The 72,089-nt window shown below is 45.6% G+C and overlaps 1 long non-coding RNA gene across 2 annotated transcripts; it reads left to right on the top strand.

Moving 5' to 3' along the window:
• The first annotated feature begins 13,803 nt into the window (after positions 1-13,803).
• LOC143443921 (uncharacterized) lies at positions 13,804-70,691 on the top strand. 2 transcript variants are annotated; one of them, XR_013113336.1, is made up of 3 exons: positions 13,804-13,976; positions 68,289-68,866; positions 69,587-70,691. It is a non-coding gene; the product is annotated as an uncharacterized LOC143443921 (long non-coding RNA). The 2 variants fall into 2 exon arrangements; XR_013113337.1 differs by lacking the exon at positions 13,804-13,976 and adding an exon at positions 65,271-65,668.
• Positions 70,692-72,089: the final 1,398 nt, after the last annotated feature.

The following is a 72,089-nucleotide window of genomic DNA, read 5'->3' as shown; positions in this document are numbered from 1 at the left end:
GGAGGAAGAAGGAGGGGAGGAGGAGGAAGAAGAAGAGGAGAGAGAAAACTGCTCTTTGAAAGTAAAGGGAAATAAAAACTGGCTAAAAGTTTTATTTATTTAAAATAAAAGGTTCAGTTATGCTTGACTGTAAACATGTAGGCCCATCCCTCCCTCCCTGGCTCTTCCGTGGCAGAGGGCTAAGACCACACAGCAAGCTGGCAGCAGGAGACTGAGGCCAGGATAGGAATAGGCCTGAAGAGGGGATAGCACCAGGGTGCTCCAGGTGTGGGAAGGAGCCTGGAACACCATGGCCCACCAAGCACAGCTGGGCTGGGCTGGGCTGGTGCTAGGCCACTGACCCTTGGTCCTCAGCCCTTCAGTACACAAAATTAGCTAGCAACCTTAGGGCATCTGACCACACAGCACAGAGCATCCAGCATGGTCGCATCTGTATGGATTATCTCTTAACTGTCTCTGTTAACTCTTTGTCAGCAATTAGCACAGCTTTGAGTCACCTGTCTATCTGAAGCAGAAATCCTTATTTACTGTCGTTTGGGTCTAACTAACTTTCTTCCTATACTTCGGTGGCTAAACAATAAGAGTAGCCTGTAAGATCCTCTGTGAGCTATCTGGAGAAGGGGATAGTGTGGATGGAGAAGAATCTGGACTAGAGACTGTAAGGAGACCTTGCCTTTGCAGTCCTTCCCGAAGAGCTGGTTAGTATTGTTACTGTTGCATTGGTGGTCCTGGGAAGGTCTTGTGGTGTGCCGAGTCAGGAGGGGTGGGCAGGAAATAGTTTTTGATAAGAGGCTTTACCTCTTGCAAGTTTCCTTTGTTTCTAGAGCCAGCTGCAGGATACAGACAAGGCTGCTGACCTAGGGCTTGAAGAAGGCCACAGCAATACCCAGCCTTGAGGACTTACAGGAAGGGCTGTGAGTTTAGGGACCCCTGGGATCCCAGCCAGGCTGCTTTCTTTTTGGGCTTGGAATTTCAATATGACTTCAAAAGGTTAATCCCTTAACCAAACAAGGAAACAAACAAAGACCAGAACAACCAAAAGACAAAAGTACCCTGAGTTTTGCCACAGGTTAGATCTATAGCCTGACCCCAGAGACTCATGTGCTCTGGATGGGCCCCAGTTGAAACCATCATAAATGATGGCCAGTAAAAATGGAAAAGATTAGTCAGAAACTCCGAGAAGGTATTCAACCCCGAAAGGTCAATGATTGGTCCCCAGGAACTGGTCATTCTGTCATTCACAAAGCTTGGTGCTCTTTGGGCTTCTCTGTAGCTCAAGGCCCAAGGACAATGTTACCATCTGTGCTTGACTATTTGGACGACTCACTAGAGGGCTGGAAGCGGACCCCCTACCCCCATGCCCCTTACTATTGTATCATCTCCCCTTTGGAAAGATTGGCAGCTTCTATCCATACTGGGGGGCTGCCCTGTAATGCCCAAGTAATGCTAATTTGTGGTTGGCAGGAGATTGATTGGCAAGGAAAAGAACAAAGGCATGACCAGGCTTTCTCCCCTCCCACGGCCCTCCCCCCATCTCTATCTCTCTCTCTCTCTCTCTCTCTCTCTCTCTCTCTCTCTCTCTCTCTCTCTCTGTGTGTGTGTGTGTGTGTGTGTGTGTGTGTGTGTGTGTGTACTTTAGGAAGAGTACAACATCAAGCTCTAGAAAGGATGATCATAAGAAAATGAATTTGGAAAAAGAAACCCTGGAACAGAGATGAAAGTCAGAATTGGATCATCTTCCCCTATCCCTTATATTTCCTTCACTGGACATGTGTCATCAGGTCTAGCCCACTACTAGGGGCAAAAGAGGCAAGAATTGTGGGTAGCGATTTCGGCTGTCTGTGACACCTGAAAAGACCCCAGCATACAAACACAGTTAGGTCTCATGAAAAAGGTATTTGGAAGGTATCAATATCCATAATAATTAATCCTCAGGGGGAGAAACTGAGGCACAGAAAAGTGAGCTGGCTGGCAGCTTCCTACCTCTAACTATTGGGGCTAGGATTTAGTGAACAAGGAAACAGTGTTCTCTGGTCACGTGACTTGTCTAGGCCATGAACTCGCTTTCCTAGAGCCTCCTGGGTGTTCCCTTTTGGTCACTGTTGGTATTAGTAGCTTGTCTTGGAAGACTGGTCATTCTGGGATTCTGGCAGCCTTAGGAATAGCACTAACTAACTCACTGTCCTCACAGCCTCTTTGTGACTGTGTGTGGTCTTGTTTTGTGATCAGTGGCCAGCTATGCCCACCTGCTCTTGAGAGTATCCAGTTCTTTCTTTCATTTGTTTTCTCTCCAGCTGCTTGTGGACAGGTCTTTCTGCCTGACCATCTGGTAGCCATTCACCTTTATGGAGGCTTGAGAAAGGAATTAATTCCACTTGTTTCTTTAGCAATATCTGCCTCCTTTGACAGCATGTTACCTTTATCACCTCTTAAAACTCTTACTGAGCTGGTCCTTCTGGTACCTTGGGGACTCGTTGGATCCCTAAGTGTGTAACTGTGTCTCCTCCTCCAGCTCCACTCCCCATGCCTTTCTTTTCCCATCATGCCCTTCTTTTCCCATCATGCCTTTCTTTTCCCATCAAGCTCTAAACATTTTACATAGACATGGAGCTCCAGTAATCCACACCTTTCTGCCTCCTGTGCAGAATGAAAGATTCAACCTGACTAGACCAAGAGGAAAGTAACCAGAAAGCAATGGGCTGAAAATCAGAATTTCACCCCTTACCTCCATCTCCTAAGACATCTTGAGGTCTTTTGTCTAATTCTGATGGGTGATTTGAAGAAGATGGGAAACGGAAGACAGAGGAAACTCCTGGCAAGATTAGGTGCTTGAGAGCTTTTCTGCCCTAATCTGACCTTACATTCTGAAGGACTCAGGGCCTAGACTCCTCCAAGGCCTAGAAGTAGAGAAATTAGCCAGGCCATGGTGGTGCTTGCCTTTATTCCCAGCACTCTGGGACAAAGGCAGGTGGATCTCTGTGAGTCTGAGGCTAGCCTGGTCTACAAAGCTAATGCTAGGACAGCTAGGGCTACACAAAGGAACCCTGTCTCAAAAAGCCAAAACCAACCAAACAGAGAAATAAGTGGAGAAATTATGGATTGGTGTTAGACTAAATATTCGAGGCATCAAATGCCTTTGTTAGAGTCTCTCAGCGGAGCTCGTCATATGTGAGTGTGTTCTGTGTGATTAGCTTAAAGAGTAGAGCTTATGTACTCACTTTGGTGACCACCAGGATGTGCCTTTCTTTTAGACAGTGGTCAAATTTACATCACTGTTCAAGGTCAAGATAGATTATCTTGTCACAGTGAAGCCCAGGCTGTCATCTGGAAGCTTGAGGATCTTCCCAATGTCCCCCCCCCACACACACACACATCACACACTAGACATCTTTTAAATTGTTTAGTCACTGTTAGTAGATCTAGTGATGACTATTTTTTTTATAACCTGAACTCAGTGACTCATTCTTTAAAGATCTATTTATTTATTTTATTTATGAGGACCCTGTAGCTGATTTTAGACACACTAGAAGAAGGCATCGGATCCCATTACAGATGGTTGTGAGCCACCATGCGGTTGCTGGGAATTGAACTCAGGACCTCTGGAAGAGCAGTCAGTGCTCTTAACCGCTGAGCCATCTCTCCAGCCCAGTGATGGCCATTTTTTAAGGTTAACTGTTCTGCCTTGTGATCAGGGGCATGCATTGTGTGGTAGAGGCCTCGGTCCAGATTCCAGTCCCTTCATTTACTATGTGTCCTAAGCTAGCATCTTGGTTTCCTATCTGTAAAACAGGCATGCAATGGTTTTATCCTTTTAAGACTGCTATGAGGGTTACGAGTGTCACAGTAAATCTGGCAAAGTCCTCCATGCCTACTATTAAATTTAATATGTCTGCACTAAATGTCTTAGATAGCCAGGCCCCATTTACGTTATTTTATTTTCTGAGTTTACCATCTTTTACCACGGTTTTGTTTGTTTACTTGTTTAGGATCTTATATATAGCCACAATCCTCCTGCCTCAGCCTTCTAAGAGCTAGTATTACATGTACTTCCCTGCCTGGTTCAGCTGTATATCTTACTTGGTGACTTAGCCATTCCTTCCCCGACTCATGAATGTTGAGCTGTGAGAAACTGTGACCAGGCACGTCGGCTTAGCTTTTAGATATGCTGTCCTCAGGATTCCTTTCCCTGTAAGCCTCGTGCCACGCTCATCTCTAGAGTCAGCTTCCAAGCCCTGTCAGTTTATCTCTGTGCAGTGTCCTCGTGGGGCTGAGGGACAGTCTGACTGGGAGGTCTTGCTCCTTATCGTGGATGACCTCATGGTGAACCTTTCTGAGGTAGCGGGAGAAATGTAAAACATTCAGACAAGTTGTTGTTTGTCATCTTCCTCGCCCACCCCTAAAAAGTTAATGGAATTTCGCTCACTCTCTAAAACATGAAACTCAGTCAAAACCCTTTTTGTCTGTAGACTTAGAAGGAACGTTTAATTTGGCTCTGGGGCTATGCTGAAGAAACCGCTCAGGAGGCCAGATGGGGTGACTGTGGTGGGTAGGCTGTCCGTGTGGGACAAGGTTTCACACAGGAGACTGGAGGAGTCAGTGTGGTCTGAGATCCATGGTGATCCTAGGCAATGTCTAGCGGCCCCAGGCCAGGATCTCCCTTGACTCCTGTGGACACTCTGGCAAAGCTGGACCCCAAGAACAGCTAGTCTTTCTTGTTTGGAGACTGGCCCGATGGTTTCCACAGTAACGGGACAAACAGCCCCTCTCTCATCCCTAGTCTCCTCCAAGAGGCCTTCTGGCTTGGATATCCTGTCCTGGGATGGGTAGGTAGCCATTTCAGAAAGGCTAAGTCATTTATATATTTGTTCACAGGGAGCCAGGCTCTGAGAAACACAATCACACATGTGATGTAAATAGTGAAGCTGGAGGCTGGATGTAAGGGTGTTAGAGCTGTTGGCTGTGCTAGGGAAGAAGCAAGGAATGCTGAGTCAGTCGATGGTCACAGATTCTGATGAGTGTTGCGAATTACCGGTTTGGCATGGGACCCGAAATGGCTCTCTACCAAATTGCTGGTGGAAGGAAAAAACATGCTGGCAGCAGCAGAGCGGCTCAGGAAGAGTGACAGTGTCTACTGATTTTAGGAGGCTGCGGAGCTTCGAGAGTGTCGACACGTTTTCCTGAGGCGGGCAGTTGGTAGGGCTTACTAGCTGTTCCCTGAAGAGGGAAGGGTGGCCATTCCTCTGTCCCAGTTACTACTGCATGCAGGGTGGGCAAGCCTATAGACGTGAGAAGTCTGTAAGGATGTGGTTATTGGGTGGGTAGGAGAATCAGGCAAAGATATGCTGTTTTTCTAGTTAGTCCCAGAGGACAGATGGTGGAATGATAGCTGCATTTTGTATGGAGGCTCAAGTAGAAGGAAGGGGTGCTAGCAACTTTGTGAGCTGACTCACAGGGTTGTTAGCAAGGAAGATGGAATTTATCTTTGACCATTGGCCATTGTCTTCCTGTTACCTGGGTTACTTCCTTCTCCCTTCATACAAATGAAGGGAGAAGGATGAGCCAGTCTCTGTAGTTATCGATCCCAGAAGATCCTGCTTTGTGATTTGAGCAGGTGACTTTCTGATTTTTGTAATCTGGGCCTGGAGGTTTGTAGAAGAGGATTGTTAGGGTAAACAATTGGGTAGGTGCCCCTTTATCCTGGCTTTGTTTTGCTTGATTACCTCTTTAGCAGTGTTGTTCTTAGCCTTAACAGGTGACAGACTAGCCGGGCCGGTGGTGGCTGGTGGCGCACGCCTTTAATCCTAGCACTTGGGAGGCAGAGGCAGGCAGATTTCTGAGTTCGAGGCCAGCCTGGTCTACAGAGTGAGTTCCAGGACAGGACAGCCAGGACTACACAGAGAAACCCTGTCTCGAAAAACCAACAAAACAAAACAAAACAAATAAACAAACAAAAAAAACAGGTGTCAGAATTAGCTAAGAAAGTGGCTGCCCAAGGTCCTTTGTCACTCCTGATCCACGTGGCGAGAACCTTGCTGTCAAGGATGTCTTGGTCCTAACTGCAGTCCATCTCTTTCTGCTAAAAATTCTGAAATCAGTCAGGAAGTCTTCCACATCCAAAGGGGAATCCAGAGGAGAAATGGGGTAGTGGATGATGCAGAGAGACAGAGGCTGTATTGCAAAATCATCCCATCCATTTGCAAATCACAGGAAGTCAGAAGAGCAGAAACAGCTGGGTTCTTCTCATCGCCTTAGCTTTCGTGTTATCTTAAGTAAATACACCACACTTGGAGAGTGTCTAGAGATGGTGGAAGGAACGGCTCTGGGCCTGGAGGCCCTGGATTTTAGACTGAATCTGACTGGTTGTGGAACTCTGCACACATTTATTTGGCCCTATCAAGTTTTCTTTTCGTGTGTGTGTGTTGGGAGAGTGTGGTGGACAAGGACTGGGTGGTCTATATCCTATGACTCACAGGTTACAGCATGATCATGTCTCACACACAGACTGAAGATGGTTGATTGCTCTCAGGAGTAGTATACTCTCCCTCCCCAGCCTCCTCAGCGGGTTATCATGCTGACTTGACTAACACAACTCCCATCTGGACACAGTCCAAACGCCAGATGTGCCCCCCAATTAGTGTCGGTCTGGGGAATGTTTCCATGATGGAAAGGTCAGTGTTGGCTGGAAGTGCTCAGAGTGGGTGACTGCCCCCCACTCCGTGTCAGCTGCATGAGCAGAACCTCCCGTTATCTCATTGGCCAAGGGGTGGGAAGAAAGGGTTGTAGATTGAGGTGGGCCTCTCTCTCTCTCTCTCTCTCTCTCTCTCTCTCTCTCTCTCTCTCTCTCTGCTTTTGCTTTTCACATAAGATCAGGATGTGATTTTTTCCACTAGGAAGAGAGTCTGGGATAATTGAGGATGGACGCCCTGCTGAAAGCCTTTAGTTCTCCTTCAGATCTGCCACGTGCTCACGCCTCTTGTGATTTTCTTCTGGGCAGGTGTCACCTCCACTATGGAAAGAAAAATGATCAATAATCCTTCAATGGGCTGGGCTACCCTGTTTTAGCCTATTTTCAGGTCATTTTAAGTATTGTTTCTACACTTTAGACAGGCTTTCATGTTTAATTTCATGCATGTAGAGCCATGCAAGACTTTTCTCTAGGTAGCAATGAAAATTAAAATCAATTGAGTTTGATGTGTACCTTATTGATTCCAGACCCATTTCAGTAGACTGTGACACTTCAGCGACCTGTAAACTCTGCACATTAGAGTTCATATTTTATACAAACTCCATATACACCCAAGATGTGGATTCGCAGGCAAGATCCACCTTCCAACAAAAGATATAAGCCCTGTCAGAGGACAAACGGTCCTAATGAAGATGCACTGCAAATGGTATTTATGGTCACCCCTTAGGAAATAAGACTTATGAACGATTTCATGGAAATTACACCCCAAATAGAGCAATAATTTTCTAAATTCCAAGTTCTCCCTTTTCTTCTCTGCATGTCACATCTTGTCCTGTGTGTCACCACAACTCCATTTCAAAGGGATGAGGCAGAAGGAGAGGCTGGGTGTGAACGGACTTGAGAAATGCTTGGTAGAGAAAATTCTCAGTGGTTGGTTTATTTGTTTGTTTTTACTTTTGTTTTTTGATTGATGCTGTCTTGTCAAGCGCAGATTTCCTTTTCTGTGTGTGACATTGCCTTTTCTGTAGTGTATGGCTCCTCTGGCAGGGGTATCTTCAGAGAAGCTTACTTGAGCAAGGATGGTTGGTAATCAGAGCAAGGCAAGCTTGGTGGAGGCTACTCATGGAGTTATTGTGGCAATCATCTCTCTTCTGCAATGTGACCAAGAATCACAGACTTTGTTTGGCCCAAAGCAGGAGAAAGGGAATATTTACTGGAGACCATGGCTTTCTGAGGCAGGGGGAGCAGGGAAGAGGAGAGTTGGGGGGTAAAATGACTCCTGGGTATTGGTCTATAGCAGCGGGTCTCAACTTTGGCTGGGCAATAGAACCACCTGGAGAGCTTTTATGTTGCTGATGTCGGGGCCCCTTTAGTTATTTCAGCAACTTTGGGGTGGGTGGAGAAATCCCAGCCCAAGGCAGATTTCTTCTTTATGGCTCCCCAGGTAATTCCTACAGACATCCGGCTCTCAGCCTTGGGATCTTCTGATGTAGGATCGCCTGAGTCCACAGTGAGGTTGAGGTCGGAGCACCACAGAGTGGGTCTCACCTGAGACTTGTTAAGTAGGCAGACTCGCCGTCCTTACCCTGGACTTACTGAGTCACCATATGCATTTTAGCCAAATCCCTGGGAGATCAGAAGTGTATTAAAGTGTGAGGAACCATGCCTCTCAAACGTTGTGGCATATTAAAATCACCTGGAAACTTTAAAAGGCCCCAAATGTCCAGGCCACAATCTCATACCAGTGAATTCAGGATTTCTGAGAGTAATGCAAGCATCCATTTTTAAAATATATATATAGGTTTTTCAGGTGACTTCAGTGTGTGTAGATACCCAGTGCAGGCTCCATATTAGAATTACCCGGGGAGTCTTTAAATAACCTGACACTTGAACCCTGCTCTTAGAAAGTCTGATTTAATTGGTCTGGGATGTGAGCAAAATAAATTTCTAGATGATTCAAATATGCTGCCAGCTATAGCCTCTGTTGAGAATGTTAGTCCAGCTTCATTAAAGGGACACAGGCTTAAAAATACTACTACACACTTATAGATCTGGTCTCAGGGCTTTGATATTCAATCTCCTTACATGTGATTGCAACTATGCTTGTATTTTTTTTTTATATGAATCCAAATATTTGTGTATGTCTTTAGTTCTCTCAAAAAGAAAAAAAAAAGTTTCTTTTGAAAAATTTAACCACAGGGCTGGAGAGATGGCTCAGTGGTTAAAATCCCAGGTTGTTCTTCAGGTCCCGAGTTCAATTCCCAGCACCCACATGGAGGCTTATGACCAGCTGTAACGGTACTCTCATGTAATTCTTGTGGGATCTGACACCCTCTTCTGGTGCGGGAACACAAATGTGAACAAAACATACATACATATACAAATGCATAAGCAAATAAACATTAAGAAAGAAAAAAAAATCAACTTTACTTCAGTTGACTTCATGGACAGAAGTGCTGCATTGCACCTGGCCCTCAGGAGAAGCTATGGAGTTGAGAAGAACAAAAGTATGAATACTGAAGGAGCACACAGTAGATTTTGATTGTATCTGCTTCCAACAGGACTATAGAATGAAGTGGTTCTAAAGCGGAGCTTCTGGTTTAGCAAACAAATGACAAATAGCCCAGTTAAAGGTACATTTCAGATCAATAGCAAATACCGATTTTTGACTCAAGTGTGGGCTATAGAATATTGGGGACATACTTATACCAGAGAATTATTTGCAATTCTATTTTAACTGCATATTCTTAGTTTTATTAAAAACGGTCTTCTACGGAAAGCCTGACATTCTCAGTCTTGGAAGATCCACCCGTGTGTAGGGCTTTCTCCGGGTCTTCGTTGGCTCTTGCCACCTGAAATGAGGCTCACATGTTTGTGTAGAACCTTGTCTGCAGGAGATCTGCTATCCTGAGTTCTCCAGGAGTTACTCCAGCACAAGTGTGTGTATGCACATGTGCGTGCATGTGTGTGTGTGTTCCTGTGTCTCTGTGTGTGTGTGTGTGTATGTGTGTCTGTGTCTGTGTGTCTGTGTCCACAGCTGAGTCTTGTGGATAATGTCCTCGGACTTCACTCTGACAGGCTCTTAGCAATCCTTGGGGTTGAGTTTCCAGGAAGTTCCTCAGAAGTACCTTCTTCTCCAGATGGTACTTGCTCAGCTCAGGATAACTATGCCAAAAGAGAGGGTGCCTGATGGACTAGCTGGTCATGTTGAATGGTGGTGGACCAGACATGGGTAGGACAGGAGGCTAGAAAGGGCAGCTCTGTTCACCAGTTACAGCTTTAGCACTTCTCTGAAGTGCTGCACTGTGTCTGAGCACTGCATGTCTGGCTTTCAGCAGAGGCTGCTGCACTGAAACCTGTTCTGAGTGAAAAGAGCAGTTTCCTATCCCATTTGGCTTGGAACAGCTCATCCTGTGATGGATTCCCAATGGGAAGGGGATTGAGGGATGGAGAACAGGAAAGAAAGTTGCTAGCAAGAGAAGCACAAACTTCATTAAAGAATTGTGCAAGATGAGCTATCTACTATCTCTCTCTATTTCTCTATCTATCTACTATCTATCCCATCCATCCACCCATCCATCCACCCATCCATCCATCCATCCATCCATCCATCCATCCATCCATCCACACATCCATCCATCCATCCATCCATCCATCCATCCATCCATCCATCCATCCATCCATCCACACATCCATCCATCCATCCACACATCCATCCATCCATCCATCCATCCATCCATCCATCCATCCACACATCCACCCATCCATCCATCCACCATCTATCTGTATACTGTTAGTTACATGGCTGGGGCTGTTATACAAGATATGGGTTGAGCAGAAACTGTCCCTGAGCTTATTCTTCCAACTTACCCTAAGATGGTCTGGTTTTGATCTGTTGCTTAAAGCAGCAGCTCTCCCCAGCCAATGAGCCTCAAAGGGAGGAGCATACGTGGTGCTGGAGTTCAGGTTGCCACACTTGGACGCCACAGCTTGTTTCCTCTGGGTGCTTCAGTGGTCCTGAGAGCTCTGTGTGAGGCTCACGGGCAAGTCAGACTCCACAGGCATGGCTGAGACGTCCTTGCTTAGACCGTCTTCTGTTGGAGTCTTCTCTCTTTACACCACTGCCTTCCCAGAGTGATAAATCACTACAGTTTAAATTAAGGTCAAGGGCTTGGGTTTGTGTTTCTTCTGGGATTCAAGCCTGGAGGAAGGCTGGCTCTTCTGCATCTTTTTCTGTCCTGGGGTCCTCCCTCATCCTGCTGGTCTTTCCAGAGTGTCTCTTCTGAGCACTCTAGAGTCACTGTGGGAGAAATATCAATATTTCATGGATAATTAAAATGATAAATGGGAGTTTTGCCTCCCTGACCATTTAGTTGAGAGCAGGAACAGCCAGAGGCTCTGGAAGATTAGGAGAGAAGCCAGGAGCAGGGAGGGAGCAGCTTCAGCAGCGTGACCTTCTAAACTCTCACTTGTAAGGACCCTGCAACTAACAATCCTCATTCACACAATGCTGAGACCTAGGCAGCTGGACTGAACCAAGTAGTTGGTAGAACTGGGTCTGGTGCTGGCTCTGTAGAATCTGGCTTGTCAGTTTTTGGCCAGTCTGACCATTAACGTCTAGCCTGTTGTCTTAGAGTTGGAGAAACCTGACTGCTAGAGAGAGAGTTGGCCTGACTTTCCAGGCCACAGCCCTCTTTGGAATCTAAAATGGAAACACAGTGAAGTCACATATATTGTGTCCTGTCATCAAGGTTGTGTGTCAGGTTCCAAGAGCTATGGGGGATGGGCTTGGGTGATTTCTGAGTTAGGCTCACCTTCTTACTATCCCAGCCCTACGAGAGAATAGCTTTACTCACAGGAGTCCCTTCCTCAGCTGACACACACATCCCAGGGAGCCAAGGGCTGGGCATGGCTAGATATTGGCTAGCTGTCTTCTACTTACCTCTGGCTAGTTCTGGTGCTCTTGTGGTCCAAGGACTACAAGACATTCCTGTGGCCAGTGCCCAGGAGATACCAGGGTGACTCTGTGAGGGGATGGCATGAGTCAGGGGTCTGGACACAGGGTCAGTGTGTGTACATGAACAGGATAGAAGATGGGGAGCTCAAAGGGAGGCAGGGCTGGATGGCTGGGAGAGGAGCCGGGTCCAGCTCTTGGTCAGCCTCTGCTCTTCATCATTTCTTGGCCTTTCTTCTGCATTCTGCCATTTCTTGTATTCCGGGACAAGGTCTAAATTGGGCACTTGGAGGAGACGCCCCCAGTAGCTGCCAACCTTCTCGATCCAGGGTGGTCATAGGGCCGCTTGGCTACACATCTCCTCTTGGTTTGGCCTTCCTTCTGATCCCCATGTTGCTTGATGCCAATACCTCGCTCCACTCCATGCTGAAGCCTTCTTTTACTGGGCTCCATCCAGGCATCGTTTGGAGTTGTGGAGGTGAGTCTGCCTGTGCGTATGTGTGTGTGCATGCATGTCTGTATCCACACATTTAACTAAATATTTATTGGTCCCAAGTGAGGCACAAATTCCACAGTCTGTTCCAACCTTGAACTTATGTGATTGGAAAACGTGCCCAAGTATAATTTGTCAAATGCATATGATTCTCCCCTCCCTTCAGGCCCAGCATGTGGATCCTGTACTCTCTTTTGAGAAGTCTTCTGTGGCCTCCCTACCCCCGGTCTCCTTCCCTCTCTAGGCTTCTGTAGCAGGGTGTGCCTCTTGTAGCCTGTTCTGAGCTCTGTTACTTCTGCATTTGTCTGCCTCACAAGCTGGCCAGTGTTGAGCTGGCTGATTCTCTGGGACTCAGTTTGTTTTTATCTGGTGGTTGTGGGTTTGTGTTTACACACAAGCAGCACATAGCCCAGACCCAGCTCTTCCTGTGTCTTAGTTCCTGTTTCTGCTCTTCTCTCCTCAGTTGCTGCCACAGGGCTGGGCTTGTGGTTGCTACTCGAAAAGGTGGTGGTGACTGATTAATGATTATGGAGCCTGCAATTATTGGGATGAAGTCCCTAAACAGAGAACCAGCTCTAAGCAAACCCATTAATTAGGGGCCTGTTTGCAGTCTTTTTGTCCTGGCCTGTCATGTGTTAGCTCAGGGGGCACTTTGTAACCCCAGAGCCCACCCTCCTAGAGGTCATTCTGGGAAAATAATGGCCAAGGAGAAGCTTAAGTTTGAGGTGTGTAATTCCCACCTACTCGTGACCCTCACGCCCACCTTCCTCGCCCCACCCTAGTTCTGGTCCAATAAACAAGTTAACAGGTGACAAACACAGCCTTAATAAGAAAGGCCTCTGGTTTAGGACCGCAGTAAGCCTAAGCTAATGGGCTTTTACTGGGGCGTAGGGACTCCCTGGGGGGAAGGGCTGACCTGAGTGACCGGCAGGCTAAGAGAGGACTGGCTCCTAGGTTCCTTTTTAAAGCTTTAGAATATATAAAAAATATAAAAAAAGAGAAATATAAACAAGTAAAAAAAAACCCCAAAGAATTCTCTGAAACCTTCAAAATAGAGCATTATAAAATATAACAATTTGGATCTGAAGAGATGGCTCAGGGGTTCAAGAGCACTGGCTGCTCTTCCGGAGGATCTGGGTTTAAACTCCAGCACCTACATGGCAGCTCAAAACTGCCTGTCACTCCCGTTCTAGCTCTGATACCTTCACACAAACACACATGCAGACAATGCACATAAAATAAAAATAAATAGAACAAAGTTTTTAAAAAAAATATGGTAACTTAAGTGTTTATGTTCGTCAAATCACAAAATTTCAATCCCTAGATGGAATAAGATTGTAGTATTTCATAATAATTTTAAAGCAGAAAAGTATGCATCGTTCAGCAGTCAGTGGTAAAGTATCTGATGGGGTACAGATAGAAAGTAACATGATGAACGTCTTCTCATCCTGGCTTAATGGTCACCCTACATCCTGGGGATGGTTCATGGTGGCAACTCAAAGCTCAGGGCTTCTTCTTTACTGGACCTCACTGAAGACCTGTCAGAGTTAAGCCAGAGCCTAGACAAAGATATGGAGGAAACCCCATCTCTTAGGGAAGTTCTGTGAGCCACGAGCTCATGCGCAAGAGCTGGGTGCCTCTGGCTTCCTTCAGAGATGTGTGGCTCTTGGTTAATAAGTGTCCACACTGAAGCCAGGCGCCTGCATCCTGCATGCTGTGTACACACTCTCCGGGGTTATCTGCCTTAGACACAGCTAGCTTGTCTTCAAGCTCTGTCTTGATGACAGCCACATGTCCTATGAGCTGGGGGCTACCTTTCCTACTCGGCGGCTTCAATATCTACGGTAAGTACTTTGCATATAGGCTGTCATAAGTGGAATCAGCTCTAAGAAGCACTCCAGGAGTGGCCTTTTCTCCAGGGCTCGTCTCCATTCCAGGGCACAGCATATAAAAGAATGATTGTATGTGGTCCTCTGCCTCTGTCCTGCACAGGCTGTGAGATGTGAGCATCTTTGTGTGGCTGGTCCACAGACAGCAATGACAGACGTCTCTCACTGGCTGACTGCTTGACTGCCTCTGTTGGCCATGCTTAGCCCAACAGGACGCATCCCTCCCAGCCCCAGGCTGGTATGCTTGGCGGTTTTGCTTCTTGATGAGTGCTTTCCTGTTTTACAAATCTCTGTCCCTAGAAGCCGTGTTCATTCTTCTTCTTCTTCTTCTTCTTTTTTTTTAATCAGGGCACATCTGGTTGTCGGTACTTGTTGCTTAGTTAGAAAGTCTTAAAACAGCATGAAATTGTTAGCACGTTGCTCTGGCCTGCCAAGCTGTTCATGAGACCCAGGCTTTGGGGGATTTAGTTTTCTGTTTGTTTTCTGTTTTCATGCAGTTTAGAAAATTGGTCTGTGACAACCTAAGGGGAAATGAGCCTGCCTCGGGCTCCACCAAGGAGAGGCAAGTCTGCACTGAGCTCTGAGGGAGGAGGGAACTTGGAGCCCAGGGCCGCTGGCTTCCTGGCTTGCTTTTCCTTGCCTTGCCTTTTGGATTGACACTTGCGCTAACTTGGTGCGTGTGGGGAATAGGAATGCCCAAAGGTTGTGGGGAGGGCTGGGTAGAGACTAGCTGCATATAGATCCTTCTAGGGAGACTTTCATGGACTAGCATGAGTTCCAGAAGAGACAGACAGACATGCTTTCCCTAAACGCTGGGGGATGGGAGTAAGGGAATCCTTCTCTGAGCATTTGATTCCTCTGCTGTCTTTGAGTGTGGGCACTGCCAAAAATCAACTTTCCCCACATGGCTCCAATATGCCATCTCCCCTCCCTCTTCTCGGTAGCTCTTGCCTCTTGGCAGATTTCCTTTCTGGAAAGAATCGCATGTGGGGAAGACCTAGGCTATGGTATTTCTCTTTGGGTGGTAGCTGCTCTCTGACTGGGTCTGTGAGTCTAGCCAGCACTGCTTCTGGATGGTGATGCTAGGCGCTGGGCAAAGCAGGTTGCAAATGTCTCTAGTGTCCCACGTGGTACTCAGTTTGGCTCCGGGCAGTGGAGATGGGATTCAGAAACAGCTCTTTGTTCGAAATGCCCACAGAAGCACCCTTTCCTTCTGCTCCCCAGAAGTACCACAACTGCTCTCAGGCACTCTCCATTCCATCCTTGACTGATTGAAATTCTTCCTTTTGTGCTTTTTAGCAAGTAAGATCCCCATTTTAGCCTTCTATCTCTCCAAAGATCCTAGATCTTTGTGAGCATATCAGAAACATCACACTGGTGCCTAGCATCCTGACCGCGCAGACTTTACAACTCACGTTAGAGGCCCCAAGGATGGACATTTAACCTCCTTTGGGGATTGAGGTAATTTCACCTTAAACATCTGCGTTCTCCAAAAGAGTCACGCTTGCTTGGCTTCTGTAACATGCCAGATGTTGAACCCGTAACTTAGATGTAATGACTTGCCCACATCATATTGACTGACAGTGGGTGACTTTTTCATAGACATGTAACAATGTAATTGTCTCCTCATTCCTGGAGACTAGGATCCATGAACTCAGGAGAGTGAGGATGACAGCATGTTGGCTTAAGCTTTGCACGGTGGTGGAATCTCACCCTTGTTCCCACACATTCTTGCTTCTTCTTTCTCTCTTTCTTTTTCTTTCTTTCTTTCTTTCTTTCTTTCTTTCTTTCTTTCTTTTTTTTTTTTTTGTTTTGTTTTTGTTTTTCAAGACAGGGTTTCTCTGTGTAGTCCTGGCTGTCCTGGAACTCACTCTGTAGACCAGGCTGGCCTCGAACTCAGAAATCTGCCTGCCTCTGCCTCCCAAGTGCTGGGAGCACATTCTTGCTTTTTCATATTGTAACTCTGAGCCTAAGGATGTCAGAGTGTGAAGCCAATCAAGGCCAAGTCCCTCTGTCACCTCTGTCACAAAACTCTGTCTGTTTTGGTTACATATACTAAGATGCACTTTAACTTTAAAGAAAGAAGGCGGAGAGGGAACATAAAGAACATGGAAAGAACTTCATGGGTTTCAATTCCTCGAGCAGGCAAGGTTTAAAAACGGCCATTGTGCTTGTGCTGTACTTCAACCCAAATGCATCTTAGGAACCGAGAGGATGTGACTCCTCATGGTCCTTAGGGCAGCCCTTGACTCCTCATCACAAGGAAGGAGTAAAGGCAGTGTGTCTGTGCTGCCTGCAGCCTAGACTGCTGCTCTGGGGACTTGTAACTGGGTCTCTGGAGCCTGTGGGATTTCCAGAAACTGTAATTAGGCTCTTGCATGTGTTTTTATTTTTCCTGGGGAGTGGATTTGTTGATTTGATTAGATTTATAGAGAGGTCAGTGACTTCATTCTAAAGATCACTGAAGTGAAGTCCATGTGAGAAAACTTAAAATACATATACATATATAATACATATACATACATATATACATCTCATACCTATACATCATATACACATACATCATATACATCTACACATATAATACACACACACACGCACGCACGCACGCACGCACGCACGCACGCGCCTCACTGTGTAGCCCTGAAGCTAGCTACATAGACCAGGCTGGCTTTAAACATACAGAGATCACCCTGCATCTGCCCACTGAAGGCTAACACTAAAGGCATGCACTATGATGTTCTGAGAAAACCCTGTCTTAAAAGCATGCGTTAGGATAAATTTTACTCCCTCCAAAGGAGTGGCCCTGCTCTTCCCCTGAACTTAATCTTTACGGTTCATGACATCATTAGAACATTTCTCCCATTTCCATTTTAAGTCATTCAACCTCGGTCAGTCTAGTTTTCTGTGGATAGAGGAGGAGTTGAATGGACTCATTGATCATTTTCCTTCCTTCCTCCCACCCCCATTATTGAAAAACCTCCAAGGGTTGTTTCAGCTATGATAAGAATGAGCACACAGGGAAAGCCTTTTCTTGACAGTGAATACATTAGTATTCACATTAGTAGGGTCAATATTCTGGTTGGTCAAACTGCCCATTTCTGTGTTGGTTAGAAGAAGGCCTTGGGCAAGCCCATTATACAATAAGACCAAGTGGGCTCCAGCTCAGAGGGTGTGGTGACTTTTCCAGGCAGGACATAGTTAATAGATACAGACACACAGTCTGTAATGTGTCAGCGAATTAGAAAGACTCCTGTGAGCCCTGCCTTCTTCTGTAGGGCTTCTGTCACTAAAATGTGAGTCATCGTGAAGTCATCCTCTGTCAGGCCCTGAGGGCTCCTCTCCACCACAGAGTGACTTAGAACACTGCCTCTCAACTGTAGGGAAGAGGCCCTTAGAGTGAGTTCCTGGCTTTAGAAACAGCTGTGCCTCTCAGCCTCACGGACCTCATGAACTCGGCTGCATAATTCCTGGGAGGATAGTGTTGTCTTAACAAGAGGGGAGAGGGGATAAAAAGAGGTGGTGGCACCCTGGATAAAGCAGGGCTTAGAAAAACACTGTGGCCTTTGCCAAAGGGCCCATTGGGTGCAGGGGTATGCTCCCTAAGCCCTAAGTTAGCAACTAAGTTAGAGCACTTCTGATCTTGTTTTTATCTCTTCCAGACACTTCTGTGTGTTCCCACGTGGCACCTAGGACATCATGGACTTGTGGAAGGCAGGGCTTAGAGGCTACTGAATTGGCTTGTCCTTATTTAGGCTTTGAGCTGGTCTTCCCTGGGCTTACATTTGGTGCAGCACAACTCACCAAGATAATATTGGGTCCTGATGCCAACATTGGTGGGTTATAGAAATCACCCTTGAAATGTAGGTGACCGCATGCTATGTGCTGCCTTTTGTATCTGTCTTGCCAATATAGAAGCCAGGCCAGAGCGCTGGCAGCTTGGAACGGAGGGTGAAGGCTGTACTACAGGTACAGTGGATGCTAGAGAGAGAGAGCCGAGAACACAGACTGGCTAGCATCTCCAGTTTAAACGCCTATCCTGTAAGCCACCATTAGCCTGAGCTTTTCTGCCACACGATGCAGTTTATTTCAGGGTCATACCTAGGGATTCAGGATCAGATTACCTGGTCTGAAAGTCCACCTTTGTCATTGTATAGACCTTCATTTGGCCAAATCTTATAACCTTTAAAATCTTTTGGTTTTCTTGACTGAAAGAAAGAAAGCCCAGTATTGTACTTACATATGTGTTACATGTAAGTAGTATGCGTTATACATAGTATTGCAAACATTATGAATGTAGCACAGGGGCTGGTCATACGGCTCAGTGAGTAAAGGTCCTTATCACTTAAACCTGGTGGGTAACATGAATTCACTCCCTAGAACCTATATAAAGGTAGAGAGAACCTGCTCCACAAAGTTGTCCTCTGACCACCATATCCTACGTGCGTGTGGACATGCACACGCGCAAATATTAAGACACGCAATATACGCTAAGCACTCAATAAACATTTGCTGTTTCATTGTTACTATCATCCTTACTCTGTGACATCTACAACTTCGGAGCATTTTACAACCACTTGGGGTGGCTAGAAGTCACATGCTTAGAGACTGGAGCCAGTATTGACTCATATTCAGAGAAATGACTTACCTATTCTTGCCACCTTGAAAACAGAGCTGACAATGCATGCTTATCGGGAAGACTGAATGAGAAAATGCAAGCAAGCAGCCTTTTCATCGCCCTGAGCACACACCCCACCTACGCTGGTTCCACTCTTCTTGATCTGTTGATTTCTCCATGCTGTGAAGATAAATGGGACTACCATGTATCACTGCTTGCCCACGCAGCTTGGATGGGCATACAAGCATGGCAGCAACATGGTGGCTCCATTAGGCACAGTTGGTGAAGGGCCATTGGGCGGGGCCTGAGTAGCAGTGTGATCTGCCCTGTGTAAGGCTTTAACGGCAGGTCACATGGATATGGCCAGGTCTGGGTGTCAGGCTTGTCAGGGTCAAGGATAGAAGACAGGATTCTGAGGGGTCAGGGAAAGTGGGTATTGTTTAACAGCATGCCAGGGGCCTTAGTGAGAGGAAGTAAGGAGTGCAGGCTTTCCTGACTGAACTCTGCAATTACCGGGGAATGGAATGGGGGTGAGGTGGGGTAGCAGAAGCCACAGGCACACAGTAATAGCAATAGCAAGCTCTATGAAGACTGTAATATTCATCTTAAAGAGATGTTTGCAAGGCTCTAACTAAAGGAGATAATTGATATAGTGTGAGGCATGCAGGGTGGGCCCCTTTCTCCAACCACATCCTCATGGGCAAATCCTCGCCGTCTCATGAGTTTTCTGCCCTGGCATACACAGTGGATCTGAGTTCTATGTACAGGGACTTGAGCCCAGGGCCTTAAGTGCTCTTGGTGGTACTAGGTGGTTTCGTATGGGTGAGTAAGTTATGAGATGCATATGTGCATTTGTACGTGTGTGTGTGTGTGTGTGTGTGTCTGTGATTGTATCTGTGTGTGTGTCTGTGTGTCTGTGTGTGTGGGTGTGTGTGCGCGCACATGTGCGTGTATGTCCAAGGCATGGGGGGATGGGGCTTGAGAGTCCTATATCCATAGCCTGCTCTTCAAGTTCCTTTCCTAAAACATTTAGAAGTTTGTACTAGCTACAGATAGAGCAGGCCAGTTCTCCACACAACATCTTACTCCCAGATATAAAGAGTGCTAATGTTTCCCTTAGAGTTTACCTTTTTCTCCTTCCTCCTCCTCCTCCTCCTCCTCCTCCTCCTCCTCCTCCTCCTCCTCTTCCTCCTCCCTTTCCTCCCTGTCCTCCTCTTCCTCCTCCTTTCCCTCCTCCTCTTCCTCATGGTTTTGTTCTTTTGAGACAAAGTATCATGTAGCCCATATTGGCTTTGAACTTGCATCATAGACAAGGATGATCTCTTCTAATCCTTCTGCTAGTATCTCCTTAGTCCTGGGAGTTGCAGGCATATGACACCCTATTTGGCTTCTGAGGAGCTGGATACTGAACTCAGGGCTTGATCTGTGCTAGACACGAATTCTATCTGAGTTACACTTTCAGGCTTAGATTTTGTTAATCAATAAACACAGAATCCCTGCTGTTGATATTGCTGAAATGCCTTACTCTACAATTCCCACCTGGAGGCAACCACTGTGGGTATTATGATTGGCAGGCTGCAGGTTCATGGTTTGAATGCTCGCTCTGAGAATATTCATATGTAGAGATCCTGTATCCTGGCTTGGCTTTCAGAAGTCACATATAGAATTTCTACACTTTTTTCTTGTTTATCCAGTATTTTTCACATCCATATGTCTAAACATGGACTCCTATAGATGTATATATCCACATAGAGATATAAAAGTTAAGATGCTTTAAGTTGTGTGTCAGCCGTTCATGTTTGATGGTCTAATATTTAGCTATACTGTGGTTTTATCTAACACTTTTCATCATTGTTCTTTTTATAATATATATATATAATTATATATATATAATTCTACCTATTTACATATATATATATATATATATATATATACACCTATTTAGAGTAACTAAGTATCATCCAAGTTTCTTTAGCACAGTGTAACTTCTTGCATTCTGTCTTCCTCTTTGTTTTCTCTGAAGGAACACTTTAGGAGTAATTTCACAGTAGATCTGTGTTTAGTTAACTCAGTCTTTTTCTGGAAATATCTTTCTTTTGTCCTCAGTTTCAGGCATGAGCCAGATGAATGGAAAAGATTGGACAGGCTTTTCCTTTGGTGCTGATAAGATGTCTCTCCTTCATCTTTGGACAGTGATCACTGTTGAGACCAGGGGGCTGATAGCAATTGCATAAACATTTCTTTGAAGATAATCAATCTCGACTCTCCAGTGTCTTAAAAATACTATCTTTTTCCTTGATGTTCTGTGGTTTCACAGTCACGTGCCTGAGTGTATATTTGTCTTAGCCTGTGTGTTTTTTCAACTCAAGGCTCAGAAACTTTGCTCAGATCTGGAAATCCCTAGCCACCATCGGTTCATATGCCTCCCTCTGCTCCCCTTCAGCCCTCTGTCCACAACCCCTGTGGACAGAATCTGGCCTGAGTCATCCCGGTTTCTCCATTTCTTTTTCATGTTTTAAAAAACATACCCGTTACCAGAGGCAATGGCACATAAACACATATCTCTATTGCCTAGTTGTTACATTCTGGATGATTTTTAGAACAAGTTTATTTTGTGTGTATGAGTGTTTTGTCTGTATGTCTGTCTGTGTACCATATGGGTATGGTACTCGCAGAAGGCCAGAAAACATCTGATTTCCTGGAACTGGAGTTGTGAGTGGTTGTGAGCCACCATGTGGGTGATAAGAATTGATCTTGGGGCCTCTGGAGGAGCAGTAAGTGATTCTAACCTCTGAGTCATTTCTTTAGCTATTGGATGTTTTGTTTTTTTTTTTTTTAATGTAGGTCTGTTTTACTTTTATTATTCTTTTGAAAAGGCACTTACTTTGTAGTGCAGGCTGGACCCTAACTCCAGATCTTCCTGCCACGTGCTGGGTTATAGTTGTAATTTGTTCTCTATGTGGTGTGGGCAGCCAGTTTCTCTACTATCCCTCCGACATAGGAAGAAATATCTAGATGGGGTCATCCTTTCCCAAATAACTTCTTCCTAGCTTTCAGTTCCTTGTGATGGATAGAAATGGTGACCTTGACTTCTGGCTCTATGTGGCATTAAAGGTCCTTCCTCCCTTTTCCCTAAAGCGGGGCTTCTTGTGCTTCACTGAGAGGAAGCCCATATAGAACTAGTGACTATGAAGATTGTCCGTCCAGCACACCTTGGTCAGGGCTGAGCCTGCATTTCCAATATGCCCAGGAGCTCCCACAGAGCTGGTACAGGGTCTGAACCCAGAGCTCACCTCAACAGAGGATCCCAGGCTCTGTGGTGACGTCCCCTTCCCCACCATTCTTTTGGAGAACTAAGAATTTTGGAAAGTCCCCCTTTTCCAGAGTTCCTTAAAGTCCCCTTAGGCACCAAATCCCATTGTCTTTCTAGCTTTTGTAAAGACCCAGTTATTTAACATCTGAGGAAGACAAAGAATGACTGTGTGAGTTACAGAAAGGGACTGGATGATGGCCCCAGCCAACAGGACTTGTGCTCCTTATATTTTTCTCCTGTCACCTTGGATATGTCATTTCACTGGTTAAAATGGCCATAAGAGCATCCAACATTACAGCCATACTCTAATGATGGGAAAGAAGGGCAAGGAAGGGTGAACCTTTAAGGATAGATACTACCCTTAAGTCGCAACTGCCAATTTCACAATAATTTCACAGGCTGAGACTTGGCCACATGTTTGCTTCTGGTTGCAAAGGAGTCTGGGACACACCACTATTCATTTGCAGTGCCCAGATGCCTGCTGAAAATGGGGCTTCTGTTGCCAAGGAAGAGGGGAATTGATAAGTAACAGTCTCAATAATTAGAATGAAGTTTTCTAGAATTTTAAAGCATCTTCTCTAGTCTTGGATCCAAAGTGGGCAGGGTGATGGCACCAAGAGCACTGATGTCTGGGCATCCAAACACATTGGGACTGGAGAGATGGCTCAGGTGTTAAAAGTCAGCTCACAATCAAAATGTAAAATGCCAGCACCCACCCCCAGAAATAACCAGAAATAACCAATCAATTAACAGAGAAGAAAACCTAGGACCAGGGAACTTCTGTGTAGCAAGCATAGAAGGAAGCAGGTTGGAGCAGACATTCTGAAAGATGGGAGAGCAAAGCCAGGCTGTGACATGGAGACACCCAATAGCCTGCCAGATCGAGTGGAGCACAGCTGATGGTGTGCCTGCAGGATGGGCGAGAGCAGGGTGCTGGGAGTGAGAGAGGACCCCTAGCGTCATGCTGCATCTCAGGACCTCTTGGACCTTCAAGCCAAAAGTCTCAGGTCGGCACGAGAAGGCAGTCTGGACTTTACATGCCCTTGTTAGCTTTAACAGTAAGACCAAGACTGAACTGGTCCTCAGATCCTGCAAACACCACCCTCGGTAGCATCATGTAATATACACACTGGTGACTCAGAGACATCTCATATCATGTTTGGTGATATGATAAGACAGCCATCTGTGTCATCCTACAGATACTTACCTTTTATGTGTGTGTGTATGTATGTATTTGAATTTTTAACTTTTTCAGTATGAAGCATCTTTTTCACAGAACAGCAATGGACTGCTCTTTTGTCTAGCATTCTTTAGTGTACCCCTCTAAAAGTGATACCACAGACAGAGAAACCAGTTGCCTGGAAGGATGACTACTCCTTCCAGTACTAAACTCAGATTGCCCTGGAGGGTACTCAATAAAGAAAACACTGTGGAATGTAATACACAATTCCTCAACACCCTAGGTAGTCCTCTGAAACGATGCTCTTCCAAGGGCTGTTTCTTATAAGGAGATTAAAAAAAAAGATGCTGATGGCATCATACCAAAAACAGTTTAACAAAAGCAATTCTGTTGGGGCCAGTCTGATGCACTCCAGGTACCTGTGTTTTAGCAGCTCGGGCAGAACCAGAGATCAGAGTTGGAAAATCTGGAAGTGTGGAGAACTGCTTATCCTTCGAGTATTCTTCTCGGAATGGTGTTATTTCTCAGCGGGGCTCTTACATAAATATTTAGTAGTGGGACTTCAAACTGAAGTCCCTAGATAGCTTGAAGGCACTGTTCTTTGTTATCCTTTGAGTCTTGAGTCAGGCCGGGGTGAGCTCTCCATCACTGTCCACCAGCAAGACAAGGACTATCTTCTGAGGTTGCCCAGGGGCTTGCTGTGTAAATGAACCAGCCAACCAGGCCCCCAAAGTCAACCTCAGTTAGCATGGCTGAAGTAATGCCCACAGCTCAGCATGTTCAGGATAGGTCTAACCAGACCCTTGCCCTGGCCAAATAAAATCTTGGCAAAGCACCTGAGAATGCCTGGCTTTGAGCAATGCTACTGTCAGGATCCCATCCAACACAAACGCTGTGTTAGTGCCAAGGTAACTGAATGAAGTAACTTGTACTGGGTCATTATTTATAAATCAGTGAAAATGCAGAGTGCCTATCAGAGATAATATATTAGTTTTAGGACAGTTGGCTTATGGGCATTCCTTCTAGAAATAATTGGCTAGCATGGCAAATTTATTTTCAGGTCACATCTAATTTGAGGTAATGAGACGTCATGTCCCTGCACAAGAATGTCTGGCTTTTGTTGTGGATGACAGCAGGGAAGTTGGGATTGACATCAGGATGCCTGAAAGATCATTAGGAAACAAGCCAGAGAGAAGTGACTTTAGAGTGTGTCCCTATTGTAACATCTGGACACCTTTTTAACGGCCAGAAGTCCAAACCCACTGACATTCCCATCTGATGGAGCAGGTTCTATCTAGACAGGCATCCATACCTCAGGTTCTCCCAGCAACCCAGGCCAGGGTCCACTTCGGGTCAAGAGCCGTTGCTCATCATCTGATATGCTCTGGAGAGTTGAGCATTACAGTGGTTTGGGATAGGATAATGAAGCTAAAGTTTGCATGCCTCTGACATGTGTGCATTTGATATTTTGGTGAAACATGAATTTCTTTTGCCGACAGTGTTGACCCAGAGTGGAAAAGGAGACTATTAACAGCCACAAGCATTTGCATTCCATCTTCTATCTTGTGTGTGTGCATGCAAGGAACAGATGCTTTGGTCGCCAAAACTTCCTGCCTAAGCCAACTCCTGGGGCAAGTGAAAGGGTTAAAGTTTGGAAAAAGAGACAGCTGGAGAAGTTAGGGTGAAATTTCACTCATACAGTTGTGTGTGTGTGTATTCATATACATATACAAATAGATATAAACTTAGTGTATAATAAATGAAACATTGCTGACAGAAAAGGGGGAGAATAGATTTTTTTAATAAATGAGATAGTATTTACTGAACATTCAGGAAAGAATGCTGACTCTTCTTCTCCTGCCATCTATAAAATTTAATTCCAGAGAGAACAAAGAGCTAAACTGGAGAAGGACTTCCAGAGTTGAAGATGTAGTTCAGTGATAGTGATTGTTTAGTGTGTGTGAGGTCCTGGGTTCCATTCCCTAGTCCTGCAACTACAACAAAAAATAACAACACTAACACAGGCTGATGTAGGCAAATATTTCATTAATCTTGGAAGTAGCAAAGGAAACCTCAAAGAAAACATTTGTTGCTTTTGGCTACATAAAAGTAGAAACTTACTTGTCAAGCTAAAGAGAACACTAAGAAAATGACAAGTCCAGGACAGCCTGCTGATGGAGAAAGTGTAACTTAGTAGCAGAGAAGGGACTGAAACTGCAAATCTGACCTGATGGAAGCTACAGTACATAACAGGTAACTGTAAGTGACCGGAGACAGAGAGCAACTACAGACAGTCACAGAGAGGAGTCCTACACTGCAAAAGGGAACTAAAAGCCAAGAAGGTTTTTTTGTTTGTTTTCTGTCCCCCCCCCCCCGCCCTCCTCCCAAAGCCTGTCATAGCTGCCCAGGACTGTAATCCCAGCTCCCAGGAAACAGAGGTAGAAGAATCCTGGCAGTTTGAGGCCAGCCTGCTCTACATAGTGAATTCTGGGCCAGCCAGAGTTACACTGGAGATTTAGGAAGATTTAAAATCTTCCATGGAAGCTGAGTGGTGGCAGCACATGTCTTTAATCCCAACACTCAGGAGGCAGAGGCAGGTGGATATCTGTGAGTTCGAGGCCAACCTGATTGACAAAGGGAGTTCCAGGACAGCCAGGACTGCATAGAGAAATGTTAGGAGCTGCAGTGAGCATGACAGCATTCGCCATTACAAGATGGCGCGGGCATCCTGTGCTCCCACAAGTAAACAACTGACTGCACAGGTGCAAAAGGCAAAAGCGCGCCAAAGTCACTGCCCATCCCCGGGGCGTAATATGGGGTGATGAGTGAACAGACAATCAGAAGTGAACACGCCACTCTAGGGTACATATAGCAGTGCCTTTTCCGGGCTTTGGGTCTTTCCGCTTCTGCTGATACAAGAATAAAGCCTCGTTGTAGTAACCACCCAAACACTGCCTCACGTGTCTCTTTCGCGGGCGAAGGGGACTCGAAGGGGCCTGGAACAGAGAAATCCTGTATTAACCTCCATGCACCCCCAAATCTCCCATGGGGTAGGAGAATTCTTGGTGCCATGTAAACCTACTGGTTATTTTGCTCCATGGGACAGCCATTTTTGGAAGCTATCAGAAGTTTCCCCATGGCAGGGATGTAGCCTGGTTTGTACAGTGCTTGCCCCTCACGTGCACAAAGTCCCCGGTGTGAGCTACAGTACTACCACAATTCACACCTGCAATCCCAGGTCGAGAGTTCCCAATCATTCTCTGCTACATAGTGAGCTGGAGGCCAGCCTGGGTTATGTGAGCCCTGTCTAAAAGAATATTTTTTTTTTCAAGCAGAAGTTGTTGTGTTGGGATGGCAGCTCACGTCAGGATGGACCACACCAGGCCAAAGCAGTTCCACATGGCAGAGGTTTTATTAGGGAAGAACAGGGACAAAGAGGAGAGAGAGAAAAGACAAGGGAAAAAAGGGTCAAAGGTGGGGAAAAGTTCGCCATTTATCTGGGCTGTGAGTAGGCAGTTCCCAGGTGAGTGTGAGGAGTGGGCTCCAAGAAGGTATGCAGGGTTGTCATGGCAACAGATGTTACCTATGTGTGACACTCCTGAGTTTGGAGCAGGTTTGCCAAGCTGGCTCTGGACACCAACAGAAGTGGTAGTGTTATATCTTTAATTCCAATACTGACAAGGCAGAGGCAGGCAGCTCTCTGTGAATTCAGGGGTAGCCTGGCCTATGTAGCAAGTTCCTGGCCAGCTGGTGCTGCACAGAGAGTTCTCCTCTCAAAAAAAGAAAAGTAGACAGATAGACTGTCATTGTGGAGCTGGTTCAATGGTTCATTGGTTAAGATTGCATTGCTCCTGCAGATGACCTGTACTCAGCTCCCAGCACCCATATTAGATGGTTCACAATGGCCTGCCAGCTCCAGGCAACCTGACTTCCTCTTCTGGATTCTGCAGGCACCTGCACATACCCACACAGAGACAAAGGTATACGCATCATTTAAAGAAAATGTTATTTTTTTCTAATTTGCAAAATCATCTAAAGCCGTGTAAAACTTGTAAAGATTATTGTAGTAAGACTGTTGGATACGTATTCTTGAAGGCATGGAGAAAGGTTGTATTTTAAAGTATTTTATGAGGATAAATTTAAAAATACCTCGAATGCCTATCTATGGGGATAGATTAGAATAGGCTGTATCTTTCTGAATTTAAAAAACATGAGAGATACACTGAGACACAGCATGAAGTGTGTGCAGGCAGTAGCTGCACACACTTAGTAGGGCTCCTATGTTTATACAGGTTCATAGATTTGGAAGAAACAGCACACTGTACATCTGAGCCCTCTCTTGCTGAGAACATTAATGCTGTAGGGCTGGGGAGGGGCTGAGGCGAGGCTGGGGCGGGGCTGGGGCGGGGCTGGGGCGGGGCTAGGGAGGGGTTGTAGAAGGGCCTGGGAAGGGCTGAGGAAGGGTTATGGAGGAGTTGGGGAGGGGCTAGAGAGGATCTGGGGAGAGGCCGGGGAGGGGTCGGAAAGGGGCTGAGGGGGGGTTATGGAGGAGCTTGGGAGAGGCTGGGGAGGCAAATATCTACTTTTGCTTCTACCAGATGCTTAGACATTAAAATGGAGTGAGGTAGGGCTGAGGAGCGTCAGTGGATTTGCCTCAGAAGCCTGGGAACCCGAGTTCACATACAGGTGAAAGGGAGAACTCACTTCACAGAGTTGTCCTCTGACCTCTGCATGGGCGCTGGGTGTGCACGCTCTCCTCATAACAATAGATACATAAAAACATCAAGTGTGTGCTTTGCTCTGCCTTTTCACTTACTCATTCTCTCAATAAATGCTGTTTTATTGTCTTGCCATTCTGTGTGCTCGAGATGGAAACTAGAGGAATATTATATACAAAAAATTGTTTATTAAACCACTCTATCAGGGGTTCTGGTCACCTCAGGTTGGCATAACAAAATACCAGAGAGTGGAGGGCTTGTGTAATAGAGATTCATGCTCCCGCAACTCTGAGGGGCTCATCTCTCCCCTTGTAGATGGCCATATTGAGAGGATGGGCACATGTTCTCCAGCCATGTGAATTAGAGCTTCTATATGGGAAGTTTGCTGGGTTGGGGTGGGGCAGAGCTGGGAAACACTTGGCTGACTGACGATATTATCTTAGGAGGTTAAAAACTGAACCACGCATGTGTATAGACCAGAGACCCATGTCTTCCTTAATTGCTTTCAACGCTGTTTTTTTGAGACACGGTCTCTCGCTGAACTCAGAGCCTGCAAGACTGGCTGGCCAGCAAGCTCTGGAGTTCTGTTTGTCTCTGTCCCTAGGATTACAGGCAGAGGCCATTGTGTTCATTTGGTATTTTAACATGGGTTTGTTCTTCTTGGGGTGTGTTTGTGTCAAATTCGTATTGTCATGGTTGCAGGAGAAGTACCTTATCCATCACCCTAGCCCCCAAAGCAAACTTCTTAATTTTAAACTTTTTCGTGTTTGGGTTTTTATCTGCGCCCATGTGTGAGCACCACAGTGGGAAGTACCTGCCGAGGCCAGGAGAGAGGGTCAGGCTTCTGGAACTGGAACTATAGATAGATGTGAGTCAATACGTAGACGGTGGCAATCAAAACCCAGGTACTTTGGAAGAACAGCCAGTGCTCTTCTCCACAGAAGCCATCTTTCCAGGCCCCAAAATGAACTCTTGGCTCCATTATATCCACCTTCAGAGTATAAAATGGGAGACAGTGAAGAGTGATGAATAGATCAGGAAAGAGTCACAGCTGTGGCAGCACTGTGCTCCATTCCCATGTGTGTGTGTGTGTGTAAGAATACATATGCATGTGTGTGTGAGTGTGCATGCACATATATGTGCATATGTATATGCATGTACGTGTGAATGTGTGTATGTATGTGTGCATACATTTGTGTTTTGTGTGTATGTGTGCGCGCACATGTGTGTACATGCACATGAATGTGTAAGTACATGCGTTGGGGGAGGGGAGACAGAAGACAGGAGGCAAACTGATTGTCCCCCTCCCACCACAGGCTTGCAAATGACAACCCAGCATGGGGAAGAGTCATGCTGTGAAATCAGATTATAAAGCTTGATTATTGCATGGTAACAGGCATTCATTCAGATTACCACACTGCACCTATTGTTCGTCACTCCAAGTGACTCAGTGAGTCACAAGACTGAGCTTGAAGTGATGGGCGAGCCAGAGCTTTCATTCAGTGATAGGCAGAGTTGACCTATGCACAGTCCTGATTAAAGAGAAAACTGGGCTCTACATCACCCAACTGCTCATGAAGCAAGAAGCCAACGTGTAGACTCTGTGCAAAGGGAGGAGGGTGGTGTGGGCCTCACAGTAGATGACTGTAGTGCTTCCCGTAAATGTGCTCGTTGAGCAAGCAGGAGTCTGCCCAGGCCTAGCTGCATTTGTGAACTTGGAGATTCACCAAGACCCCCTGGTGTGCCCTTTGCGGATGCCAAAGGGTTTATGAGGCTGTATTTTGGAAGGTTTTTCCACTTTAAAATTGTGCCTTGGCACCTAAAGGATTAGTCTCCATCTATCCAGAAAATGAAGCTGTCTCGGTGGAATGCACAGGAGAGTGCTTTGAGGTTTTGCTAAGCCATCACAGTCCCAGGGGTGTGCATGCATGCCTCTCTGCAGGTGTGGAGGGGGGAACTCAGAGACATGCAGGTCTTCTCTGCAGCACCTCTCTGCTGTTGTTTCTTTACTCAAAATTCAGCCCAATGGTCCCCTTTGGGAAGCTTTCCTTACCTCTGAGGCCAGGTTGCTTACTTCTTCCTAGATGAAGCATCGATCTCTGTTAAAGAATTTGTAAATACGATTTCCCCTTATCTGCTCATCTGGTTCTCTGAAGATGACCAGTGTTCTGGAAGTAAGAAGCCCCGTGTCCTGCTGGGTATGTAGATGCATGTTTGTAATCCCAGCACTCAGGAGGCAGAAGGAGGAAGATCAAGATTTTGAGGATTGTCTGGGATATGCAGCAAAAAGTTACTTTAGGGCTGACAAGATGGTATAGAAGGTAAAAACACTTGTTACTTAGGCTTGACCAACTGTGTTTGATTCTCAGAACCCACATAAACGTAGATGGAAAGAACCAAGTCTGCAAAGCAGTCCTTCCAGTGCCACGAGTGGGCGATGTCACGTGCACAACCTCCCTGCCTAATGAATAAGTTCAATTCCTAAAGAAATTGTCCCCCACCACAGCCAAATGAAACAAGCAAAGAGCAAAAACAGACAAAACAAACAAAAGAATAAATGGCATATTTCATCCACTTAAAGATACAGACTCTCCCTTGCAATTATACATTTCTGAAATTAGAATAGCCTCTGATGGTATGTATGCCTTTAATTAATTGGCAATCACAGTTTCTTAGTGTTGCATACTTTTCTTACAGCCATGCACAAAACATGTCTTACATTGGAGAGTGACTTTGAACCAGTGAAATGTGCCACGCCTCATTCACTGCTCTCACTAACCAACCGTTAACACATGACCTTCTGTGGGGTAGGTGCTCAGTAAATACAGGGAGTGAGAGGGTTTTGTGGGAGTCATGATGTAGTAAGTTCATCAAAGGATAGTAAAGCCATAGGCAGCAGGCTATCCAGACTCTAAGCATCTTCCAGAACAATGGCGGGAGATATTGGTTGGGGTAACCTAAGCTGCTGTGCTAGCTACATACCTACGATGCATTATTGGTTCAAACTCCAAAGGATTTTGTTTTATTTTCTTAACTAACATTGACTGTCTGGGGCAGGCAGTTGTCTGTGATGGTTGCTGCCCTCATAGAGAAGAACCACTAGAAGTCTGATTCTTCTTCACTGGGTATCTTATTTCCTCAAGACCTCCCACCTTCTGACAGCACAAAATGTCTTCTAAATAAAAATGGTTTTTCTTTTATGAATTCTGTTTTTTTTTTTTTTTTTTTTTTTTTTTTGAGTTATAGCTGATGGAGAAAGACCATGTCTGCTGGTGACATCTGGCCCAGGACTTGCTGAACTAACATTTGAGAGGCAGCTAAGGAGCAAACACAGACAACTACATTCTGGAACAAAAATAACAGACCCCCTGTTTGACTAACATTTCTACAACCATCAGGCTAATGACTTCCTGAATCCCACAGCCAGCCTTGCACAAACCCGTCCCCTCGCCATGCAGCTCTGTTCACAAAACCCTAGCTTGGAAAGATAGAGGCCCAACAGTGTTCTTAGTGTCTCAGCCCCTCTTTGTCTGAAGAGAGAGCAATGTTTTTATTATGCCATTCCAGTTTAAATCTTTGCTTTGCCTGACTCCAGCCAGCCCCAGTTCCTACCAAACCCCCACCCCTGCATCTGGGCAGAAGGGCGGTAGAGGGTGGAGAGGCCTCTGTGTGGAAATGTCTCCTATGGCTCCTGCTTACCCTAGACTGCTGGGCCTCTGCTGTTGCCCACACTGAAGGGCAAAGGAGGCAGGGCGGGGTGGCAGGGAGGGTGTTGTAAAATAGACCATGGGCTGGACATCCCTGTGGCTGCAACCTTGTCTGATGGAAATGGAGCATCTATTTTGATGGGCAGCTGCCTCTCTCTACCCCAGGGAGCCACTGGATGGCTGCCTACATCAGGTAGAGCTGTCTGCTTCTTGCTGCAAGTTTAATTTAAATGTGAGCTTTCAGTGATGTTAACCAAACATTTCTCAGTTGCAAGAGGCAGAATGCCAACTCTGACTGGTCTTAGGGAAAATGGAAATATCCTAGTTAAGTGGGGCTGGGCTGAGGAGCTCAAATAATGTCAATCCCCACTCCTTCTCCTGTTTTCTTTCCTCTTGACTTTTCCTGGGAAGGCCTTTCTTCACAGACAGCAGTAAGAGGTCTCAATGTGGCCTTCCGGTCCATGGTCTCAGAAAATGAAAACTTTCTTTCAACACACAGACACACAGACACAGACACACACACACCATACACCACACACACACACACACACACACACACACACACACACACACACACACACACCTTCCCCAAGGAGGGTCACACAACCCAGTTAAGGACATACAGGATCTTTTATTGGGGGAGGGTGTTCAGAACCCAGTTCACAACAAAATTGTAAACTCACTTAAATATTCTGAGATAATTTTTGTGTTTTTCCCCCCCTTGGTAGCTTTTAATTGCAAGGACGGACTTTGTAAGCGATAAACATGATGTTGTTACAACATCAAAAGGTTGGACATGGCTGGGTCTAGATGAACTAATACCCAGCAGTGGAAAGCTGTGTGTGTGTGATGTGTGGTGTGTGGTCTCTGTGTATGTGTCTGTGTGTGTATGGTTTGTGTGTATGTTTATAGTGTGTATGTGTGTATGTATGAGTGTGTGTGTGGTATGTGTGTATGGTCTGTATGTATGTGTATGGTGTGTATATGTGTGTATGTGTGTGTGTGGTATGTGTATGGTATGTGTGTATGTGTGTGTATGTGTGTGTTTGTGTGTGTATGGTCTGTATGTATGTGTATAGTGTGTATGTGTGTGTATGTATGTGTGTGGTGTGTGTGTGGTATGTGTATGGTGTGTGGGTATGTATGTATGTATGTGTGTGGTGTGTGTATGGCGTGTGTATGGTATGTGGGTATGTATGTGTGTGGTGTGTGTATATGGTATGTGTGTATGTATATGGTGTGTATGTGTGTGTATGTGTGTGGTGTATGTGTGTGTATGGTGTGTGTATGTGTGTTTGGTGTGTGTGTATGTGTGTGTGGTGTATGTGGTGTGTGTGGTGTGTGTATGTGATTTATGTGTGGTGGTGTGTGTCTGTATGTGTGTGTGGTGTGTATATGGTGTATGTGCATGTGTGCATGTGTCACTGTGCGTGTATGGTGTACGTGTTTCTATTACGAAGGAAGAACAGGAAAAGAGGAAGTTGTTTACTATTCCCAGCCCCCTCTCCAAACTCCTCCCCAGTCACTCTCACCATGTGCTGCTCTCCACTATCATGGAACTGATGTCATTCTTCCAGGTCCACTAGGTCCCTTCTTACCTCCTGAGATGACCTTGTTCGCTCTTCCCCATTCACGTGTGGAAACCAGCTCACGGCCGTCTCCTCTGCGGAGCTCTTCTTGATTCTTCTCCACAAACAGTATTTATGCTCCGTCCAAGCCCACTGCCCTTTGAGCTACACTGGAGGAGGCGCCTACAGACGGGAGTCTTGAGGTCCTGCCATACTGGCCTCCTTACATCTGGGTACACATCTGGACTGGGCTGGAAGCAGTTTGCCATGTGTTGTGTTGGCTGAGTCCTCAGAGATGTAAAACGCTCTCTCATCCAAAACAAACATGCGTGCTGAGGAAACACCCACCAAACAGAGGCTACAGGAGGTGGGGGAGGTCTGCAAGGAGCTGGCCTCCCACAAAGCTCCAATTAGCCCCCAAATTATCTCCTGTGTCACGTGTGCAAGGATTTCTAACCAAAATTTGCTGGAAAATGGATTCTCAATGCTTCTGTCTATTTACCTAATACTTAACCCAAGGATAACAGCACATATACAAATTTAAAATAAAACACATGTTGGTTTTTTTTTTTTAAATAAAAATTTGAAACAGATGGTCTCTTTTAAGACAAATATTTATTCCCCTGACATTTTTTTCACTTACATGTTTATATTTTTAAATATAGGCTTTATGCAAAGACCTTAGCGATGTCACGATAATAAAATCCATGTTGTTCGTAATTGTCTATTTCCTAGAAGTGTAGGGCTGTGAGCGGCCTCCAGAAGCCGTCTCTGGCATCCCCCTCCTCCAGGCAGGCCAACGTGCAACCAGCTGAGACCGACTGGTGTTTATTCTGTTTATTTTGGAGCCTTTTGAGGAAGGAAGTTGTAAACTCTTTCTGACTCATGGACTCGTTGTTGTGTGCTGGATCCTGTGCAGGGTTAAGAGCTATTGGATAGGACAGAGTTGAGAGCCACGTTGGTGATGGCGTTTGCTTCCCTGGGGTCACCCTGGGTACACTCTTGTTCACCCAGCCCAGGAATTGCAGTTCCGCTGCTCTGTCTTATCAAAGTAGTTATCTTATGCTACTTTGAGTTCATGTACCCAACTTTTGATAGGCACAGCTCTGATCTTGACTGGGAGACTCAAGTTTTTCTCCTTCTACGGTTAGTGAGTGACAGGCAAAAAGAAGACTCAGATGTGTGAGCTACTAAACAGGAAAAGAGGGACATGTACCATTGGCAAGAAGGAGCCAGGGGCCCTTGAGAAATAGTCAGAGTAAATGAACTCATCTGTGTTCTTGTAGCAGTTAGCTCTCGCTGTGTAACACGCCATCTGAAAATGTACTGACTTAGGGCTAGTGAGATGGCTCAGTAGGTGAAGGTGCTTGCTGCCAAGCCTCAAGACTTGAGTTTGATTCCCAGGACTTCCACGGTGGAAGGAGATTACTGACTCCTCCAAGTTCTCCTCCAATACCTACATATATGTCATAGTATGAAAATACATGTATATACAAACGTAATAAAGAAGCAAATAAATATAAAAATTATTTTAAATTGTATTGAGTTAAAGAAACAAGACGTTATTTCTTACTATTCTGTGAGTAAGGTCGGTAGGTTGGAACAGTCAGGATGGCTCACACTCATGTCTGCTGGTTGGCTCTGTAGCAGCAGAGAATACTTGTTTGTGTGCTTCCCATTATTCATCGGGCTAGCCTGGGCTTGCTCATAGAGTAGTAGCTGCAAGTTTCTTAAGAGGAGAAAGCCCCAAGGGATTTACAGTCTCCCAATGCTTGTCGTTATCCCATCAGCCAAAGAAAGTCATGTGGCCAGCCCAGGGTCACAACAGACAGACTGGATAACTCAAGAATGGATAACGGGAGGCCATCTCTGCAAGCTTACCAAGTTGATCCTCAGCGTAGTTACCCGATAACTACATTGATATGAGGTCACCAGCCTTAAGCCATTCCAAGTAAGAAACAGGCCAGATTAAACTCCTCCATAGCTTCCGTGTTTTCAAACTTCGCTTCACACTTCTAATGAAATCTGAATCCCTCACGAGGGTTTACAAACTCACCGTGATCTGGGCTCTGTCTGTCTTCTTACTCTCTTTTATCTACTAAAGCCAGTCCTAATGGTTTTCTGTCCATTTTGTTTTTGAGACAGGCTGGCCTTGAACTCACTATATAGCTGAGGTTGATATTGAACACACGATCCTCTAGCTCCTGTGTTTTAAGGTGGTACTGGGCACCTAACCTAGGGCTTTGTGAGTGTTCACCAACTGAGCCATGTCCTAAAGACAGCCACAGTGAAGCATTTCACCTCTCATTTGGAGCTTCTGTATCGGAAGGCCACTCCTGCCACTTGGATCCTTGCAAGATTGGCACTTCCTTTCATTGTTATCTCTCAAAAGGTGGATGCGCCCTGATCATCTATACTCAGGCACGGATCAATTTTCTATCACTAAACCATCCTTCCTCTCCTTCCCTCTTCCAGTTAGAATGCTGGCAGTTCCAGGCTAGCACCTCAAAGTCCTGCTTGCTGTCCCCTGTCTAGCATCCAGAACATCTCTTGGCACACAGTGTACGGTTTCACCCCCTGGACCAAATTCCCAAGAGAAACAGGTTAAGGAAGAAAGATTTATTTTAGCTCATGGTTTCAGAAGTTTCAGTCCATCATGGCAGGAGTCGTGGGGCCTGGAAGAACATAGCAACTCACTTCATGGTGGGCAGGAAGTGGAGAGTGAGAGCGAGTGACAAACTAGCTGCCCTCTTTTATTCTTATTCCATCCAGGCCCTGCCCCATAGGATAGTACCACCCACTCAGAGCAGCTCGAGTACTCTTAATTAACCGGCACTGGAAGCACCCTTCACAGACACATCTAGAGGTGAGCTTCAGTGTTTTCCAGGGCACGTCTCAATCCAATCATGATTGAACATGACCCACCATGGCAATTTGTGCTCATAAAAGATTTCTATGTGATCTTTTCTGTCTTAACTTCTCCTTTGTTCTCGATTGCATTGCCAAACAAACAGAAAACGCCTCTATTATCCAGGGGTAATTTAATCTGCCTCCTTCTCTGTAACCATTCCATAAAACACAAGGCTCTCACAGCCCAGTGCGGGTATTCCTGAATGAAGTGACTGAGAATCTCCATCTGTGCTGGTTTGCTCCCAAACTCCAGGAACAAAACGTTATGATCACACAGTGATAAATTATGATGATAATTCCTTTCTTTTCTTTTCCTTTTTTCTGGCAATCGAATTTACAACGTGACCTTGCCTTAAAAATATTTTAAAAGTTAAAAAAAATGTCAAATCCAATAGCACCAGAGGGCTAATGAAAAGCAAGAGTTGCCTGTCCTTCCTGCCCCTCTCCCCTGCCTCCTGCTTTGCTACTGAGAGCCCCGCTTTATCTGTTCCCGTTTTAGTTCTGAGGCATAGCTAAACGGTGTGCTTATACCGGTCTCCTTTGATTTATCAACTTCAGACATCATCTTCTGCCGTCAGGCTGTGATGGATGAGGATCTAGTTCTCTCCCTTTCATGTTGTGGGCTTTCCTCCGTGTCTGGGGAGCCAGGACCATCTGACCCCAATGATCGAAGGTCAGTAGGAGTTCTGTGCTCACTGGTGCCCCTGGAATGCTCTGCCCACCTTGCTGTGGACTCCTGAAGTGCACGGATATTGGGCTTTTGTGTTGTTGTTGCTCCTCTTATTCTGGGTGGTGACATCTCCCCTCCTTCCCTGCCCTGCTCAGTCCTCTGACTACTCACTCTTTCTTGTTCCGCCACAGATTTAGTGTGTTCATCATCCTGTGCCCAGATTTGAATTAATCTTCCAGTTCTCGATTTCCTCCCTCTGTCTGCTGTGTGTGGCAGCCTCTCCTCAGGGTCCGGCTGGTGGGATGGCTGCAGCTCTGTCCAGGAAAGTGCCAGGCAAGGACGCTGTTCTGCCCTGTCATCGAATTCCCTTTGGTCAGCTCTGAGTTTTCTGGAAGTGGCCTGAAATTCTCTGCTGATGAACTAACTCCTCTTGTTCCTTTGAAGGAGCTCGTGCCTTTCAAAAATCACACATTCTAGGCTAGAAAGAGGGCTTTGTCATTAAAGGCAAAGACATAACCAGAAGTCACATTCTCTGGGGCTTTAAGGGCAAGAAAATGAACATAAGTGGCTTTCTGCCCCTGGACAACCTTCCCCATCCCTACCCACCTACTTATATGCTGTTCAGCTTCCCTCTCCTTCCCTCTCTCTCTGAGTTATTCATAGATTTTTCCTCTGACAAGCTTTTGAGTTTCTCAGTTCACCTACATGCAACGGGACACGTTTTTCTACCGTGCCCCGAGCTGCTGTCCTGCAGCCTTGGCCTTTGCACATGGCTGTTGGATGTCTCTGTGTCTCTCAGCTCTGGCTTATTTTCACACGCTGACCTGCCCACTTGACGCCATCAGCAGGTTCTCTAAGGGCCTTTGATCAGAGCAGCAGACTGAGTTTCTTTCATCAACCCAGAGGCTCCCTGAGGCTGGGGCCCACCCCTCTGTCAAACTGGGATACCCAAGGTTGCGGATGACAACTTCCTCATTAAACAAAGGAGTCTGACTCCCTCTATCTCTTTTGGGACCAGATGGACTCATAGACATGTGTGACACAGGGAGACATTTGTAAGTACAAATGATGGAGAGTCTGGGGTTGGGGTGGGACAATCAGGGGGAAGCAGCAGCAGTGTGAGGTGATTGGTTTACCCTGGCTGTCAGTCTGGACCTTGGAAATGCTTTCTCTAATGCGTGTTGAAGAGCTTGGAATACTGTCTTTTTTCTGTAGCAGGACAGTGCTGTCTGTATTTCATGGGGCCTACATAGGTCAGTGACCTTTCACCTTTCACCTTTCACCTCACAGAGGGTATGCTTACCCTCTGAGCAACAATATTAAGTGAGGCTCCAGAGAATGGGTGGACTGGAGCTACTGGGCTCAAGAGGAGATCATACAATGTGAGCCCATTTCAGAGGATTAGCAAAGCCAAGTCCAGCGTTTAGTGGACGCTCTAAGTGGAAACTCAGGGACCAGGCACAGTACTCTAGGTAATGATATGGCTATGGTCAGAAGAGGATGGAGCCAGGGTTGATAGCAAGGCCAACAGTCCCCAACTGGAAGTCCTTCAATACACAGCAATGGTAAATAAGCGGAGACAGTTGTATGACAATAACATGTAACCATTAATGATTGTCCCATTGTTTCCCTTCTCCAACTCTCCTTCTCCCCTCCCTCTTCTCCTCCTCCTTCCCTCCTTCCCTATTTCCTCCCTTCTTCCTTTCTTCCTCAGGGTTAAGTTGTAATGTAGGTTGGTTTTAAATATACTATGTAATTCACATTGGTCTTGAATTCACAGACTTCCTTGCAATCTTCCTATGCTTAGGTTTTCAGGCATGTGCCATCATACTGGGCTAGTTGTTGTAGAACACTTTTATGAGAAATCTGTACAGTAGGATTCTGTTTTAATTGAAAACCTATCACATATACAGATGCCCCCACACTTGTAAGGACTACATTCTGATACATCCATTACAAGCAGGGAATGTGTTCATTACACTAATCTGCTGGACCTCCTGGCTTTGAAACACGGTACAGCAGAGTGTGGGTTGTTCTTCCTTGGGAATTCACAACTGGTTGCAAGCTGTGACTCAGAACTGTGTAAGAGGACTCTACTGTATCTTGGCCAGCCCAGAGGAAGCTCAAAATTAAACATTTTAAATACAGTTTCTCCCAAGACCATCTTGCTTTTTGTACCATTGTAAAGTAGAAAAATTCTAACTCAAACTATAGGAAGCTGAAAACTGCATCTACATGCCTTATAAATTTTCTTTCTTTCTTTCTTTCTTTCTTTCTTTCTTTCTTTCTTTCTTTCTTTCGGTGAGTGCTCTCAAATGATACACAGTCTTTTTTATTCTGGATTTTATGTTTTTATCATTAAGGGAGAATGTTTTGTTTCCAATAAATTTTTCCTTTCTTTCTTTCTTTCTTTCTTTCTTCCTTTCTTTCTTCTCCTTCTTCTTCTCCTTCTTCTTCTTCTTCTTTTTAAATAATACAGGGGCTGGGGACATGGCTCAGTTGGTAGACTGCTTACCTTACCTGCAAGAAACCCTGGATTCAATCCTCAGCACCACATAAACCAGAGTCTTAAAAAAAAAAATCAAACAAAAGAAAATAACATGCAGTGTATTCATAGCACAGAAGAGGCTGCAAGTCTAGGGTCTTACGGCTTTTAAAAAGACCCTGCAAATGAATGAACTTGACCAGGATGAAGAAAAACCAAATGCCAGAAATATAATCAAATGTCCTTTCACTTTTACTTGACTATGGCATAAGAGCATATTACACAAACACACATGATATTGGAGATTGTATGTTAAGTTTGAAATCGAAAACGTAACATCTGAAAAAATAGAAACACGTAATTATTAGTTTTTTTCTTTCAGACCTTGTTACTCCTTTACTTTAAAAGCAGAAAGGTGACACCTTTTCTTTGCTCCAACATGTCAATGTAGGGTCTTGCATTTCATACTGAGATGTGCTCTACAGAACTCAACCTTGAATCTTTTAACTGAGAGCAATAGCTTTATTTAGTTTCGTAATGGAGAACAGCTGTTCACGGCTGAACATGGATAGAACCTTTGTACGATAGTTTTTGCATGTAGCATAGCCAGTCCTGAGACATTTGTAGAATTCTGGGATTCTAAAGTTGCAAATTTTAGTTTTCCGGCCTGATCTCATGGCTTGAAAGATTCTCTTTCCGACACAAGGTTAATTGGGAAAGTTTAATTTTTAGAGCTCCAGGTATGGCATGATATTAATGAAGAAACGCAATTTTCATAAGATTAGAATATTTTGTGGAAATCTCTCTTTCATGCCAAAAGTTTGGGAAGAACAGTTTAAGTCTGTTTCACGTCTGAAAATTGATTTCGGACCTGGGAAATGGACCAGGTTATTCTTTGCCCACTGAGTTTCTTGAGATATAATTTCATCAAGAATTAACAAATTAAATAGCCCATGTGTATATGTGTAGATAGTAGTCATTTTTACGGAAAAGGCTGTTAATATTTTTATTTTTGCTAGTGCGTTAGGGTGAGTATGTTTGTGAATGATATGAACACTTAGTAAGTTTTCAGTTGTTTCTCCACCCCATAATTAAGAGATGCCAACATCATCACTGAGCCTTCATTTATCTGGACAGTTGAGTGTTAAGACTGCTGGGTATCTGGCTCATCAAACAGCATGGACTCCCGGTCATTTCAGCCGAGGGGGCGCCTCCAGGCCCATGCTACGCTCTACAATTTTAGGACACCATTTTCACAATTATTGGCCAATTATTTAGCATCTACAATGGCCTACATTTATGACCCACATTTTGTCACCTTGGATTTAAGTTTCAAGACCAGAATGCTGACCAGCTCAGGAGCCCTAGTTCATAGCTGGGCTTACTGGTGTTGACCTGTCTGTGCTAAATGTTGCAAGACTTGCCGACATACAAGGCTGAGTCATTTCCTGAAATTGTGCCCATGATGGACACCATGCCCCAAAGTGCTCCAATCCCAGGCAGGTCTCTTTGGAAGCATAAATAAATACAGCAGACTGGGTGGCATTACTCACACTGAGCTCCCACAAGCTTCCCTAGGAACTGTCACAAGTAGCTCACCTTGCTAGTACACTTTGTCTAGGTTCTCAGCTGTCTTATTACTGTGTGGAACATGAACATTTTTGTTTAGTCTTCTATTCACAAATGCTTGTTTTGTTCAAGCCATGGATTCCTGTCCTCAGGAGATAGATAGATACTTTGTTAGAGACTGCCTAAAAGCCGGAAGTAACTCCACCTTTCCAGCCTCATTTCATTACACAGTGGCAACGTTTGTAACAAACCCGAAAAAGAAAACTTTGAAACCCAGACCTTTGTTTTAGATCATAAGGTTTACATCATAAGGGCAGGCTTCCTTGATTGGATTCCTTTGATACTGATATATTTTATTTGCATGTCGAAATGTCAAACTTGGAAGAATGTTTTGAAATCATGATTTTAAAAAAGGCTATATTCTATTTCTATCCAAACATGCAATATATATATATATATATTCATAATCAACAATGTCCTTGACCAGGCAAATCCCAGGGTCCAGGGTCCTGGTTAGAATCAGCCTGCAGGTCTCCAGTGGGAACCTCTGGGGTGCATGTTGCTTTGAATATCTGTCAGCTCACTCATGTTACTCCTCCATCTTGAGGGGTGAGAAGTGGGTTCCTACTCCACCATCCCAGTCATGGTTGACCAGTCTTTCTCTGGGATGTTGGAAGTGGGACAGCAGAATACTCTTCAGCCAGGCAATAGTGAAAGTCCTGTTCTACCCTGCGGATAGATGATCAGAGCAAAGTTTTATGCAGAGAAAAAGACAGAGCAAGTATGCAGAGAGAGCCAATAGATAGCCTGTGGTGAGGGATCAGGGCAATTACCTTGGCTCTCCAATGCCGTGTTGTTGGTTCTAGTCCATCCTGAGCTCAGTAAACAGTAGAAAGATAAAATGAAAGAGAATTATGCCAATAGGTCTCCTATGAATTCAGGAGGATTAATCTGGGAGGGATTCGAGGTGGAGTGAGAGTCAATGGCTGGCTTTCAAGTCGACAGGGGTTTCCATGTGAGCCGTCTGTTCAAGTGGAGCTAGTACTTAAGCTGGACTGTGGAGTGGTGGGAAGGCTTAGCAGGCAAGTAAAAGATGGCTGCTTCCTCGGTGAGCTCAGAGCAGTATACCTTCTGAGCTTTGCTCAGCTCACCCAGGAGCTGTGAGCACTAATGAATCTCTGTGTGTGTACGTACATGTGTGTGTCCAGGTGCCCCTCCATGAGTGTGTGCTCCAAGTGCCTTTCTGCATGTTTATGTGTGCTCCAAGTATCCCCTGCATGTGTGTGTGTGTGCTCTAAGTGCCTCTCTGCATGTGTGTATGTGCATGCCTGTGCATGCATATGCATGTGTCTGTGTGTGCGTCCAAGTGCCCTTCTGCATGTGCGTGTGCTCCAAGTTCCTCTCTGCATATGTGTGTGTATGTGTACACACACACGTGCACATACACACACACACATACACACACACACATGCATGCGTGTGTGTACGTGTATGTGTATGCCTCCAAGTGTCCCTCTGTGTATGTGTGTGTGCTCCAAGTGCCCTTCTATGTGTGGGGAAGGGGTGGAGGTGGCAGTTGCTGTTCTCTTAAAAATCTAGCAGCTGCAATCTACCTGTTTGCTGTTGTTCTTGTTTGTGTATTATACGTGGGCTCTAGGAACTGGAAGATGGTTCTCTGCAGGAGCAGCAAGCCAGCCCCTAAGCTATCTTCCTAGCCCTCTACCTCATTGAGAGAGGTCCTCTCACGGTACCTGGCTAGATGCACTGGCCAGTGAGCCCCTGGAATTCTGTCTCTACCTCCTAGCACTGGGATTTTAAGTACCTGCTGCCTTACCTGGCTTTTTAGGTGGGTGTTGGTGGCCAAACTCAAGTCTTTATGTTTATGGAGTAAGCACCCTGTGAGCCATCGTCCCAGACCCATGATTGTTTAGTATGCAGTTTTTCAGTGCTGAGGATGAAACCCACATATTTCTCATGCTAAACCAGCACTCCGTCACTGGTTGCCATCCCTGTCCCTTCCGCTCACTGCTTCTCTGGCCCCTTGACCTGGGCTGGGTTTGAGACTGGAAAGCCTAGTTCACTTCCAGTCATCTGACTCCCCTTTCACTAAGTTATTTTCTCAAAGTTTGCCGTGGACCAACAGGACAGCAAGGTGAACGGATCACACTCTGTCGACTTGTAGACTCGTGTTGCCACGGCAGGAGATGCTGGGCAGGAACACAAACAGGGTGTTTCTAATTTTCTTTCTTGAAATTCCTTTCCCCAGAGGCTCCTAGGCTCCGGAAGCTCTTGTCATCTCCTCATTGAGGCAGATGAGGATGAGAGTTCTGTTGGGAGGCATTCCCACTTAATCAAGGCAGTCATACCCAAGCTTGAGGATTAGTCTGAGATCTGCAGATCTGCACAGTTGCTTGGGCAGCCTGCTTTCTGTCTTCACTACCTTGTTATCTGGCCCTTCTCTGAATTCCTGTAGCTTTTCCAGGACTTAAACAACTAGATTAACGGCTATCATTTTTTGAATGCCTGCCATATGCTAGACTCTCTAGTGGATCTTTCACAAATATTATTGATAATAACACAGCAAAGATAACTAATATTTATTAAGCATTTACTGTGTGCTAGGCATTGTGCCAAGTCCGGTACATGTATTAACTCACTGAAAATCCTCATGGTGAGGCAATGTATGCCTCGTTATTCTTTTACATATAAGCGATGGTGGAACTGGGATTTGGACATAACTTGGCCCGACTCCAGGGCTTCCCCTCTCCCCCAATTTGTGGTGCATTCTTGCTTGGTTGTGTTCTAACTGGGCCAGGCACATCAAATTGCCTAAGATGGGCTGGGTTCAGAGCTAGAACCATCTGCCGAACTGCTGGGGTGGGCGTCAGAGTTTGGGAGAGCACTGTTTCTCTTGGGAGCTTTAGTTTATCTGCAAAATAGACACAATAGTGTTACTTTTTCCATAGGGTTTAAATGAGTTACACAAGAAGCATCAGTGGGTGTGCTGGATGGGAGGGGGTGTGTAGGGCCATGAAAGGCAGCCTGATTTCTGGTTGAGCTAGGTTTGAAATCCTGGTGACCTAGCAGGTGACCCTGCAGGGTCCCTTGCAAGGTAGGCGTTTGCCACGCTCCCAGACTCCAGGCTCCTGACACGAGGGCACAGCCCTCTATAGATTTGTGTCCTTCAGTCACTTAGGGCAACGCCCTGCTAGCCCCTCCACAGGTACAGGATGTGACTACAGGCCATGGAGTCTCAAGACAGAGCTCCATATTAATGAGGTACCTAAGGGCCAGAGGGGCGTAGCCAATTAAACATTCCTTCCCAAACCCTGGGAAATCTCTGTGTTCCCAGCCACTGCGACCACCAATCCAACTCAAACTAAGCGAGACTCTTATCTGCAACACAGCCTGAGCTTCTCCCCCTTTCTCCCCCTTCGGCCGTGGGCCAATCTAGCCCATGGCTCCCACTTTTCTGAGGCTTCCAGTGGCACCTGGAGGTCCAAGAGCCTGAGAACCCGCCTGTCCCCAGCTGCCTTTTGGCCCCGGGGAACTCCTAGCCAATCTGGCAGTCCCGGGGGACCTCAAACTATGCTCCCTCACCCCCGGAGCAGGGTCCCACGGCTTCACATATATGCCTGACGTAGCTAGAGTACAGTCAAACTTCCCGCGCCTCTGTCTCCCCGAGTGGCCTTAGCCCCGTGGCAAAACAGACCCGAGACACACTTTAACCCAACAGGGGAGTTTCATGCAGAGGTAGTTGCTTTTCTAAAACAGTAGCTCTGATATGGGACAAGGCTTCATTGAGAGCACATCACTGGCCGGAAGTCAAGCAGTGTCTGATGAGAAGTATCCTGACTGAAAGCAGCATTGTCTTACAGACCCCAGAGTTAAGTGACCTTCACCCTATAGAGATCAGGGTGGAGAAGTAGACACTAGTGTCTTCCTCGATGAGTTTTGGAATTCCATCCTGTATTCAGAGGGTTGACTTCTTGTCTGATGCCCTTTTAATAGTATTGTCTTACTAACAAATATATACAACCATGGCCATGGCCCAGGCACTGTTGTGCTTTTGAAGCTCTTTAGAATTCTTGCCATTAAAAGATAACATCGAGTGGTCTCATCTCAAGCATGGAATGGCCACAGTGACTCTCTCCTCTTGAAGAGGTGGTGGGGAAAGACATTTTCCGAGGCTGCTGGGAAGGGTGAGCAGGGTCTGCTCAGGCCACTCTCTCAAGAGAACCAGCCGCCATGTTGGGATTAGGTTTCATCGACTATAGAGAGACCACGTGGAGCTTTGGACAACAGCCCCAGCTAATCTCCTTGCTGACAGCCAACCTCAGCTGCCAGATGACTAAATGAGAGCTCAGGTGATTTGGCCCAATCTTCAGGCTTTTTTTTTTTTTTTTTTTTCAGCTGACAAGTGGTGGGGGAACAAGTTGTTCCCGGCAAGGTTTGTCTAATTGCTGACATGAGCAGTATAAATGCTGTCACTTCAGGCTGTGAGGTCGTGGGGCTTTTTGTTATCTGGCAGTGAAGTGGAACACGCACACGTACATACCAGAGCACTGAGAAGTGTTGGACACAGTTCCACAGCCTGTTGAGACTGATTGTCCCCTGTGAGATGGTAATAATGACTAGGTTGATTAAGGATGTTGTATTAGCTTTCTGGGGTTGCCATAACCAAATACCACAGTCTGGCTCGCTCAAACAGCAGAATTTTCTTAATTCCTTAGCTGGAAGTCTGAGGCAAAGTGTTTGCAGCATTGGTTCCTTCTGGGTCTCCAGAAGGCCACTTTCTCTGTGTTCTTTCTTGTGTGTGTGCCTTTATCCACCTTTCTTCTTAAAGGGAACAAGTCATACTGCTTAGAGCCTACCCAGGAGCAACTAGGACCTCAACCTCATTGCTTGCTCCAGGGGAGATCTTGTCTCCTCTCACTAGAATACTGAGCAGACGAGCTCTCTACCGAACACAGCATGACTGGCTGGCCCTCAGCTTGGTGGTGGTGCCAAGGAGTCCCTTCCAAAGGGAGGTAGAAACTATTTCCTGACCTTTCAGTGATTGCTTCTTCCTTTGGGGACCCTCTGAAGGTCTCTTGGATTAAGCCTAAGCACCCAGATAGCCCAGCTAAGAAGAGGGAACTCTGTGGACAGCAGCATGGTGTCTGGGGTTGTTGGCATGTTCCAGAGCTGACCCTTGGCACCGATCCTACTGCACACAGTTTGGAAAAGGTATTTTAGAGAGAAAGTCCTCGTTCAGAGAAACCTTTCTGCCAAGTCCTTTGTTTTCTTTATGTTGCCACGGTGTCTGGGGCTGAATTTTTAAAATGGCATTTTCCTGGAAAGAACTTTTTGGTCTTTTTTGGAAATGTATCATGTAAAACAAGATCACTGGTGGGCCATTGGCATGATGTTCCCAGAGCCAACTTGGGAAATAGCAGGTGGGGGAGGGTCACTCAGAGTGGGAAAAGAAACAGAAACGCATTTGGAGGGAAGGAGAAAGGCCACTGAGAGGCTACCATTCCTGGGTCAGAAGTAAGTAAGCTCAGGGCTCAGATTCATTCCAATGGGCAGGCATCACGATGGGGAGAGACTGAGAGAGATGGCCCCAGAGCCAGGCTGTGGGAATGTTTCCTGAGATCCTGTTGACAGCAGTGTTATGTCTGCCCATTACAGACAAAGTATGTTCCTGAGCCTGCTGTTGCTTAGTCTGTGTAGGTGAGAGGTGGCAAACATGACGCCTCAGCAGCCACGACTCCTCTGATTTGGAAGGCAGCTCGATCTATAGCGTTTGCTCTGGAGACTCCAAAAAGGTTGAGCCATGTCTTCTCATGGGACTGGAGGGTCCTCAGTGCAAGTCCTGCCTCTCTTCAGCTTAAGGATTCTTGGTGCTCAGAACCTGTTCTCATTCTGTTTTCCAGAATGTGGGAGGAGCCTGGTTTGTGGGGATGACCCAGTGTCTTATACCTCCAATAGCAGCACAGATACAGGCTGTCCCATCACCACCTCCCTTCAGGCCCAGGGCTGTGGGAATGACTGTTGCTAAATGGAATTTCTGTGGCAGGCTTCTGGAGGCTCTTTGCAGAGCTGGCTTCTATCCTTTAGACTCCTCTGGTATGCCGTCCATTCCTTGTCCTGCCCTGGCCTCCATGTCCCAGTCTCTGGTCTCTTGGGTTTATAGTGACTGGGCATATGGAGGTGCTTACCAATTCTGAAATCCTTGGGACCTCTCTGTTTAAGTTTCTGGTTGTTTAAACGACTTCCATTTTGTGAATAGGATTGATTAAATTTCTCGCCATTGATTGCTGAAATGAACTCTTAGCTCCTCTCTGTTTTCTGAGGTTAGGAAAGATGGATGCAGTTAGTGGTGGCACTGAAAGTCCTGGCCCCAGGAGCTGGTTTGAAGTAAGGAGGCCAGAGTTAAGTGACTAGAGTTAGTACAAGTCTCTGTGGACACCACTAGGCATCTAGGATGCTTTTGTTGATGCTTTTCTTCTATCCTTAGTATTGAGCAGCTTCCCCCTCTTCTTGGTTACAGGATGCCCATTGCTCCTCCAGGCATTTTGTCCTTATTCCTGGGTAGGAAGAAGATAAAATGGAATGGGTAAAGACAAACCACTCCTCCCAGAGGCCCATTAGGTGGCTTTGGTCTCTGCTTCCCCGGCGCACTGATACCACTCTACATGCCGTCTCCACTGCAGCACGTTTGTTGCTGATTTGCAGAGACCTACAGACTGTTACGAGAATGAAGAAGGAAGAATATTAATGTATCTATGTCATGCCAGTATCTATGTCATGCATATTACTGTAATGACTTTCCATTGAATCAAACTCTGTGCATGCTAAGGGTGCCCTCATCCCAACTCAGATTGTCTGAGTTCCATGCTGTTAATATTTATAGCATTTGGTGTCCACTTTATCTTCAAATGTCACAGGACCAGACATTACAACTATTGCTATCTTACAGTTTCTGTTACAATCGACTGCAGGTTCTCTTTCTTCTCTTGTTAGTGACTCTCCCATCCTGTTCATCTCAGCTGAGTCCCTTTTCCTCTTCTGAAGATGAGATGTCTTTAAAAACTGATTGAGCTTGGCCCATCATTCTACAATGATGATTGATGTTCTTTAGCACTGAGATATGACTGGCTAGCCTTTGCTAGTGGCAAGTCTGCTGTCCACTTTTTTTTTTCTATTAAATTTTCTTACCCCTTGGAACCATTTTGATAATTTTGTGGCTTGTGCTTTGCATTTTTCTCATATGAGCCTGCATGTAGTTTTCTGCTTGCTGCAGGTTCCGTGTTCCTTCAGTTTGAAGATCTTTGTCTGCATTAGCTGCTCTTCTCAGTGCTGTAGCAGGATACTCAAGGCAAGCCAAGGAAGAAGGCAGAGTTTATTGTGGCTCACAGTTTGAGGGTACAGTCCATCATGTAAACGGCATCAGACAGCTAGTCACATCAAATCTGTAACCACGGAGCAGAGACAGATGGATGTCGGTACTCAGTGTACTTTCTCTTTTCTATGTCGTGAGGGACCTCACCTCATGGACAGTGTCCATATTCAGGATGGGTGCTCTCTCTCCAGAAAACCCTTTCTGGAAATACACCCAAAGACAAGGCCTCAGGTTACTCTCCAGTGTGATAGCAAGTTAACAATCAAAGTTGCCCATCAGCACTGCGTAGCTGTTGTAAACTGTTCTCAGGCAGTTTCTGGACGTTTCTCTTCCTTTTTCTTTAGCTTTCCCCTGTGGCACTCAGACAGTGGGAGCTTCAGTGTCTGTTTCTCACGGTCGCATTCTCTCTGTGTTTTTTCCTACCTTAATTGTTCTATATTACATTTTGGATAATTCTGAAGGCTCATTTCAGCTCGGTAAGCCTCTTTTCAGTTTTGTCTACTGAAAAAACTGGATTTGTGTGTGTGTGTGCGTGCACATGTGTGTGTGCGTGTGTGTGTGCATGTGTGTGTATGCGTGTGTGTGTGTGCGTGCGTGTGTGTGTGTGTATGCGTGTGCGTGTGTGCATGTGCGTGTGTATGCGTGTGTGTGTGTCTGTGTGTGTGTATGTATGTGTGTGATATTAGGGTTTGAACTCAGGGCTTCATGAGTACCAAGCACTTGCTTTATCACCAGCCTACACTGTTCTGTCTTCTGTTTAATATTGTTTGATTATATCTTTTATTTCTAAAGCTCTAGAAATTTTGTTTTTGTCAAATACACTTTTAAAAACAAGCCCACTATTCTATTCATTCTTTATGTTTTTAAATCTTTTTCCTTAGTTGACATTTTAAAAACACAGACTATAATTTCTTAAGTAACTGTTTTATTTTAAACTTCTTGGGGTGTGGAATGGTCAATTTCAGTTGTCAGCTTGACTGGATTACAAAATGCTCTGGGTACTAAGAGGTCTACCTTTGGGTGTGTCTATGAGGATGTTTCCAGAGGTTTAACTGAGAAGTGAAAAAAATCTCCCTTAAAGTGGAGGCACTACCCCCATGGGCTGAGGTCCCAGACTGAGAAAAAAGGGGGACAGAAAAATCCAGCTGTGCACTAACACTTTCTTCATGCTTCTGGTCTGTGCCTTGGACCAAGCTGCTTCCCCCTTCCTTATAATAACAGACTGTATTTCTTGGATCTCCCTTAAGTTGCCTTTGTCTGGCATTTGGTCACAGGGGTAGGGACTGCAATAAATACAAGGTAATAACTATCTTATTTGTTTTATAGCCCCTTTAACTGTGATTTTTAGTTTAGTTGTGCTCTGTCTTGGAATAAAGAGAATTCATGGCAAGAAGTTTTCCATTGTCCTTTCCTGGTGTTCGTTACCTTTAAAAAAATGATTTAAATGTCAGGCATATGTTTAATTTTTTTATATGTTAATTTTGCTAGATTTTTGCCACATACCTCTGTAGATGTTGCTGTAAAGGTGTCTTCGGAGGTATGATTAATTGTTAAATTGAGAGACTTTGAGAAGAACATTTCTTTCTTCAGCGTGAGTGGACATAATTCACTCAGTTGGAAGGATGAAGGGAAAAAGATTTCTGCCTCCTAGCTGTCTTTGAACTTTAGCTGTAACATCCATGTTTCCCTGGATTTCCAGGCTAATTTCTTAAAGTCAATCCGATTGGCTTTGTTTATCTGGAGCACCCTGGTCCATGTACCAGGTGAGCAGTGTAGACTTTTAGAACACCTTTGTGTTTAGTACTGTGCTGAGAGCTGATTTGATTTATCTCCACCTCTGGAGAGCAGCGAGTATCACTAGGGACACCCTGAGTCCACGAGAAGGACTTAAAGTCACTGTCATCTGAGGGTCTCCAGCTCAGGCCCCCCCAAATGCCGTCTGTTCATAGTTGGTGGCTTTTGTTGGGCATTTATGCCTCAGCCTCCACCAGGCATGTCCAACATTGTCTTCTCAAAGTTCACACCGGAGAACTGAGCAATGAAGGGGTTTTTGTTTGTTTGTTTGGTTTTTAATATCATACTGTCTTCAGTCAGTTTACGATTTTGTGTTGGGACACATTCACAGCTACCTTAGGTTGCATGTGGACACAGATCGGGCTCCCCTGGGGGAGGAAGTGCCTTCCTGAACGTCACTCCATCAGCTGATGTACCCTACCCTTGATAGAAGTTCTCTTTTTATTTCTTGCACGTAGGGATTTTTCTTTATTTTATGAGCTCAAGTATGCCTGTGAAAATATTTTTTCTGCTCATGCTTGTGTGGGTTTGTAGAGGGTGTAGAAATTCACACTAGCTCGTTTTGTGTTGTTGCTGGAACCCAAAAACCAAATTGCTCTTCATGTTGCTGAAGGAAGCTTTTAAGGTCCCTTCCCAAGTCATATTGACCCCATCGCCTCTGACACGCTGAAGGATTTCATCCTGATTATACTTCTCTAGCTGCTGCAAATCCTGGGGTTCAATGGCCAGTACCCCTAAATGAGTGTGGGTGAGTGAACACACCCATAATCCCAGCACCCTTATAACACCAGCACTTGGAAAGTGGGTGAGAGATCTCACTGTGGTCTTTGGTGTGCTCTGTTGGCTTTCATACTTCCAGATCATCCTCATTACATAGGAACTTGGAGCTAACCTGAGCTACATGAGACCTTACTTCCTACTCCCACCCAAAAAGAGCAGGATTCCCCCCCCCCCCTAGAGCTAGGTTCCAGCTCTGTCACCCTGTGGTCTGGGACACCTCAGAGGTCTGTGGTCTCAGGGCGTGTAGGACTCACACTGTATTGGCAGAGAGTAAACTTCTAAAAACACAAGGGACTGGGGAGGGGGAGACGGTTGGAGATGAAGGGGGCTATCAGAAGGTAAATGTCTAGGGGAGCTCAGATAAAAGAGCTGTGGCCTGGCCAGTGTGCCCTGTGGTGACATTCCACAGCCTTTTCTCAGGACCGTGATTTAGGGGCAGAGGGATGTAGAAGCCTTGGAGTGTTCTGAATTGATTTAGGCTAGTATTTGAGTTTGGTAGACTTTTCAGACTTGGAATTTCTTCTTCTTCTTCTTCCAGGCTGTGGCCCAAGTCCATTAAATCTCCACTGAGAAACCTTGCTGTGCTCTTTGGAGTCTGTTGTGACAAGTGGGGGTTTTTGTACCTCTCTGTCTTATGTAGAGAGCAGAGGCAGAGCCTTGCAGTCTGATGGTGGGAGATAGTGGATAAAGGATCTTTCCTAGCCTGTAGATCAGTAGTCACACAAGTTATCCTGCCAAAGCCTAGGGACAGGAAGAAGTCAGGGACAAAAGACCTGCCCTGTGACTCTTTCTAAATCTTCTAATCTCTCTATCTGTAGATAAGAAGTGTTTGATGAAGATTCCTCTTTCAAATGATCGAAGCTTTGAGAAAAAAAAATGGTTGTGTAGGGTTATACTAATGGATCAAAGGGCTCAGAATGTCAGCTTTAACTCTCTCTCCTCTGTCTCCCTCCCTCCCTCCCTCCCTCCCTCCCTCCCTCCCTCCTCCCCCCCTCTGTGTGTGTGTGTGTGTGTGTGTGTGTACTTGCACACATGTGCCAGAGAGTGCTTGCAGAGGTCAGAGAGAAACTTTGTGGGGTCAGTGCTCTCCCTCCATCTTAATCTGGGTTTCTGAGACTGAACTCAGGTCATCAGCAAAGCACCTTTACCTACTAAGCCATCTTGCTGGTCCTTTGTTGTTGTTGGTATTGTTGTTTAAGTAAAAGATATTTGGCATTGGGAACTAAATCCAGCGTCTCAAGCATTCTATGCAAATGCGCTAAAGCTAAGTTACATCTTCAGACTTCTCCCCTGTTCTTTTGCTATTTAAAAAATTTTATTTATTAGTAGTGTATTTGTATGTCTGAGAAGATATGTGAGTTTAAGTATGCATGTGCCACGGTGCACAAGTGGAGGTCAGAGGACAACCTTAGGGATTCAGTTCTGCCTTTCTACCTTGATTTTTGAGGCAGGGCCTATCACGTTTCTGCCATGTTGTGTACTAACCTGCCTGTGAGCTTCTGGGCAGCTCCCATCTTGCTGTGGTAGTTGCAGATGTTCACCACCTGTCTTAGCCAGGGTGCTCTAGAGTCAAAAACTTATGGAATAAATCTATCTATCATCTATCTATCTATCTATCTATCTATCTATCCATCCATCCATCCATCTACGTATCTAAAGAGAATTTATTGGAATGACTTATAAGCTGCAGTCTAACTAATCCAACAGTGGCTGGCTGTGAATAAAAAGTCCAAAAATTCAGTAGTTGTTCAGCTCCATGAGGCTGGGTGTCTCCGCTGCTCTTCTGTATATGCTAGAGTCCCAAAAAAGTAGGCTCTGATGCCAGTAAAAGCATAAATATCCTCGAAAGGCAAGGGCAAGCAGGCAAAGAACAAACAAACCCTTTCTTCTTCCATTGTCCTTATATGGGCTTCTAGCAGAAGGTATGGCCCAGATTAACTGTCTGCCTTCCCTGCTCAAGATCCCAATCAAAAGTCTATGTCTTCCATCCTCAGGATCCGGATCAAAGGTATCTTGTCTTTCTGCCTTAAGATTCAGACCATGGGCATGCCCTCCAATTCTTGATTGTAGTTCATTCCAAATATAGTCAAGTTGACAGTCAATAATAGCCATCACACCCCACATCTGGCTATTGCACATGGGGTCCAGAGCTTCAATCAGGTTGTCATGCTTATGTAGCAATTACTTGTGCCTATCCTGAGCCATCTTGCTGGGGTTCCTTTTGGTGTTTTGAATCAGGGTCTCACATTGTACTTACTATGTAGCCTAGGTTAGTTTTAAACTTGTAGTAATCCCTCTGCCTCAGCCCCAAGTGCCAGATTACAGGTGTAAGCCTTTATACCTGGCAAGTTTTAATTATTTCTAAAATTTATTCTGCAAATCCAAGACCCCAATATGGTGGGTTTTGTTATGGCATTTGCATGCACATCTGTCATTGTACATCACTCTTACTCATTCCCTGTCCCCACCACTCTTTCCTGCCTGCTTGACTCTTGCCTGTCTCCTTCTCCACAGGAGATCTCTAACTCCTTCATGTGATGCACAGTTCATTGCAGTCTCTTTTGTTCCTCTCTCTCCCTCCCTTGAGGGATCTTCTTCCTCCACCATTCTACTGTCACAACTGACATACACATACACACACCACACATACACAGAAACATACCAACATATACAGATACACCACACACACATATCCCTCATACACACAAATACACACACACCACACATACACATACACAAACACACACACACAGACACACCACACATACACAGAAACACACACAGACATATAACACACACACACACACACAAACATATCATATACACACAGCCCACACATACATACACATCATACATATGCAAACACACAGACACACTACACATACACACAGAAACACACATATACCATACATACACATACACCCAGACACACCTCCCCACCCACAAACACACACACCGCACACACACACACACCACACATATACACACATAAACACATACACACACCATACATAAACACACACCCAGACACACACACCACACACACAAACACACACACACACACACACACACACACCCCTAGAGTGTGTATGTGAGAGAACACATGTAATATTTGTCTTTTGGAGTCTGGTTTATTTTGCTTAACACAATAATAATCTCCAGTTGTGTCCATAAGTTTTAATTATTGAAGAGATAATGATACAGAGAACTTTAAAATGTGCTTACAAATAGGTGTGACATGGTTTTAAGCCCTGTCTAATCCTGTCTCTCATAATCCTCACAATACCCTCGGGAGCTAGAAATACTTACTAGGAATGCTTCTTCTCTTCCTAGGGAAAAAGGATGTAGCTTCCTAGAAGTTAAAAATACAAAGTCACAGAGGGGGTCAAGTACTTTGTCCAAGGTCGCAGGTTGATTCCACGTGTCTGAGATTCAACACAGGCCTTGAGTCCCAGTTCCTGCTGTCATTTCAGAGTCCAAAACCTTGGGAAGGACAGAAATGTCAAGGGGATGCTTTCATCCCCTTTCAGGAAAGAAAGACTAAGGCCCAGAGTGGACAGAGTTGGGCACGGCCTTGAATTTAATGAGAACATTCAAGAACTTGTGTACTGATCTGGGGGTGAGGAAGCCTTGCTGAGAGAGCAAGGCTTGCTAGGCTGTGGGATCTGAATCCACAGAGTAGTGAGAACCAGAAGTGGTCTGAGCACTTGGAGATTAGAGGGAAAAAAAGCAGAGCACAGTGTGCTGAGTGGGTGGCCAGAGACCTAACTGCTCTTCGTGCCTCATGTGTCCCTGCTGTTCTCAACCATGGCACTAATGGCATTTAAGGCTGGATAAGTCTTGGTCAGGGGATAGTCTTGTGCCCTGTAGGAAGTTTAGTGCCATCTATGGCCTCTGCTGCATAGATGAAATAGTAGCCTGTCCAGATAAAATGTCTCCAGATGTTCCTGAATGCCCCCTGGGGCGGGGGCAGTGAATGGGCTCCAGTTGTGTATTCCTGAGCAAGGGAATCTCCTCTCTTTGTTTCTTTCTCATTGTCTGGAAGAAGGACCCTATTATGTCATGGAGTCATTTTATAGAAACTAGTACTGACTCATTTGACCAGGCACTGCTGGTCCTGATGAGGTGGGCTGAGATTTTTGGAGCCCTTCCTTGGCAATTGTCATGCTCAAGTTAGAGGCCTGGTCATCAGCAGAGTGGACGATGACGCAGTTCTCTTTCTCCCCAGATCAACATCAGTGCACAGTGTTTGGCAAAGCAGGTCTTTTACAGAGAAAATGACCTGAAATCAAAGGAATAGGAACAAGACACTTGGCATTACTGGTAATAATAATCAGACTCCTCTGAAAGACTAAAAATATTGCTTCTTTACTCTCTGATTGTTACAGGAATTCACACTTTTCAAACTTAATGTCAAGCCTTTCTTGATTTTTCTGTTGAGTGTGATCTGATGTTATCAGGTAAGGCAGTGACAAGGGACAATGCTTGTTTTTTGCTAAGACATCTCTGCTTCTGCTCTTCCCAGGAAAATGAAGTCATTCGTGGTCTTTTTTTAAAGTCTAAAAAAAATGCTAATATTTAATTATGCATATGCGTATGTGTCTGTGTAGGGTATATACACATGTGTTTTGGTGTCAGCAGAGGCCAGAAGAAGGTGTTAGAGACCCCGGAACTGGAGTTGGAGGAGGTTGTGGCACTCCATCCTCTCTGATATGGGTGCTGGAAATCGAACTTGGGTCCTCTGCAAGAACAGCACATACTCTAACTGCTGAGCCACCTCCCCAGACCTGTGTTTCTTTTTTAATTTTTAGTGATATGGGGGACATTGCAGTGTTACAATCTGCTCTACTGAGGAGTCTTGGAAGGATGACCTCATCTGGTTATAGAGACCCTTGCTTTCCGTTGCCTTCAACCTGCAAAATTTCCAAGAGAAGCCACAAGTTTACAAAACCAAAACAAAACAAAACAAAACAAAAAAACAACCAACCAAACAAACAAAAAAAACCAAAAACCAAAACCAAAAAAACCCAAAACTATAACCACAGAAGACTGTCCACAAGGCAAATTGTACACTAGCCCTTTGCACATTTTGTGGTCCATGACTTTGATTTACTGTCCATCTGATCTGCTAGCTTGTGACATGTGCCTAGTGAACACCCCTTTTAAAAACAGAGTGAAGAAAACTCAGCTCCGAAAAGCACTTGTGTCTGAGGATGGTGATCTGGGGCTGACTGTGGCTCTGCATAGGAAGCTGGGCTGTTTGTTCAGGCCACAGTTGACATCTAAGGGTCTATTGGTCCCATTGAATAGCTGTCTTCTTTTGCATCATGGAAGAATGCAGAATACCACCTTATCGTCAGCCCTGAACCAAAGACAGAGGGATGTACGACAGTAACAACTGTGAGTATTCTTGAGTTGTGAAGGTGTTGATAATGTGCCCTGAGTTCCCAGCACAGGGCTGAGTTATTTAATTATAACTTTTATGGACCAAATACCATTGTACTCATTTTATAGGGAAGGATCTGGAAATTAGAGAAATTACTTCCAGGGGTTCACATAACTCCTAAATAGTTACAGCGCACCCAAAGCCCAGGTGTTACTAGCGCCCTGTACATGCTGCTGCCCCTGCTAATTAATCACTTGTAAGACTATGAAGATGTTTAAGGGTGCTTTTGATGCCCTCAGAGAACTTTGCCTGTGAGGCTGTGGAAATCTTGAAAAGACCAATGTTAAGTTGTGAAAAAGCTGATCTCACAAATGGCTTTGGACTGTGTTGGGAGGGGAACAATATATTAACATTTAAAAAGAGCTTTCTGTCTATGACTATCAGTTTCACTGAGCAAGTTTATCATCGTCTTTGTGAATGATGTTTCTAAAGACAATATATGTCTGTCTGCATGGCATCATGCTGAACTAAGGTGATATCTTTGGGCTTCAGTTTTCTTTTTAATGAGAAGTTGAGGTATCTTGGCCTCTAGTTCTGCTTTTTTCCTTGGGTTTGTACATGCACCTGTACCTGGGCAAACCCTCTTGTAGATTTGGTTGTGAGCTTTAACCTTTAATGGCTTATCTATCTTTCCAGGCTAAGGGAAACCCTTCTCCTCTAGAGGACTAGCATCCCCTCATGAGACATTGGTCATTGGCTCCTATTGGCTTCCTGCATGTGACATCAGTTTCCAGGTATCCAGTCAAAATGCCTGATGATTTGCAGCTTCAGTCACCTGAGCCACTGGCCTGTGTGTAGAAAGGTACTGTGTACACACAGCCCGAAGCCTCGATCTCCCAGAATCTATAACCAGAGGCAGTGATAAACCAAATCGTCTTGTTTGATTAGAAGGAGCTCCTGCCTTCTCCAGGGAGAGCATGAGAAGAAGGTATTCCACTCTACATGGTGAAGAAGTTGCTAAAACTAGTCCTTGTCTTCCTGAACAGAGCCAAGTCAGGCCACAAAAGGACTTGCCACTAGAGGTGCCATTCTAGACACAAGTTTTCCTGGGAAAGTCTTGTCAAGGAGAAGGCCCATGGGAGGATGCTCTTGAATCCTACAATGAAGGGGAGTCAGAAGGATGCTTTATCTTGGTTAAAGCTTAGGGACTTCTGGAAATTCCATGATGCCTTCTTATAAGGCCTGCCACAAGAAGTCTCATATACAGGTTGAGAAGAGTCCAGGGGAGGAAGGATGGGTTTAGTGGGGCATGTTTACAAACATTGCTACAGTGTATGTAGAACTGACTGGGTAGTGGGACTTCAGGTCAGGTATCATTCCAATAACACAAATGATCTAACATCAACATAAGACAGAGTTATGGCATGCCAGCTGAAGGTATATTCTAATAGGCTTAAAAATATTGAAAGCTGTTCTTGTATGGTATGGAATAGGCACTGATAAGCAAAGTCATGGGTCAAATATAACCCAAGGGTTCCTCTCCCTAAAAATATAGTTTGTTGGCCGGGCGGTGGTGCTGCACGCCTTTAATCCCAGCACTTGGGAGGCAGAGGCAGAGGAGGTGGATTTCTGAGTTCGAGGCCAGCCTGGTCTACAGAGTGAGTTCCAGGACAGCCAGGACTACTCAGAGAAACCCTGTCTCGAAAAAACAAACAAACAAACAAACAAACAAACAATATATATATATGTATATGTATATGTATATGTATATGTATATATATAGTTTGTTGGCACATCCATCCATCCATCTATCCATCCATGTATCTATCTATCTATCCATCCATCCATCCATCCATCCACCCACTTATTATTTTGGCTACTTTTGTGTTACTCAGACTTGGTGAGGAGTTACAACACACATCACACAGTGCACAAAGCCTAAAATATTAAAAAGTTTAAGAAAAATCAATATAGAGGAAAGAAGATGTTGCTCCAATTCCTGGAACCACAGCTTTGGATCCCTATAATAATCTACCTTTCAAAGTCTTAATTTCTTAAGACATACGTATTAATGTAGATTTGTAATCACAGCATTGAGGAGACAAAACCTCAAGGATTACTGTGATTAGAGGTTATCCTGGGGTACACATACACACAGATACATAGATAGATCCATACATACACGGGTAGATGATAGATATGTTAGATAGATGATAGATAGGTGATAGATGATTGATACATAAATGATAGATAGATAATAGATATATATATATAGATGATAGATAGATGATAGACAGAACAAACATGATCAAAACACAGAAACACAAATATCTAAGTTTCTCACCCGTGAACTGGAAGCCTATAGTACACATGTCACCTAACTCATCTGGGCAATGAAGGGTTCAGAAGTGAATGTGAGAGTGCACAGCTAGTGTGAAGGAGGAGCACCAAGTACTTAGGTGGAGCACAGGAGGACGACATGACAAGAAGGGACTTCTAGGGAAGACAGGGTTCTCAGCAACGGGAAAGGATAAGGGTGTGAATGATTAAGGTGCTTTGTAGACACATGTAAACCTGCCACAGGAAAAAAAAGTTCTTCCCCTTGGTAGAGGTCAAAAGGAAATAAATAATAACGGCTGTGAGAACCCCGTGTATGGTTGTATTTGTGTCAGCTAATATATAGTTTTGAGACAAGTTAAGGTGGGTTATTAAAATGAATAAGAAAGAAATAACAGCTATGGCCATCTTGAGAGGAGGCGGAAGCCATTTGTAAGTGTAGAGTTCAGTGTGTGTGGTGCAGACATGAGTCTGGAGGTGAGTTTTACCTACCAGGAGCTTCGGCAAAGAGCTCAGAGAAGAAAAAGGGTGATTTTGGGCTATACTGCACTGGTATACAGGAGACTGCTCCTCATTTAGCTGAAAAGCAAGCCTTGCTGGGTATCTTATGGCTTTATTTGCTGCACTGTCTGCTAGGGTGGCCTACCATAGGCTGCTTAATCATGTCGGGTGGCCAGATTCTTGATTCTGAAATGAAAGCTTAAGCAAAGTCATTAAAACATCTGACAGTGGTGTTCTAGAAAGCTCTTCAAAGGTGTCTTGGTCTGTCCTTTCCCAAGCCTGACTTTGAGTTGAGTTCTGGACTGTGCCCTTCTCCCCTCCCTTCTGCCCTCCCTCCTGCCCTCCCTTCTCCCCTCCCTTCCCTTCCATCTTTCCCATCTCCCCATCACCTCTCTCTTTCCTCTTCTATCTCTTTTCTCTCTCTTGTTCATTTTTTTTTTGTTCTGAGGCTCAGACCTAGGGCCTTGCATACATATTGTGTAGGCACACGTGTTGTATGGCAATTCACTTTTTGACCCGACATCCCCTCAGAGGGAGGAGGAGGCTCACGAGACTCTGGGAGCTCACAAAACTTAAATTGTTCATGAATTCCCTCTCCAAGGCTACAAAAGCAAGTTAACAATTTCTTGGGGGAGAGGAGATTCTCTTCAGAGTTGTCTGTGAGTTGTGTAGGGAACCCAAGGGTTGTGGCTTTCGTGAGTTGTAAATGGAACCAGGGTGTGCTTTCTGGTGACACAGATTCATGCTCCATTCATAAATAACTACAATAAGCCCACTGATCTTTTTTCCCAAGGTGGGCGGAGTCATTTCTTTGGTGTGCTGTATGTGCCTTATCTGGGTGAATAGATATTTGCTCACATTTCCTCAGGCAAAGTCACACAATGGCTGGGCAAGCACTCAGAGCTATATGCCTAGCCTTTGCTTTTTAAAAAGTGTCTTTTTCTTTTTTAGTGAGGATTTTGCTTTGTAGCTCAGGCTGGCCTTAAATTTGTGATCTACTGGTCTCTGGATTGTGAGTACTTAGGAGGAGCATGTGCTATCTTGCCAGGCTTAGATATTGCCTTTCATTTCTAATTTATCACTTCTGGTTTTTAAGTTAGCCAGAAATGATTTCCATCACTTCTTCCATGATCATCCATCTATCCACCCAACCATCCATCTATCCATCCATCCATCTATCCACCCATCCATCCATCTATCCATCCATCCATCTATCCATCCATCTATCCACCCAACCATCCATCTATCCATCCATCTACCCATCCATCCATCCATCTATCCATCCATCCATCTATCCATCCATCCATCTATCCACCCAACCATCCATCTATCCACCCAACCATCCATCTATCCATCCATCCATCTATCCATCCATCCATCCATCCATCCATCCATCCATCTATCCATCCATCTATCCATCCATCCATCTATCCATCCATCTATCCATCCATCTATCCATCCATCCATCCATCCATCCATCCATCCATCCATCTATCCATCCATCTATCCATCCATCCATCTATCCATCCACCCAACCATCCATCTATCCATCCATCCATCTATCCATCCATCCATCCATCCATCCATCCATCCATCCATCTATCCATCCATCTATCCATCCATCCATCTATCCATCCATCTATCCACCCAACCATCCATCTATCCATCCATCTACCCATCCATCCATCCATCTATCCATCCATCTGTCCATCCATCCATCCATCCATCCATCCATCTATCCATCCATCTGTCCATCCATCTATCCACCCATCCATCCATCTATCCATCCATCTATCCATCCATCTATCTATCCACCCATCCATCCATCTATCCATCCATCCATCTATCCATCCACCCAACCATCCATCTATCCATCCATCCATCTATCCATCCATCCATCCATCCATCCATCCATCCATCCATCTATCCATCCATCTATCCATCCATCCATCTATCCATCCATCTATCCACCCAACCATCCATCTATCCATCCATCTACCCATCCATCCATCCATCCATCTATCCATCCATCCATCCATCTATCCATCCATCCATCTATCCACCCATCCATCCACCCATCCATCCATCCATCCACCCATCCATCCATCTATCCATCCATCTATCCATCCATCCATCCATCCATCCATCCATCCATCTATCCATCCATCTATCCATCCATCCATCCATCCATCCATCCATCCATCTATCCATCCATCCATCTATCCACCCATCCATCCATCTATCCATCCATCCATCCATCCATCCATCCATCCATCCATCCATCCATCCTCCATGGTCAAAGAATCCTAACCTGAATATCCACAGACACCCAAACAATGTCCAATCACATGTGAGCATGGGGCTGTGGGAGATGAAGTGAGGAGAAAATGAACTACGGGCAGGCTCTGGGAATAAGAACCTGGACCCAGGGAGGGAAGAAGTGTGGAAGCCCTTGGGGCTGTGATATTGTGAGCTGTTTGTGTCTCATGCAACAAATGACATCGAGGAGTGTAGACTTTGATTTTTTTTAAACCTACTTTAATAAGGGTACTTCAACTTCCGCTTCTAGCCCACCATCCAAACGTAGGGCAGAAAAGATGGTTAATAGGACAAGGGCATGTGGACCTGTTTAGAAGTAATTCTTTAGGGGGATTCCAATCTTCGTTTGTCAGGATACCAGCAGTCTAGTTCAGTAGGATACCAAACAGAAATCAGTTGCCGTGGCATGATCCAAGAGAAACAGTCAGACCTCGGATGAATCAGTAGGAGCCAGGGGGAGTGACCAGAACCAGCTGGGACACCAGGAGAAGTTCTCTGCAGTGTCACTCTCAATGAAGTTAAAGATCAGCAAAGGCCAGAGACCAAGGAAGCTTGCAAAGCCAGCTATGGCAAGTTCCCCGCCACTGTCCATCATTGTCACTGTCCATCATTGTTCGTTGAGTCCATTTATACTCTCTCCAAATATCACGTGTTCTCCCACGGATCCTGCCTCAGCAATATATCACATGAGTCTGTATCACATGACACTTTCATTTCAGGAGGACCTATAGAGGCTCTTGAATAGGTAGAGGACTTGAATCTGATTTTTAAAAAATTATACCTTAGGTGGTTTTTTTTTTGTTTGTTTGTTTTTTTTTTTTTTGCATTTGTATGTGTCTTAGTCAGTGTTCTATTGCTGTTAAGAGACACCATGACTAAGGCACCTCTTATGAATGAAAGCATTTCATTGGGGCTGGCTCACAGTTTCAGAGATTTAGTCTATTATCATGGTGGGAAGCATGAAGGCACGCAGGCAGTCTTGATGCTGGAGCAGTATCGCTGGGCGTTCTCCATCTGAATCCTCAGACAGCGGGAAGAGAGTGACACTGGACCTGCCTAGGGCTTTTGAAATCTCAAGAACCATCCATAGTGACACATTTTCTCCAACAAGGCCACACCTCCTGATCCTTCTCAAGTAGTGCTACTCCTTGGTGACTAAGCGTTCAAATATAGTAGCCCATGGGGACCATTCCTACTCAAACTACCACAATATGTGTTTGTGTGTGTATTCACATGTCTGGGTGGATGCGCACACACGCGTGTGTTCATGCAACCTGTGGACTAGAGATCAACATCAGATGTTTTTCTCAGCTGCTCTCCACCTTATTTTTTGAGACAGAGCCTCTCACTGAACCTGGAGGTCATGGAGTCAGCTAATCTGTCAGGGTAACTAACTCCTGGGATCTTATTTGCTTGTCTCTTGCCTGCCCCTCTCATCCCTATCTCACAGGCCTAAGATTACAGGTACAAGCCCCATTGCTACACCTAGCTGTCATGTAGTACTCGGGATCTGAACTCAGATTTTCATGGTTGCAAAAGTGATTCTCTTCCCCACCCGTTCAGATGCTTCCACACTAAAGTTGAGGAATTTATTTAAAAAATAAATTCCCAGATCCTTTACATTTTATTCTAAAAGCGGCTTTTATGTCTCCTGGCAGGAATGCTGGTGAGGGTGAGGGTGGACTTGTGGAGGTGGGGTTATGCTCAGGGTCCACAGGATAGACCAGGGGTCTGCTCTGGGCTCAGATAGTGAGGTTAGCCGCAAGAGAAAAATGGTGAGAATCAACTCAAAGACATTCTTGGATTCAATGACATTCTTGTCCCGGGGAACACACAGGAGGTACCAGGGAAGAGCTGTTGAGTTATGAGCTGTACTCAGATCCTGAGTACCACATAACAGTTAGGTACAGCCTGGGGCTGCCATGCCACAGACTTCCCAAGACCCACAGCTGCCAGGCCCACAAACACAGAGAAGACACATGCAGCCTATCATTCCAGTTAGCTCCTCTTCTCCATCCCCTACCCCCCGGGATGTGTGTGTGGTGAGACAGGAGATTGCAATAGAAAGTGACAGGGATGATTAAAGGCATGGCAAATCAGGGCCATGAGGAAAGGTTAAAGGGATGGCAGCTATTTAGCCTGGAGAGGGGTGGCGTGGAACACTTCCCATCAGGTCTGTGCAGAGTGGTTATTAGATGCATGCGAGGCAGCCTCCCCACTTAGCCACAGATCTGGGGATGACGGCACCCCCAAACTGGCCAGGCACTTCTGTGGGGGTGGGGGCGAGGCCGCTCTGGAGACAGGTGGAGGCATAATTATAAAGGCTCTTTTGTGGTCTCTGACGGCCCCTCTCTCCTCCCCTTTGTTGTCTGCATCTGTCATTATGTCGTGCAAACCACAGCCAGGCCTTTTGACAGCACAAATATCTGCTTTCCTACACACTTGGAAGGTAATGTGGCTATAAACTTGACAAGTTAGATAAATGCCGGTACAAAGGGGAGACTGTGTCTAGTTTTGTCGAGTCTCGTGACTGGCCTCATCCCCAACCAGCATGAATCTTCCTTTCCTCCATCACCTCCAGCCTTCTCTAGTCTATCTGGTTCCTGATCGACAGTCCAGAAGTTCTTATTTACCCTACATCCTTCCCAGATCTGTCACTCTGACACGTTGTAAGGTCTTTTGTTTCTTCCCAGGTCAGACATACTTTGTTTCATGCCTTTTTTTTTTTTTTTTCATTTAAAAAGTTGGAAACATTTTCTGGTTTTGCTGTTTCTGTTTTTCACTCCCATGGCCAGGCTGCCGTAGCATATATACAGGCCAGCAAGCCTCAGTTTCCCCTGGGACAGACCCAGAGGCCGTTTGGCCTGAGCCTTCTCAGATTCCCGTTAAAGTAACAAGAGCCTACTCTGATTCTCAATTGAGAATGTAAAGGAATAGGATGTTGAAGGAAGCAGGCTGCTTACGAGCCATTCAGCCATAGACTTCTGTCCTAGCATTGGCCATGATCAGGTGGGGGCCTGGGACTTCCAGAGGTAAAATGTATTTTGTGTTAGTCTTGCTATTGAAAAATTGGGAGTATTAACTAACTTTACTTGACATGAGTATGATCTCTTAGGCTGACTCCAAAGGCCACCTTCCCACCAAGAAGGAAGGAAGGAGTGTAGACCTCCCTGTCAGCCATTTTACCATGCCAGAGACCACATTTGCCATGGCAAGCTCACCTCAGGAGGTCAAAGGTGTCAACCAAGATGGGTCAGAGGCCTGGGGATAGAAATGGGCAGAGATGACTCAGTTAAGAATTCCGAGACACGCCGAGCCCAGAGCAGTGTGTCGTGCTCTTCTCCCTGTAGATGTGGGGACAGGCAGACGGGAGGTCTGGTTTGCATGCTTTAGGATTCTGCAGCGTGAAGCTCGGGGATGACACGACACCCACCAAGACATGGTGCTGGACACTGGAACATAGAACTGCCTGCCATTCTGGAGCTTTGATGACCTCTTCTCTAAGACTGATCACACTCCTGAACAGCAGGCAAGGCTCCCAATACACAGAGCTGCCACAGAGACAATTTGTTCTCAACAGGAGTAATCAGGTGGAATGATGGAGCCAAGGAAGAGGCCGAGCAGGCCTGGGCCTCTGAGACCTGGACATTTCTCATTTTAATGCATATCCAGTGTCCCCAGCAGTTTGGCAGTGACCAGTTTGAGAACAACTAATGGCCTGGGTGCTGCATTTTTCCTTGGAGTGTTGCTGCCTCTCTTGATGGTGTTGGTAGCCTTCTTCTTCTTCTTCTTCTTCTTCTTCTTCTTCTTCTTCTTCTTCTTCTTCTTCTTCTTCTTCTTCTTCTTCTTCTTCTTCTTCTCCTTCTCCTCCTCCTCCTCCTCCTCCTCCTCCTCCTCCTCCTCCTCCTCCTCCTCCTCCTCCTCCTCCTCCTCCTCCTTCTCCTTTTCCTCCTCCTTCTTCTCCTCTTCCTTCTCCTCCTCCTCCTTCTCCTCTTCCTTCTCCTCCTCCCCTTCCTCATTAACCTCCTCCTTCATCCTCTTCCTCTTCTCCCTCTTCTTCTTCTTCCTCTTCCTCTTCTTCATCTTTTTCCTTCTCACTTCTGATCCTCTTCTGCATTTTCCTGCCACAAGCAGAGAGGAAGCACAGGAGTCCTTGAATCTGCATCTCTGTGCTCCATTCTGCTGGAAAACTCAGAACAATTCCTATTATTTTCAGTTCCCAGACCTTGAATGTGTCAGGCTTCGGGTTCACTTCCTACATCTCTCTCCGGCGCCCGGATCTGCAAGTAATTTAACCTTGTTTTTATAGAGCGCAAAGACGTTCCGCTTGTTTACATTGGAGACAAATTTTCCTCAATTGACGCAATCCTATTGATGAAATAATGACTTTCTTCCTCATTTAAAGGTAATTTTGGCTGGTGTCATGACATGCAAGAGAAAGTGAAAGGCCTCTGTGTCCCGCTGCGTGAAGGGCAGGCTCCGATGGTTCCCAGCCGAGGTTTTCTCTCACCTGTTCTGAAGCATCTCAGGCGGTTCAGGAAGGCTGGTGCCCAGCAGAGGAGGTTGGCTTAACAGCCAGTCCTTGATTAGGGAAATCAGAAAGCAACCTTGACTGGGTAATGAATGCCAAGGTTGGGCAGGATAGATGTACATTGTATCAACAATGCCTTGATTTATTTTCCAGATTCTTAACATCTAATCAGCTAGGGCCTGCACTTTCACTGTGGTTTGTTTTTGCTTTTGTTTTTTAAAGGTCACATCACGTGACAGCCAGGACATGCTATTTTGGTCAAGGATTTAAAATCAAAGGGATGGATTTGAGTGTCAGGGAGATGGCAAGAGGCACATAGCTGAGGGGTGGGGGAAGACCTTAGCTTCCTCTGGGTCTAGTTGCTCACGAGGAAGCAGGGAGAGCCAGATTCAGTGACTTCTAAGACCTTCTCCTTTCAGTTCTGTGATGCAAGGAAACCAAGAGGCCTCTGTTAATTCTTGCTTCCGTTCCAGGTCCTTGGGCCGTGTATTTTGATAAAGATAAGAGCGGAGGACATTTGGGTGGATGAACCCTCTTCCATTACTTTTCAGTGAGGCTGGGACAATACATTCTGTGTTAGCAGTGCCGTTTGAGAACGAGATATCCTCATACATTCTAGGGGTCCTGTGGGTTGGGAATGCATATTATGCAATAACTTTTAAAATAGTTTAGTAGAAACTTGGGTTGTAGCTCAGGGCTAGGAGGCTTGTTTAGCATGTGCAAGGTCTATCTGGGCTTGATTTACATCACTACAAAAGCATTTTAAGAAAAAAAAGTAATTTGTAAATACCCGGGGATGTATTTCTAAAAGCAAACCCAGAGTAGCATAGATACCACGGCCTCACGGTACCCAAGAGCCAGTGGCTGAGGTGTTTTAGGTTGCTTAGTCTGTTGTAGGCACCAGCGAGGCATTCCCTTGTTTTCTCTTCAACAGAGGTCAACAGGCATTTTTGTGAAGAAGCTAGAGAGCAAATATTTCAGGCTCTTCAGACTAGAAGGTCTTTGGCGCTGGGATACAGCTTCTGTGGGAGGTAACCTGTAAATGTGTGTGGCTGTGTTCCCATAAACTTTATTTGTGGGCCCTGGCATTAGAATTTCACGTTCTCCTTAGGAGTCACAGGTGTTCTTCTCTTGATTTTGTTGGTCACTTAGAATGTAAAATCCATTTTTTTCCCCCTCATAGGTGGTGAGCTAGATTTGGTCAGTAGATGGGGATCTGTTCTTTGGGACAGTCCTTTAACGAGGGACCATTAACAGACAAGGAAATCAAGGCTTACTTAAAGTAGATTAAGAACTAGTCTATTATCTTTTCTTGGATACAGGGTCTCTGGTATCCCAGGCTGGCTTCAGACTCGATGTGCGCCAGAATGCACAGTGTATGAGGTCCGCTGCGGACTGAGGCCAGAGCTTTGTGCGTGCTAGGCCAACAGCTTACCAGCTGGAGTTCATCGTTAGCCTGAGCAGAGAGTCTTGTCTACTAGCTCGAACTTTTCAGAGACATCAAACGAGATGGACGGGTAGGCTTAGGGATTCGGTTCCCTATTTTCAATGCCGTTAAAAAGAGGTACTTCAGGGAGAGGAAGGATGGGTTGGAGGTTTCTGGGGGGGACAGGAAAGGGGATAACATTTGAAATGTAAATGAAGAAAATATCTAATGAAAGAAAAAAAGAGGTGCTTTATGGCAATTCAGATTCAAAACATAAGCAAGACCAGTCCCTGCCCAGGCTAGGAGATCTCAGGCTGGCTTAGGAGTTGTACAGGACAATGGCTTTAAAGGGCGTTGCCTGGAAGTAAGGGGTGTGGGGGAGAAACTTGCTCTGTGAGTGTAGGGTTGTGGATGAGGCTAAGAGTTCCTTGTTTGTTGGGAGCAGGGGATTGTCAGGTTGGCGCCTCTGTAGGATGGAGTCCAGGCTGAGGGAGGATGAGGAAGCCCTCCATGTCTCCAGTCTCCTCCCAGTCTGTGGTTAAAGTTGATACATTTTGGAAAGTTCTCTACTGTTTCCCCTAACTCTTAATGTTTCTAAGATGAGCAGGTTTTCTCTCCAGAGCTAAACTGTCTCATTCCAGGGTTGACTGCAGTCCTGTCCTGTCCTCTGAGACTGGGCTTCGAGGAGTCCAGTTGCCTGTTCAGGAATGTTAGCAGATGCTGGTGCTGAGGACCACAGAGAAGGGGGAGGGGAGGCGCGGAGGCATTGTAGCCCTTCACCAATGTAGTTGACAGGCAGCTAATGTGTGTGGGCTTCAAATCCAGGAGCCCCCCGCTGTGAGGCACTGGGATTCTGTTAGCTGGATAATGAAGCTGAGGATCAGATTTGGGAGCAACCAGAGGGTGTTAGTGCCAGTCCAGAACACTCTGCCTTCCACGGCATCCAACCCTTAATGGGGCTGGGCTGAGGACTGGGCAGAGCTGCAGTTCTTGCCTGAAAACTTGGTGCTGTGTGACTTGGGTAAGTTGCTTGACCTCTCTGAGTTTATGTTTCTTCCCCTATATCAGGGTCGGCTTACATAGCTACCATGAACAGAGAAGGAGGAGGACATGAAGAGGCCTAAGCAGTACCAGGTACAAGTTTTCTGCAGGGATGCTTTCTGTTGTCTCTTTCAAAGTAATTTGGTTTTGTGAAGTTGACTGACGAATTGGTCTTCAGATTGGATTCTCCAGGGCCTAGCACAGAGCCCGGCACTGTGAGTGTGGAGATACTCGGTAAATATTTATTCAAGGAGTGGATGCTTTTATCTATTGATGCCAGACATCTGGATATCCAAGAACTTCAAGATGGTGGAGTTTTGACTTTCCATCTGAGCGTTGGATGTCATACTCTGATACAAGCTCTGGAGATGATTTGTAACAATAGGGACACAGCAGCGTGCACTTGAGGATGCAGGCTGGCTGTGGCAGGCGGGGGAAATCTACGGTGGCCTTTCAAAGGACTCCAGCATGTGGCTGGGTGTATCTGTGACCCATCCACTCGTCCATTCATCCAATCATCCAGCTGGGGCCGTCAGAGGTTTGGGGCCTCTTTGAGTACACAGTGAAGAACATTCATGTGCATCCTGGCCATTCGCTGTTTGTTGGTAAGCAGAGGCTTCTAAACTGCTTATGGGGGCTTGGAAACCTCCGGTATGCTAGACATTTCTCCCAGGTTCTGCAGCTGCTTTTGTATTCCATCTCTGAAGGATCATCCTCACGCCATTTTACAGGCGTGTTCTCTTGTCTGCAGGGGATGTCACTGTCTCTAAATGTCCTGAGCTACAATGAGAGGGACTGGGCACAGGCATGGATCCTGAGCTGGGGATTATGGGAAACTACCCACTGGACTTTGGGGAATAACACCTGAAGTCAAAAGACAGGGAAAGAGGGCTGGTGAGATGGCTCAGTGGTTAAGAGCACCGACTGCTCTTCAGGAGGTCATGAGTTCAAATCCCAGCAACCACATGGTGGTTCACAACCATCTGATGCCCTCATATGGTGTCTGAAGACAGCTACAGTGTACTTTGGGTAGGAGTGAGCAGGGTCTGGAGCAAGTGTGGCCAGAGTAAGAGGAAGAAGGGAAGGGAAAAAAAAAAGGCAAGTAAAGAATGGCAACATCACCATCATCATCATCAATTTTTATGTGTGTTTATAATGTTTCCTTATTGCTTTAAAAAAGTAATTCAGGCACATAGCAGGTACCATCAGGTCCACTGGATGATTCTTACATGAAAATGATAAGGTTCTTAGTTTTGGAGGGCTTGTATTTTTGTGGTATATGCTACCATGGGTTTTCCTATTAACTAGCATTTTCTTGTTTCCAGGATACTGGCTGCCACCAATACATCAGTGTTTTCCCCCTTTGTTCTGCCAGCTATTTTCAATACACTATGACATAAAACAAGGTGAAAACAACTCAAAAAGATAAGCTTGCTTGTGCTGCTCATAAGTCTGGGAGCCCCTCACAGGCATGGACTTTGGAACCTGACCTCAGGATCTGACTGATGGGGGCCAGATACTCTTCCCTGAAGTTGCTAGGACGATTTAAAACTAATTCAGGCTCTCAGGTTTGATAGCAGGTACCTTTATCCTCCAAGCTATCCTATGGGTCCCAAAGCTGAGTTTAAAAAATACTTTGATCATATTTGGTTATCTCTTTATTTCTTTTTGGAAAATCCTGGTGTTAGAGAAAACAGTTATAGATGAGACCTTCCTCTGTGAGGCTGCTGCAGCTCTAAAACCCAGTTGCAAAATGTTGGGCTTTGGTTTGACAGACACCCACTAGAGTCCCTCTAGTAACACCCTGTGTGTCTTTCTGTGAGCTTAGGGAACTGACCTGTTCGAGGTTGGGGCAGGTGCTCTGAAATGATGGTTTCTTGTCTGGGTAGCAGGGCTGTTCCCAGAGCAGGGAGTTTGCCCTGTACGATGGCCACAAGGCTGGGTTACACTAATGACTCCCTACACTGCCATGAGTGCCCCGAGGCTGGAGGACCAGGATTAGTCCTTTCCTTTGGGTGTCCTTCTGTCTTTGCTTTAATTCACCTCAGCTCTCCCAGCGGAAGCCACCGACACAACTGACCCATTCCAGAGGCAGTCCTGACCTGGTAGGAAAGGGCTATGGAGTCTTAGCAAGCCCCTGGAGGGTGGAGAGGCTCAAATCAGCCTTCATGTTTTCAATCAGCCACAACTGTGCCTCAGTTGAAGCTCAGAGGTATTAGCTCTGCTCTGAGATGGTATTAAAGCATGTTCTTCAGACATGGATCCAGAGGCCCCAGCACTTGCAGCCTCCTGGGTAAAGAGATCCTCCTCTCAGTTCCTTCACCATCATGTCTGCCTGCACACTGCCATGCTTCCTGCTATGATGATAATGGACTGAACCTCTGACATTAAGCCAGCCCCAATTAAATGTTGTCCTTTATAAGAGTTGCGGTGGTTAATGTGTCTCTTTGCAGCAATGGAAATCTAACTAAGACACTGGGTGTGTCAGAGGCAGCCTGGCTTTCGAAATCTCCTTCTCATCCCACCCCCCAAAGGCATCTGTAGAGATCTCCTTAACCCGACATCTATCTGGTCACGGTCTTGTCTAAGGACTTTGCTCGCCTGGAGGCTGAAGCTGTCCTCTGGTTTGCTGGGCACTTTTGATGGAGGGAAATCGGGTCCGTTCTCCTGCATCTTCCTCTCAGGACAATTCTAATAGGGCTTTAAAAGGTAACATCCCAGAGCTGCAAATCCTCAGCAGCTGCCTGGAGGAGGTGATTGGAGAAGATAAGCAGCTGGGAGTGGGGTGGGAGCCATGTCATGGAAGCAGACACAGAGGTCAGGTACATGGTGGACAGGCAGCCTCATGGTGAAAGAGGTAGGCTGGCCTTAGAAAAAGAGTAAAGAAGCCCAAAGAATCAGATCAGTCTTTGTCTTTTGGGTAAATCTCTGTTTGTGGGGGCTCCATCCTGGGAAGTGATTAGCTCGGGAGAGACAGATTTCTCAGTGTCTACAGGAAGCCTCATGGGTCTGAACTGTTACTAATACCTACTGAGCCCTCATCTGGAAAAAGGCAGGACAAGGGTGGTTGTAGCGATACATTTTAGTGTTTGAGAGACAGCGTTGAAAGTGGAGAAGCTAAGGAGAGTATAAAATTCGTCAGGGTGTCTGCATGCAGGCAAATGGACACACTGATGGTAGACAACAGGTGCTGGACCTCCGACAGAGGACCTGGGCTTGTTTGTACAGAACGAGCCTAGGAGCCTACAAGGCCGGGCTCAACATCTGGATTCTTAAGTATGTCTGTCTACCCTGGTTTCCTTCTAAGTGGACTCTGACATTGTGACTTATCATCACAATATGCCTTTTGTTTGCTGTTTGTGGAGAAGAGCTATTGGGGGTGGAGGGGCACTTGGAAGTTGAACCAGGACTCCGTGGCTACCTGGGATGGCCTTCTGACAGAGCCTATCTCACTAGGAATTTGTAGACAGAGAGGAAATTTTCTTGCCAGAACCCCTTCAGTGCAGTACCTGGACTGACGTGGGGAGCAGTTGGAAAGTAAGCTACGGGGCCTCTGAACTCCCTGCGCAGGGCATCTATCAGCTCCAAGCTCGGTGACCAGGCTGTATTACTTTTCTGTCAGGGAAAATCTTACAAGAGTGGAACTCTCCAGTGGTCTCTGAGTCCATTTCTCAGGGTGACCAAAAAGGACCCTTCAAAGATGACAGGAAGAGTCTGGGAGTTTGGATAGTGTGAGGGAGGAGCGAAATCCATTAAAGCCATTGGAGCAGCTAAAAACTGTGAACCCCTTCATTTCTAGCAGACTCGGGGCTGGTGACGGGGCAGTAG

This window comes from Arvicanthis niloticus, chromosome 11 (genome assembly GCF_011762505.2).
Source record: "Arvicanthis niloticus isolate mArvNil1 chromosome 11, mArvNil1.pat.X, whole genome shotgun sequence".
In the NCBI taxonomy this organism is placed as follows: Eukaryota; Metazoa; Chordata; class Mammalia; order Rodentia; family Muridae; genus Arvicanthis; species Arvicanthis niloticus.
The sequence above is the reverse complement of the archived record's forward strand: the minus strand, read 5'-3'. Positions and strand labels throughout refer to the sequence as shown.